Source organism: Ranitomeya variabilis, chromosome 4, assembly GCF_051348905.1.
Source record: "Ranitomeya variabilis isolate aRanVar5 chromosome 4, aRanVar5.hap1, whole genome shotgun sequence".
In the NCBI taxonomy this organism is placed as follows: Eukaryota; Metazoa; Chordata; class Amphibia; order Anura; family Dendrobatidae; genus Ranitomeya; species Ranitomeya variabilis.
In genome coordinates this window covers 636,149,827-636,216,719 of record NC_135235.1, presented here as the reverse complement: position 1 = coordinate 636,216,719, position 66,893 = coordinate 636,149,827, and the positions used below count along the sequence as shown (strand labels likewise).

Genomic DNA, 66,893 nt, shown 5'->3' with positions numbered 1-66,893 from the left:
TTGATGCAGCCACAGGACATTGGAAAAAGGCGGAAGACTCTGGATGCTGGCACAGGACATTGGAAGAAGGCAGAAGACTCTGGATGCGGGCACAGGACATTGGAAGAAGGCAGAAGACTCTGGATGCGGGCACAGGACATTGGAAGAAGGCAGAAGACTCTGGATGTAAGTATAGAAGCTTTGAAAAGGACTGTCTGTCTCTCATTGCATTCTGTACTCTGTACTTACGTTTTTTTTCTGTTGCTTGTAGACTGTTTGTTGCTGCCATCCCGATGCCGCTGTCTTGGTCCCAGTGCCGCTGTCTTGGTCCCAGTGGTGCCGTCTATATGTAAGTATAGAAGATGTGAAAATGCCTTTCTGTCTTTGCACTCTCTACTCCGTACATATATTTTTTTTTCAATTCCTTGTAGATTAGGTGCAGCTGTCTTGATCCCAGTACTACCATCTTGGTCCCAGTACCGTCATCTTGGTCCCACTGCCTCCGTCTTGGTCCCAGTAGCATTGTCTTGGTCCCAGTGCCTCCGTCTTGGTCCCAGTCCTGCCGTCTTGGTCCCAGTGACTCCATCTTGGTCCCAGTACCACCGTCTTGGTCACAGTGCCTTTGTCTTGGTCCCAGTCCTGCCGTCTTGATCCCAGTGCCTTCGTCTTGGTCCCAGTACCACCATTTTGGTCCCGGTTCTGCCATCCTGTTCCTGGTGCTGCTGCCTTGGTCCCAGTGCTGACGTCTATGTAAGTATAGAAGCTTTGAAAATGTCTGTCTTTGCACGCTGTACAGAATTTTTTTCCCATTCCTTGTAGATTAGGTGCTGCTGTCTTGGTGCTGGTGCTGCTCTCTTGGTCCCAGTGCTGCTGTCTTGGTCCCGGTGCTGTCCTGGTGCTGTTCTTCAGTCCATCCTGGTGCTGTGCTGCGGTTCCTGTTATGTGGTGCCTGCCTGCTGTGTGCTTAGAGTAATGTAATGTAAGTAGTGTGCTGGGAGCCTGTAATGTAAGTATTGGTGTCCATTTTTTCTTTTTTTTTGCTAAATTGTGTTTTGCTTTTAACGTTACATTTGCCTTTTTTTCTCTCTCTAGTGTTTCACTTGATTGCTGCCTGCTCAACATGTCCTCCACTGAAGGTTCCGAAAGTGGGTGGCCATGACACTGATTATGTAATCACATTTGATTTACTGATTGGTATGTATTGACTGTCAATACTAGACATGTGTTAAATCATGTATTTGTATTTTCTTTACAGGTACCTGACACTGCAGAGGAGCAGGAGCAGTCAAGTGGAAATGATTCTTGCCAGGGTCGTCGGCCTCAAGTTGCTGAGGAGGAAAGGTGGGGTATAAGTATCCTTTATCAGAGTTGTTATTGAATTTGTTGTCATTTTTACTAATAAATTATTTTTTATATATTTCATCTATAGGTTCCACAATGTGATATAGATAATGATTCAAGCTGTTCAAGACCGAGCAGCGTTGTGGGACCCCCGTGATCGGAATCTGACGACTCTTGGAAGAAGTGGCCAGATCGCTGCTGGATGATTGGAACCATGCAACGCCAAAAGTCAGAAAGGATTTTGGTAAGTATAGCTATTTTGTCCGCCTCAGTTTTTCTGTAAATTTTGCTATCTTTTAACAATTTTTTTTTCTTCTCCCTTCACAGAGAATAAAAGTTTGTTGGCGTTTGACGAAGGATCGCTTCAATAGGGAAATAAGGACATGAGAGAAGAGATTCGGGTTTGAAGTGGTGCAGCGCGAAAACTAAGAAAATACAAATATCATAAACAGCTTTCTTTTCTGAAGCCAGCGCTTGCTCAGCGAACATGAGTATCTTTTGTGTTGTCTTTCACTATTATTTGATTTACTATTTTTTGTAATAATCTTTTTTTTTTCATTTCTACACAGAACCTGGAGCAGCACTGTAGAACCTGGATCTTCCTCTGTTGGAGTGGCCCCTCATCGACCAGCCAACGAACCGACACCATCCCAATCATCCACCAGCGATGCAGCAGCCAGGCAGGCTTCACAGGCTGGGGAACAGGAAGCCAGTACTTCTGGTTTTCCCCTCTCCCAGCCCTCTGCCACTACCTTACTTGGGTCTGCTCGGCAGTGGCAGAGGGGTTAGGAGGGGTCAGTCATGCCCGAGTTTATTCCCTTAAGCTCTGTCTTCCAGGCTGGGATGAATGCGATTGTTGATAGGATGGAGAGTGGGTTCACTCATGTGAACACACTCTTCCAGGAAGTCCACAAATGCCTTGACCGCCTGGAAGGTGACCTTAATAGACCGGTGAAACATTATTTTTCAACTATAGAACGGGATGTGACGGAAAACCTTAGTCCTGATCTCCAGTTGTTTGTGATGAAGGCCTGTCAGGATGCTTATACCGAGGCCATGCAGCGGTCCCGATATCAGCAGCAGGCACAAAGTTCTTTCCCTACAAGGCAACAAGCTCCAGCACAGCATCAGTGGCAGAATCCGCCAGCACCGACTCGCCAAGGGACTTATCTACCACCACCGCTGGACATTACAACATTGCCAAGAATACCCAGCTTCACCATGCAGCTGAGTGCAGCAGCCAAGCCATCCACATCCCCCACCACACAGTCGAGGGCAGCAGCCTAGCCATTCACATCCACCACCATGCAGCCGAGTGCAGCAGCCCACACTTCTCCTACACCAACGCAGCACCCGGGAAAAAAAAGCAGAAAAAAACAAGTCCCGAAGGAGAAAAAACGGGAAAAAAACATTTCATGCACCCCCTCAACCCCCACCTCCTAATGTGTCTGTTTTCTAGTCTGTCCACACCTTCGCTTCGTTCTTTCCCTTCCAATGTGTCAATCCCTTCCAACTTCTTTTCCACTCCTAATATGTTCTCTTTCCCTAATGTGTCCTCTTCCCCCATTGTGTCTTCCTCCAATGTGTCTGACCCAATTCTCCAATTGTCTTACACTTCCCCTGTATCAACTTCCCCAACCACTCATAACCTACCATCACAGCCTGACACGCCCCTGGTCCACCATGTTACTCCCTCCTACAGACTCTGAAAGTAATTAATCATTTTTCCTTTTTTTTTTTAAAAAAAAATTGTACATTTTTTATTTCTGTTAGCAAAAAGTGTTTTGATTCACAATACTGATCTCATTGTGTTTTCTTTATCTCTTTATTTAACTATGTGTGTATTGTTGAGTGAAGTATGAACGAGTGTATCAGTTAAGGTGTTTGTTATACAGATTCAAGGTGTTAATATTAGAGTCAGAAAACATTACAGGTACATAACATTACAGGTACATAACATCATAACATTACAAGTACCTAACATTACATTTACATTTTATTTACAGGTTAAACCATTTCATCTTGCCATGACACAAGTCCACTATCAGAAACAAAATAGTATCCCTCATTTGGGCAACTTCGACTGTAGTACTGAGAGGGTGATGTTGTTAATCCTGCAATGTGGTATTAACAGCTTCCTCAAGTTCAAAGTGGTGTTGCTCTTTTGACAGGATGTAGTTATGCAGAACAACACATGCTTTCACAACCTCATCAATAGTCTCTATTTTTAGATTTATGGGTGTGCCCAAAATGCGACATTTAAATGCCAGCAAACCAAATGCACACTCCACAGTTCTTCGAGCCCTTATCAGTCGGTATTTGAAAATCCTTTTTGTGTGACTCAAGTCCCAACCGCCCATTGAGAAATACCGTACGCATGTGCATAAACAACGCAAACACATGCAAAAACGCATACAAACGCATGCAATCGCAGCGATTTTTTTTAATGTCAGACACATATGCAAATGTAAACTTAGCCTTATACTGTGATGGCAGAATGTTCTGTACTTCTACCATGTATTTTCTAAATTTAAGGGAATCTATCAGTAGCATCAACCCTTCTATGTAGTCTATATGTGCATGCAGGTCATAGGGAGTTGAACAAAATGATACTTTCATATCTGCGATCTGATGTCTTATTCTAGTGATATCCACTTTTTATTAATATATAAATGATCTGTTAAGATCTATGTGCTGGACATAGATCTGGAGAATCAGACTCCAGAGTTTATGAAACTGGGCATTACCAGCACTTACAACAATTGCTGTCATAGAGTATAATGCGGTCCCTGTCATTTAGTACAATGCGGCCACCCAGAGTATAATGCAGCCCCCAGACACACAGTATAATTCAGCCTCTCAAAACACAGTACAATTCAGCCCCCCACACACATTATACTTCAGCCCCCAACCCCCTAAACACAGTGTAATGCAGTCCCCAAAACCCCCACACACAGTATCATACAGCCTCCCCCTCACAGTAAAATGAATATACACAGTATAATTCACCTACACACACAGTATAACACATATTCACACTCACACACAGCCGCACAGTCCAGCAGTATTACACACACAATATAATGCAGACGAACACACATATACAATACTACCTCTACCCATTCTCCCGCTTCTTTGGTTTCTGCAGCAGGCTCATCAGCTCTACTGTTGGCACAGGGTGTGGCTCAATGAAGAAACGTCATCGCGCACCCACTGAATCAGAAGCAGAGCGGCAATGATTGGAGAGGGAATGTCATATGATGCTGAAAAGTTGAATGCATGATGTGGGGGATGGGGTGGTGTCGGGCCCCTCTTACTCACAGGCCTCATAGCGGCTGGGTGGCATGCCACTAATAGAGCAGCATATCTCTGGCTGGTGGCCCCTAGGGGAGCAAGGGCCCTAGGCAGCTGCCTAGACTGCCTGCCCCTAACATAGGGAAAACAGTAAAGGCCAAGAAGTTGATGGCAGACAAAATAATAACATCTTCTCGCATTAGTATATTTAGATGATCCTCAGGGATCCAAGTAAAGTGGGGTCCTTAAGGTTTGATGACTTCGTTTACCATTCTGGCACATGTCTCTAGAAGTGAGACCATTGTAATCAGCAGGTGTGGAGGAAGAAGTAGAGCATTTATTTTGATCCTTTGGGCTTGGGGGTCCAGGTGTCACTTTAAGCCATTTAAAAAGAGATAGCTTTGGTAGGTTTGACCCGGATAGAAAAGTTTGTAAATCTGCAGGGGAAAGTAGAACAAATTCTCAGGTGCCCCCCCGAACCATTAGGGTACACGTGAAGTATCAATGGAAGATAATTTTATTATCTTGCAGACATCCAGGAGAGGCTTGAAAGCAGAACTTTGAGCCAAGGTGCAGCGGGAAACTTCTGGCATAATTCGTTATTGTAGGTGATATTTTGTTTCTTCCAGGCTGCTTGCAATATGGACTCCTTCAACGCAAAAAAAGTAGACACGACAAATTACATCACTAGGGCAAGGGTCATTTGGGTCGGGAGGGCATAAAGATCTGTGTTCCCTATCGAGTTCAATATGTGACCCAGGGGGGTATCCTAGGAGACCATTAACCCCTTTACCCCCAAGGGTGGTTTGCACGCTAATGACCGGGCCAATTTTTACAATTCTGACCACTGTCGCGTTATGAGGTTATAACTGGAACGCTTCAACGGATCCTGATGATTCTGACATTGTTTTCTTGTGACATATTGTACTTCATGATAGTGGTAAAAATTTCTTTGATATTACCTGCGTTTATTTGTGAAAAACAGAAATTTGGCAAAAATTTTGAAAATTTAGCAATTTTCCAAATTTGAATTTTTATGCCCTTAAATCACAGAGATGCCACACAAAATACTTAATAAGTAGCATTTCCCACATGTCTACTTTACATCAGCACAATTTTGGAACCAAAATTTTTTTTTGTTAGGGAGTTATAAGGGTTAAAAGTTGACCAGCAATTTCTCGTTTTTACAACACCATTTTTTTAAGGGACCACATCACATTTGAAGTCATTTTGAGGGGTCTATATAATAGAAAATAACCAAGTGTGACACCATTCTAAAAACTGCACCCCTCAAGGTGCTCAAAACCACATTCAAGAAGTTTATTAACCCTTCAGGTGTTTCACAGGAATTTTTGGAATGTTTAAAAAAAAATTAACATTTAACTTTTTTTCACACAAAATTTATTCAGCTCCAATTTATTTTATTCTACCAAGGGTAACAGGAGAAATTGAACCCCAAAAGTTGTTGTACAATTTGTCCTGAGTACGCTAATACCCCATATGTGGGGGTAAACCACTGTTTGGGCGCATGGCAGGGCTTGGAAGGGAAGGAGCGCAGTTTGACTTTTCAATGCAAAATTGACAGGAATTGAGATGGGACACCATGTTTGGAGAGCCCCTGATGTGCCTAAACATTGAAACCCCCCCACAAGTGACACCATTTTGGAAAGTAGACCCACTAAGGAACTTATCTAGATGTGTGGTGAGCACTTTGACCCACCAAGTGCTTCACAGAAGTTTATAATGCAGAGCCGTAAAAATAAAAAATCATATTTTTTCACAAAAATGATCTTTTCACCCCCAATTTTTTATTTTCCTAAGGGTAAGAGAAGAAATTAGACCTCAAAAGTTGTTGTGCAATTTGTCCTGAGTATGCCAATACCCCATATGTGGGGGTAAACCACTGTTTGGGTGCATGGCAGAGTTCGGAAGGGAAGGAGCGCCGTTTGGAATGCAGCCTTGGAATGGAATGGTCTGCAAGCATCACATTGCGTTTGCAGAGCCCCTAATGTACCTAAACAGTAGAAACCCCCCACAAGTGACCCCATATTGGAAACTAGACCCCCCAAGGAACTTACCTAGATGTGTTGTGAGAGCTTTGAACCCCCAAGTGTTTCACTAAAGTTTATAACGCAGAGCCGTGAAAATAAAAATTATTTTTTTTTCACAAAAATTTATTTTTTAGCCCCAATTTTGTATTTTCCCAAGGGTAACAGGAGAAACTGGACCACAAAAGTTGTTGTCCAATTTGTCCTGAGTACACTGATTCCCATATGTTGGGGGGAACCTCCGTTTGGGCGCATGGCAGAGCTCGGAAGGGAAGGAGCACCGTTTGGAATGCAGACTTAGATGGAATGGTCTGCAGGCATCACATTGCGTTTGCAGAGCCCCTAATGTACCCAAACAGTAGAAACCTCCAACAAATGACCCCATATTGGAAACTAGACCCCCCAAGGAACTTATCTAGATGTGTTGTGAGAGCTTTGAACCCCCAAGTGTTTCACTACAGTTTAAAACGCAGAGCCGTGAAAATAAAAAATATTTTTTTACCACAAAAAGGGTTTATTAGCCCCCCAAATTTTTATTTTCCCAAGGGTAACAAGAGAAATTGGACCCCAAAAGTTGTTGTCCAATTTGTCTTGAGTATGCTGATACCCCATATGTTGGGGTAAACCCCTGTTTGGGCGCACGGGAGAGCTCGGAAGGGAAGGAGCACTGTTTTACTTTTTCAACGCAGAATTGGCTGGAATTGAGATCGGACGCCATGTTGCGTTTGGAGAGCCCTTGATGTGCCTAAACAGTGGAAACCCCCAATTGTAACTGAAGCCCTAACGAAAACAAACCCCTAACCCTAATCCCAACTCTAACCATAACCCTAACCACACCCCTAAGCCGAGCATGCTCCTAACCCTAATCCCAACCACACCCCTAACCCCAACCACACCCCTAACTCCAACACACCCCTAACCCTAATCCCAACCATAACCCTAACCACACCCCTAAATCCAACACACCCCTAAAACTAATCCCAACCACACCCTTAACCCCAACCACACCCCTAACTGTCATGGTTCCCAATGGCAAGGGAACGTCAGAGAACATAAATAACAGAACAGCTCTTGGGTGATGGAATCTCGAGCTGACCGTGAGCTAAACCTACCACACAACTAACAGTGGCCGGGTGGCGTACCTACGTTTTATCCCTAGACGCCTAGCGCCAGCCGGAGGACTAACTAACCCTAATAGAGGAAAAGACAGACCTGGCTTACCTCTAGGGAAATTCCCCCAAAAAGGAGACAGAAGCCCCCACATATATTGACGGTGAGTTCAGAGGAAAAGACATATGCAGTATGAAGGTAGGTTCAGCAAAGCGAGGTCCGCTTACTAGATAGCAAGAAGATACAATAGGGAACTTCACGGTCAGCTGAAAACCCTATTAAAATACCATCCCGAAATTACTTTAAGACTCATGTGTCAACTCATGACACCGGAGTGGCAATTTCGGCCCACAAGAGCTTCCAGCTACAGAAAAATAACATAACTGTGAACTGGAACAAAAATGCAAAACAAACTTAGGACTAAGAGTCCAACTTAGCTGATAGTAGTCTAGAAGCAGGAACATGCAACAGAAAGGCTCTGGTTACATTGATGGCCGGCACTAGAATAACTGAGCAGCAAGGCTAAATAGGATACTCCCATATCCTGATGAAAACAGGTGAACAGAGAAAGTGAAGCACACAAGTCCAGTACCACCAGTGACCACCGGGGGAGCCCAAAAACCAAATTCACAACACCTAACCCTGACACACCCCTAACCCTAATCCCAACTGTAAATGTAATCCAAACCCTAACCCTAACTTTAGCCCCAACCCTAACTTTAGCCCCAACCCTAACCCTAACTGTAGCCCTAAACCCAACCCTATCCCTAGCCCCAACCCTAACCCTAGCCCCAACCCTAACCCTAGCCACAACCCTAGCCCTAACCCTAGCCCTAACCCTAATGGGAAAATGGAAATATATACATTTTTTTAATTTTATTATTTTTCCCTAACTAAGGGGGTGATGAAGGGGAGTTTGATTTACTTTTATAGCGGGTTTTTTAGTGTATTTTTATGATTGGCAGCTGTCACACACCAAAAGACGCTTTTTATTGCAAAAAATAGTTTTTGCGTCTCCACATTTTGAGAGCTATAATTTTTCCATACATTGGTCCACAGAGTCATGTGAGGTCTTGTTTTTTGCAGGACGAGTTGACGTTTTTATTGGTACCAATATTGGTCATGTGACATTTTTGATCGTTTCTTATTCCGATTTTTGTGAGGCAGAATGACCAAAAACCAGCTATTCAAGAATTTCTTTTGGGGGGGCGTTTATACCGTTCCGCGTTTCGTAAAATTGATAAATCAGTTTTATTCTTCGGGTTAGTACGATTACAGCGATACCTCATTTATTTTTTTTTATGTTTTGGCGTTTTTATAAGATAAAAACTATTTTATATAAAAAATAATTATTTTTGCATCGCTTTATTCTGAGGACTATAACATTTTTTTTTTCGTTGATGACGCTGTATGGCAGCTCGTTTTATGCGGGACAAGATGACATTTTCAGCAGTACCATGGTTATTTATATCAGTCTTTTTGATCGCGTGTTATTCCACTTTTTATTTGGCGGTATGATAATAAAGCATTGTTTTTTGCCTCGTTTTTTTAAATTTTTTTACAGTGTTCACTGAAGGGGTTAACTAGTGGGACAGTTTTATATGTCGGGTTGTTACGGACGTGGCGATACTAAATATGTGTACTCTTATTGTTTTTCTTTTATTTATTTAGATAAAGAAATGTATTTATGGGAACAATATATATATATATTTTTTCTTTATTTAGGAATTTTTTTTTTTACACATCTGAATATTTTTTTTTACACTATAACATTGCCCCAGGAGGGAACATCATGTTATAGGGTCAGATTGCTGATCTGACACTTTGCACAGCACTCTGAGCAGGAGCTGGTAAGCCACCTCCCTGCAGGACCCGGAAGCAGCCCCGTGGCCATTTTGGATCCGGGGCCTGCAGGGAGAAGGTAGGAGACCCTCGGAGCAACGCGAGCACATTGCTCTGAGGGTCTCAGGGAAGCACGCAGGGAGCCCCCTCCCTGCGCGATGCTTCCCTATACACGGCGGAACACTGCAATCATGTTTCATCGCGGTGTTCAGGAGGTTAATGTGCAAGGAGCGGTCCGTGACCGCTCCTGGCACATAGTGCCGGACGTCAGCTGCGATAGTCAGCTGACACCCGGCCGCGCTAGCCCCGTGAGCGCAGCTGTTCGCATATGACGTACTATCCAGTCGGTGGTCATACGGGCCCACCCCACCTCGACGGGATAGTACATCATATGTCAGAAAAGGGTTAATAGATGTAAGGACAAAGGGAATGTCCGTTGCATTGATTGATTTGAGTAGCCCTCAAATACGAAGGTTGTTCCTCCTATTTATGTTTTTCAAGATCGTTCAAATTCTGTTGAAGAGCACATAGTTGAACTGAGTGATATGTAAGCGCTTCAAGAGAAAGATGGGTGTGAACGGCACTGAATGCTGTACTTCACATAGAGATATATAGGTATACTCGATCCTTTGTATATCAGGACGTTCAGAGGTTAGCTACTGACATGGGTGGTGCACAACTTATAAAATAGAGAGTCCTTGAAGTAAATGAGAGAAGAAAAAGTGGCCCTCGCCCTTCTGTGCAGTATAAGTGTTGTCCTTTATTTGCGATTAGCAGATTACAGACATTTTCTGCGGTGGCTCATTTACTTCACTGAGTGATATGTGTCATAATCCAGTCCGGAGTTTGTTTTCTGCTGTCCTCTCTCTGGACTGGTCATGCGGGGGTTAACCCCCTCTGCCTCATTTTGGAGGTGGCTGTGCTTTTCAGTTCTCTGCAGTCTGCTGGCCAGCGTCAGTGATAGTTCATGCTTCCAGGCTAGAGCAGCTGACCAGTATACCCTGGTGAATCTTCTGCTTCTGACTTCCCGTATTTGTGTGAGACCCGTTCCCTATCCCTGACTTAGTGTTCATCTGGTGGTTTTCCTTACAGTTTATGACTTGGCCTGATCTCTGAAACTCTTGCTTTCCATCTCTGATACCTCGCTCCTGTTTGGCTCTGACTTCTGGCTTGTCTCTGACTACGTGCATTGCTGTGACCTCTGGTACTTCTTCTTCTGACAGTTTCTGACTCTGCTTGTCTAACCACTCTTTCGTTACCTGTGACACCTGTGCAGCTGCTCACTGTTGCTACACTGTGAGTATGAAACCTCTCTTCCCTCACCAGCACCCCCTAGGGGAGGTTGCGCTAAACTTCACTGCAGCCGCATTACAATTGACTATTGTATCATGTAGGGCTTGTAAAGCTGAAGAGTCTTGTGAGCAGGATAATGGATCGACCCTGGAAGTAAGCATTGAGAGTTCAGAACGGAATGGGGCGAATTCCTGTTTACATTCTGCTATCATTGACTGAATTAATGAAGGCAGGTTGGCTGGTCTATGTTTGTCACTATTGGGTAAGTTTATGAATAACGGCAATTCAAGGCAGACTTGGTCCTTTAACTCAGGGGAGAGGATTATCTTTGACCTAGGTAGATGTTCTCTGCCTGTAACCAGTTCTAAGGGGACAGACTGAGGACTGGCCATATTAGTGATACTCAGTGGTGTGGCCGGCTTTGTATCAGGGATTGCAGAGAAGTGCGAAGGTGATAAGGCCCATGATGAGGACCATCCTGCTGAAGATTCTTTCTGAATCAATATTATAGGTTCTGTCAAGCATAATTTTCCCTTCACCAACTGGGGATTTGGGATCAGGTGACTCATAGCATAGCCCTGGGGACTGTGGGCGCTCAGGAGAGAGCAGTCCTGGAGAGCTTCTCGGTTGGTAACTGATAGAGGGTCAGGGGAGAGCCTGGCTGCAACCAGGTTTGTGAGTTCTCAGCAGTTACCCTGGGACAGCTGTGAGCAGGTAGGGTCATTTGGTAACCCGGGCAGCACAAGGGGTACTTGGTATGCAACCTCAGGCCTGGCAAGGCTGGTAGATCCAGTGGCTGACTTCTGTAGGCTCATAAAGGCCAGGCAACTGTGAGATGACCAAGGGGAGACCGAGGGATGTACCTGTGCATCATCCTGAATGAGGCGGTGGCAATCTTTTGATGGGGAATTTAGCCTACCTCCCTCTCCTGATGGTGTGTGTGTGTGTGAGCTCCAGGCCATGGATGGAATCCAGGGTCCCCAGGGTGAGTGACATTAGGGTTCACACTGCACTTGATTCCTGCTGGTGTCTGAGAGGAGTCCTCATGCATCAGGTGCTTGGAGCGGGTGAAGAGAGCGACGATGTCTTGAGCACAATCATATTTTTGATTATAATGCACCTATGAAATGTGATACTTGGTTCAGCTGGAATTAACTATTTTAAAATTAAATCTTTTTTCAAAATATACCAGTGTTATTTCAGAACATTTCTGGTGGTTTGGTTTCCTTTATTTTATGTGAGGGGTATATAAGAGCTCATTATTAGTGATGAATGGACCCGTGGATTTTCGGATTTGTCAGATTCAGCCGAGCTGTAGTTCAAATTTCTGTTCAGTATCTGAACTAGTCCCCAAGCCAATGGAAGTCAATGGGCACCAAACTTTCGCGCTTTAAGATAGCTGTAAAATGGTCATAGTAAGGTCTAGGGGGCTGCAAAAGGAAGCAAAATGGGGGTAAGAGCTGAACAATTGCCCCGCTAACAAATGTTTATAGGGAAATTAATTAAAATAACATAAAATAAAAAATAATCTTGAACCATGAGGTGGAGGTACAAGTGGAGAAGGAGGTTGATAAGGTGGTGGCGGTGTAAATGGAAGAGGGGTACTCTGAAAACAGGCTCTGCGGAGGCATTCTGCATACAGGCAGTGTAATAATCTGCTGGCTACTCTCTCTCTGTATACAGGGCATGTAATGCTTAAAGTAAACTTAAAGTAGTTTTCCCATGACTAAAGTTAATTTTAAATTTGATTTTAATCAATACATCTTGGAATAATAATAATTTCCACAAATAGATGTGTTTAACCCCTTTTCGATGTTGTGCGTAATAGTACGCTCACATCTTTGTGCAAATGTCAGCTGTTTTGAACAGCTGACATGCGCCGTTAACAGCCGCGGGAGGAATCACAATCCTCTCGCTGTTAACCCGTTAAATTCCGCTGTCAAACTCTGACAGCTGCATTTAACACGTGCTTCCGGCAAGTGCGCCGGAAATCAAGTCCATCTGTGACCCCGTCACGTGATAGTGGGTCACTGATGTCTTGGCATGACAACCAGAGGTCTCCAGTAGACCTCTATGGTTGTCATAGCCAGATTGCTATGAGTGCCACCTGGTGGTTGGCGCTCATAGCAAGAGAGCATTTCTGCTACATACAGGCGATCTGATCATCGCCTGTATGTAGCAGAGCCGATCGGACAACTGCAGCTTCTAGTCTCCCATGGAGACTATTGAAGCATGCAAAGAGTAAAAAAAAAAGTTGTTAAAAATATTAAATAAAAACCCCCATAAAAGTTCAAATCACCCCACTGTCGCCCCATTCAAAATAAAACAATAAAAAAAATCAAACAAACACATATTTGGTATTGTCGTGTTTAGAATAGCCTGATCTATCAATATAAAAAAAGAATTAACCCAATAGGTAAACGGCGTAACGAGAAAAAAATTTAAAAAGCCAGAATTACGTTTTTTTGGTCGCTGCTACATTGCAATAAATGCAATAACGGGCGATCAAACGATTGGATACACACCAAAATGGTATCAATAAAAACATCAGCTTGGTGTGCAAAAAATAAGCCCTCACCCAGCCCCAAATCACGAAAAATGGAGACGCTCTTGGTCTCGGAGAATGGCACCTTTTTTTTAACCAAAGTTTGGATTTTTTTTCACCACTTAAATAAAAAAGAACCTAGACATGTTTGGTGTCTATGAACTTGTAATGAGCTGGAGAATCATAATGGCAGGTCAGTTTTACCATTTAGTGAACATGGTAAAAAAAAAAAACAACAACAACTGTGGAATAGCACTTTTGCTGCAATTTCACCTCACTTGGAATTTTTTTCCCATATTCCAGTACACTATGTGTAAAATCAATGGTGTCATTCAAAAGTACAAAAAATAAGCCCTCACATGGCCATAAAAAGTTATGGCTCTGGGAAGAAGGGAAGCAAATAAACAAAACCGCAAAAATGGAAAATGGCCCGGGGGTTATGGGGTTTAAAAAAATGTTCCTGTGCTGAGATAATCTGTATCTGACCATACAGGGGCATGGTATGATCATGCCACACTCCTGGGTAGGGGAGGAAGAAAATGAGAGTATACAGATAGCACAGCATGGGATCACAGCTGATTCTTTTTGTGAGATAAAGCATTTCTTAGTGCTGTAATGTCTGTATACTTTTTTGCTTCCTTCCCTGCTCAGAGGTTGTGGTATGATCAGACTATGTTCCGTGCACATTCAGAAACAATTATTAGGCCGGTTTCACACGTCAGTGGCTCCGGTACGTGAGGTGACAGTTTCCTCACGTACCGGAGACACTGACACACGTAGACCCATAAAAATCAATGCATCTGTTCAGATGTCATTGATTTTTTGCGGACCGTGTCTCCGTGTGCCAAACACGGAGACATGTCAGTGTTCGTGGGAGCTCACGTATTACACGGACATATTAAAGTCAATGGGTCCGTGTAAAACACGGACCTCACACGGACGTTCTCCGTCTGGGGTCCGTGTGCGTGCAGGAGACAGCGCTACAGTAAGCGCTGTCCCCCCCACATGGTGCTGAAGCCGCGATTCATATGTTCCCTGCAGCAGCGTTTGCTGCAGAGAAAATATGAATAATAGTGTTTAAAATAAAGATCTATGTGTCCCCCGCCCTCCCACCCCCTGTGCGCCCCCCCCGCTGTTCAGAAAATACTCACCCACTCCCACGTTGGCTGTCACTCCTTCCTCTCTGCCCCGCGCCTCCTACTGTATGCGGTCACGTGGGGCCACTCATTTACAATCATGAATAGTCGGCTCCGCCCCTATGGGAGGTGGAGCCACATATTCATGACTGTAAATGATCGGCCCCACGTGACCGCATACACTAGAAGCCGCGGCCAGACCAGGAAGCAGCGAGGGAGGCGGGTAAGTATTTTCTGAACAGCGGGGGGGGGGGGGGGGGGGGGGGGGGGTGCGCACAGGGGGTGGGAGGGCGTTGGACACATAGATCTTTATTTTAAACACTATTATTCATATTTTCTCTGCAGCAAACGCTGCTGCAGGGAACATATGAGTCGCGGCTTCAGCACGATGCAGGGTACCACACGCTCCGTGTGGTACCCACTCGTCATACGGGCGGCACACGTGTGCCGCACGTATGGCCTACGTGAGTTCCCAGGCACACGGACACGGATAACTCCGGTACCGATTGTTTCCGGTACCGGAATTATCTGGACGTGTGGGACAGCCCTTACACAGTAGGGGCACATGCTAATTTATGTGTGCTAATTCTGGCACTTAGCCTCGCCCTTCCCACGTGCCCTGTAGCAGTGGCAAGTGGGGTAATATTTGGGGGGGTTGATATCACCTATGTATTGTCAGGTGACATCAAGCCCAGAGGTCAGTAATGGGGAGGTGTCAATAAGACACCCCCATTACTAACCCCATGGTCATATTGTATGAAAACACAGACGCCCAGAAAAAAGTCCTTTAATTGAAAGAATGACACTGACTCCTTTAATAAATGTTAATTAAACCATACTTATGGCATCGCCCATTCAACAGATGCCATTGTCTTCTGCAAAAGAGTTAAAATAAGAAACAACAATATTCCTCACCTTTCCGCACAGAAGATGATAATCCATTTGTCCCCTGAAGGGTTTAGCTTTTCTACATCTAGATGGCAGGCTGCATGATGCGACCATACAGCCTGTGCTCAGTACCTCCCTGTAAATTCCTATTTCTTGTCTTATGGCACCGTGAGCGTGAGAAATGTCACACACTTGTGGTGCCGTCAGAAAACCTTCCTTGGATATAAATATCAGCCCACAGCTGTCTACCTAACCTTTGCTGGTTATTAATTATAGGGGGACCCTACGTCATTTTTATGGAGGGTCTCCCATTTTTATAGCCAGTAAAGGCTAAATATACAGCTGTGATCTGACATTACCCAGGCTATAAACATCTGCCGTCGACTTTCCCTCTGCTTTTTAAGAAAACTATGCAGTAGCCCACACCTTTTTTTTCCAGAAAAATAATCTTTTAACCTCTTCAAGACGCAGCCCTTTTTTTGTTTTTGCGTTTTCGTTTTTCACTCCCCTCCTTCACAGAGCCATAACTTTTTTATTTTTCCGTCAATAAGGCCATGTGAGGGCTTATTTTTGTGGGACAAGTTGTACTTTTTAACGTCACCATTGGTTTTACCATGTCTTGTACAAGAAAATGGGAAAAAAATTCCGAGTGCAGTGAAATTGCAAAAAAAGCGCAATCCCACACTTGTTTTTTGTTTGGCTCTTTTGCTAGGTTCACTAAATGCTAAAACTGACCAGCCATTATGATTCTCCAGGTCATTACGAGTTCATAGACACCAAACATGTCTAGGTTATTTTTTATATCTAAGTGGTGAAAAAAATTCCAAACTTTGCTAAAAAAAAATAAAAATTGCGCAATATTCCGATACCTGTAGCGTTTCCATTTTTCCGGATCTCGGGTCAGGTGAGGGGTTATTTTTTGCATGCCAAGCTGACGTTTTTAATGATACCACATTTGTGCAGATACGTTCTTTTGATCGTATGTTATTGCATTTTAATGCAATGTCGCGGCGACCAAAAAAAAGGTCATTCTAGCATTTTGAATTTTTTTATCGCTACACCGTTTTGCGATCAGGTTAATCCTTTTTTATTGATAGATCGAGCGCTTCTGAACTCGGCGATACCAAATATGTGTAGGTTTGATTTTTCTTTTTATTGTTATATTTTGAATGGGGCAAAAGGGGGTGATTTAAACTTTTATATTTTTTTCATATTTTTTAAAACATTTTTTTTACTTTTGACATGCTTCAATAGCCTCCATGGAAGGCTAGAAGCTGGAATAGCCTGATCGGCTCTGCTACATAGAGGCGAAGCTCAGATCGCCTCTATGTAGCAGAATTACTGCATTGCTATGACCGCCGACCACAGGGTGGCGCTCATAGCAATCCGGCATCAACAACTATAGAGATCTCAAGGAGACCTCTGGTTGTTATGGTGATGCATCGCTGACCCCCAATGATGTGACGGGGGTCGGCGATGCACGCATTTTCGGCCTGATGGCCGGAAGCGGTAGTAAAATGCCACTGTCAGAGTTTGACAGCGGCATTTAACTACTTAATAGCGGCGGGTGGATCGCGATTCCACCTGCCGCTATGCGCGCATATGTCAGCTGTTCAAAACAGCTGACATGTCGCGACTTTGATGTGGGCTCAGCGCCGGAGCCCACATCAAAGGGGGAGACATGACATGCGCCGTACTAGTACGGCGCATGTCGTGAAGGAAGGGGTTAATTAAATACATGTACAGTAAGCTGCATACACGGTACTAATTGTATATGTCACTGACATCTGTATATCTATCTATTCTAAGTGTATCCAGCTATACTATCCTTTCAGCTCCTGCTGTGATTTTTCGGTACACGGCAGATGAATTGCCGTCTTTACTTCTATCTATCTATGTAATATATATATATATGTCACTGACCTCTATATATCTATCTATTCTATGTGTATATATCTATTCTATTCTACCCTGTCACACTGTGATATTACTGTACGCTGCAGATGAATTGCCGGCTTTTCAAAGGAGATCAGTGTGTGAAAATCGGACAGCACTCACATGGCCTGAGTGCTATGTTTTTTTTTTCTTGCACCCATTGTCTTCTATTACAGAATGGGATCTGATTTACGATTACAATCGCAGCATTCTGGGTGGGTTACTCGATTATACTGAACCAAACAGCTAAGTATTCGCAACAGTAACAAATAGCCTTAATACCATATTATTTGTGCGAGTAACGAATAGTGCCGGATCTATTCACTCATCACTAGTAGCCAGTTATCTGTGTATTTCTGAGTGGGTTGTGCCATCGACTCAGGCGAAATTACTAAACTACTTCAGATATAATGCAGAAGGCTCTGTCTCTGTCAGTTACCTCTGATATAATGGAGGAGGCTCTATCTCTGTCAGTTCCACAGATATAATGGAGGAAGCTCTGTCAGTTACCTCAGAAATAATGGAGGAGGCTCTATCTCTGTCAGTGACCTCAGATATAATGGAGGAGGCTCTATCTCTGTCAGTGACCTCAGATATAATGGAGGAGGCTCTATCTCTGTCAGTGACCTCAGATAGAATGGAGGAGACTCTATCTCTGTCACTGATCTCAGATAGAATGGAGGAGGCTCTCTTTGTCAGTGACATCAGATACAATGGAGGAGGCTCCATCTCTGTCAGTGACCTCAGATATAATGGCAGAGGTTCTATCTCTGTCACTGACCTCAGATATAATGGAGGATGCTCTGTCACTCACCTTAGATATAATGGAGGAGGCTGTGTCAGTGACCTCAGATATAATGGAGGAGGCTCTATCTCTGTCAGTAACCTCAGATATAATGAAGGAGGTTCCATTTATGTCAGTGACCCGAGATATAATGGGGGAGGCTCTATCTCTGTCAGATACCTCAGATATAATGGAGGAGGCTCTATCTCTGTCCGTTACCTCAGATATAATGGAGGAGGCTCTATCTCTGTCAGTGACCTCAGATATAATGGAGGAGGCTCTATCTATGTCAGTGACCTCAGATATAATGGAGGCGGCGCCATCTCTGTCAGTGACCTCAGATATAATGGAGGAGGCTCTATCTCTGTCAGTGACCTCAGATATAATGGAGGAGCCTCTATCTCTGTCAGTGACCTCAGATATAATGAAGGAGGTTCCATTTATGTCAGTGACCCGAGATATAATGGGGGAACCTCTATCTCTTGTCAGTTCCTCAGATATAATGGGGAGGCTGTATCTCTGTCAGTTCCTCAGATATAATGGAGGAGGCTCTATCTCTGTCAGTGACCTAAGATATAATGGAGGAGGCTCTATCTCTGTCAGTGACCTAAGATATAATGGAGGAGGCTCTGTCTCTAACCTTGACCTCAGATATAATGGAGGAGGATATATCTCTGTCAATGACCTCAGATATAATGGAGGAAGCACCATCTCTGTCAGTGACCTCAGATATAATGAAGGAAGCTCTATCTCTGTCAGTGACCTCAGATATAACTAAGGAGGCTCTAGCTCTGTTAGTCACCTCAGATAATATAAAAAAACCTCAAGTATAAATACCTCTTTAGATACCATTATTCTCAAGATATCATTGTAAAATACTTGTTACAATTGATTGAAACATGGGTGAGTTATTTAGAATCTACGTTTTGATACGTTTATTGCTAAGTACGCACATTAGCTAGTAATCAAAGACACACTACCACGAAACCTTTTATTTCTTATAAGAATGTAAATGTATAAGCATTATATTCCGTATACGAGCTCATACCCATCACCGTTAAAAAAAGGTCTGAGAGAGAGAGAGAGAGAGAGATAATAAGTGCTTTGTGTGTGTAGATTACTGTATGTTTTTTTAGTAAATAAATTCCTTTTGGAAAAAAATGGTGTGGGATACCCCGTCATTTTATTAACCACAAGAGGGAAAGCAGACAGCTGGGGAGCAGATGTTTATAGCCTGGGAAGAGGGTAATACCCATGGAGCTTCCCAGGCTATTAATATGTGCTCACAACTGTACACTTAGCCTTTCATGGTTATTAAAATGAGGGACCGCCCCCCCCGAAAAAAATGGACTTAGGGTCCTCCTATAATTAATAACCAGCAAAGGTAAGGCAGAAGCTGCAGGCTGATATTAATAGCCTAGGAAGAGGCCATGAATATTATCCCCCTCCCAGACTAAAAATATAAGCTCTCAACTGCCCCAGAAATGGCGCATCCATAAGATGCAACAATTCTGGCACTAGCCTCTCTCTTCCCACTTGCCCTGGTGTGGTGCCAAGTGCGGAGATAGTTGGGGTTTGATGTCACCTTTGTATTGTCAGGTAGCATCAAGCCCAGAGGCTAATAAAGGATATGCATCTATAAGATGCTCCCCATTACTAACCCCATAGTGATATTGTATAAAAAATACACACCCAGAATAAAGTCCTTTAATTGAAATAATGACAGACTCCTTTAATGAAACTACATTTACCAAAAACACTTATACTCACCGCAACGCCAAATCCACTGAAGCTAATGTCTCATGTAAGAGAATTAAAATAATAAACAACCATATTCTTCACCTGTCTGCTGAGAAGATAATCCATTTGTCCCGCAAAATGTCTAGCTTTGTTACATCTGCATGGCAGACTGCATTGCTGCATTTGGAGACTATACAGTCTGCCATCCAGCAGAGACACTGAGCATGCTTGCTCAACTCAGTGCCTCGCATTGAACTCCTTTCACCTCTCTGACTTCATCGCAAGCGTGAAACAGCTTTTACGCTCACGGTGCCATCAGAAAGATCCTGGGAGTTCACAGCCAATGAACTCAGTTCAACTCACTGATGTCAGAACGAGCGCTGTTAGAATTTTTCCAACGGCGATTGTGCTGACGTCAGTGAGTTGACCTGAGTTCATTGGCTGTGAACTCCCAGGACCTTTCTGATGCCACAGCGAGTGTGAGAACTTTTTAAAAAAATTGCAGATCAGCAGGGACTCGTAGATTAATATTGGTTAGAGTGCAATCCGACTTTTTATTGGATTGCACTCATCCGTTTTCCACGCCGATGAGTATCAGCCTTAAGTGCAATACTCCCCAATCACAGTCTTCCCCAGTTTACAGGGTAGATCCTTTCATCTTCTGAGTCATGTGACTGCTTTTCCGACTTGCTGGCTCACACTTGACTCTATTATATGATGTAAGCCTGTGGAGCCACGTAATGATGCTTCATAGGCTTATATTATAAAAGTGACTTTCAGCTCACACGTAGACTCCGGTGTGAGCCATCAAGCCTTAATAGTAGTCATGTGACCCAGAAGAGGACCGGAGCGGGGCTGGAAGTCGAGGAAAATGGCAATCAGTGAATATATTAACACACATTATAGACTACATTCAAATGTACAAAGGTTTATGCTAAAAAAATGCGGTGGGGATGCTTCTTTAATATTCTAAATTTAGTTCCATTTCTCTTGCATGACTTTACTTTGATTGTAATTGTTGTTATCTTGTCTTGTATAATATGTTAATAAAATTATTTAATCCTTTCATGACTGGGCAGCTTCTGTTTTTGCACTTTCACGATTTCATCCTTAATTAATTTTTATTTTTTTTTTCCTATAACAACCAATATTAAGGGGGTCTTTTTTTATGGGTCAAGTTGCAGTTTTTAATTACACCGTTCATTACCATAAAATGTACTGGAAAACAGGGAAAAAAGTCTGTGAAATGGTGAAAAAAATGCAATTCTGCGAGGTTTTTTTGGAGGTTTTGATATTGAGGTGTCTAGTGTGCGGTAAAAACGGTCTGGAAACATCCTTTTCTAGATCAGTACCATTACAGCTATAATTGTATACATCTTTTTTTTTTAACTTAAGTTGTAAAAAAAATTGCACATTTTTTTTTAAAAAATTGGTTTGTGTTACTGTTTGCCAAGACCTATAACATTTAGTTGACACCAATTTTGGCACTGTAGTGGTTTTAGATCTTTGGTAGCGGTTTGGACACACACTGGCTCTGGGGTTAATATCAAAACAAAGTATAGTTTATTGTACTTGATAAACTTTGTAGCTCCAAAAGGAAAACAGCTTTCTTCACCCCAAATGAATAACAAAACAGTCCTTTCTTTTTGGTAAGACCAAACAAATCAAACGGTCTCACCGACTTGCTGTCACAGGCACTTTGCTGTCTTTAACATAGATTACCCACCATGAACGGTCTTCCTCCAGCTCCAGCAAAAGGTGCCTTTCACACATTCAGTATTTGGTCAGTATTTTACCTCAATATTTGTAAGCCAAAATCAGAAGTGGGTCAAATATGCAGAAGTGATGCATGTGTTTCTATTATACTTTTCCTCTGATCGTTACATTCCTGATTTTGGCTTACAAATACTGACATAAAATACTGTCTAAATGTTGAAGGTATCAACATGGCCTAACACACACTATTATTATGAACATGGCCTAACACACACTGTTATTATGACTGAAAGACCCAGACTGGAGTATGGGAGCGACTTTTGCCACTCAGGCTCTTTTGGTTGTTACTTGTGCACTTTCTCCAGGAATTGACATCATCGAGGTAAGCCTCAGTAACACATACCTGCCATCCAACACCTTACCTTCTGCTTTCTTACAGTACACATGTTTTTTGGTATTACAAGGTATTACAATTTTTTATGGCATTAATCGTATGGGTTCATTCCATAGTTTGATAAATCAGACTTTAAAGGAGTTGTCCACTTCTAGGGCAACCCCTTCTCAATCCGAATGTTTGCACCAGTTAAAATAAAAACACATTTCACCTCCCATGCTGGCACTGTTTCAGCTGGGTTGGCACTTTCTCTCCCGGGGCTCTGTAAGGTTGATATGTCATGCGAGCCATGAGCCTACTCAGAGCCAGTTTCACTGTCCCCGCCTTCAAATTACAAATTAATCAAGAGGAAGAGAGTGGCCGCAGCTATGACTTCCTTCTGATTACTTATTAGGGTGAAGGCGGGGACAGTGAAACGGATGCTGACTGGTTGCAGGGCTCGCATGACGTAACAACCTCACATTAGCCCCGGGAGAGCAGGTGCCAACACCACTCTAATAGAGTGAGTGACGACTCTGTTGGCAGGGCACCAGCATGGGATGTAAGTACAAGTGTTTTTATTTTAACGACGGCAAACATTCAGATTGAGAAAATGTTGTCCTAGAGTGGACAAGACTTTTAAGGATACAGTGATATCACAAAAGGGAGGAGGTTTGATTTCTTTATTTTTTTATTTCATTTAGGGAACCTGATCCTGTAATCTTTTGATTGCTTGGTATAATTCATGCACTCCTATGAAGCTCAGCAAAAGGATGAGGCTTGATTGCAAAAATAAGATGGAGTACTGACTATTCAATAGCACACTGCGATTGTATCATGAGCATCGACAATCATGCCATTTAAATTCCACTGTCAGTGATTCACTGTGGCATATAATGGGTTAAAAAGAGGCTGCGCGGCACTCCTTCTGGAGATGGGTGCACAAATAGGATTCCACTCCACAGTAATGACAAAATAAGTGCCAAATTTATATTTTTATTACAATTGGTTCAAGGGACTCTGTCAGCACAGAATTACTGTTAGAACCAAGTATAGACACTTTCGGTGAACTACGGTGGGACCAATCACTTAAGTACGCCTTCCCACCTGTTTGTTTTCCCTCCATCTCCTTCCACTCCTTTTCTTTGATGAAAAGATCTGGCTTCAGTGAGCTCAAGAAAGGGAGATATAGAGGGAAACTAAGTAGGTTGACTATTATAGGTTGGAAGGTGCATTGAACATTATGGCCACGCATTGATGCACTAAGCATCTATACTTGGTTTGAACTGTCATTCTGTGCCGAAAGCATCTTTAAGCCCTGCCAGAAGAAGGGATTAAAGTAGCAAAATGCCTACTTTGCTATGTGATTTCTTTGATGTACAACAAGGTGACATTTCTCTTTAAAAGTTTTCCCACATTCTGAACATGGATATGGCCTCTCCCCTGTGTGAAATCTGTGATGTCTGAAAAGATGAGATTTCTGTAAAAAACATTTCCCACATTCTGAGCATGAATATGGCTTCTCCCCTGTGTGAATTTTCTGATGTTTAACAAGATATGATTTCTCTTTAAAGCATTTCCAACATTCTGAACATATAAATGCCTGCTCCCCTGTGTGATCTCTCTGATGTGCATCAAGTTTTGATTTTTTATTAAAACTTTCCCCACATTCTAAACATGAATATGGCTTCTCCCCTGTGTGAATTTTTTCATGTCTAAGAAGATTAGATTTCTTATTAAAACAGTTCCCACATTCAGAACATGAAAATGGCTTCATTCCCATGTGAGTTCTCTGATGTATAACAAGATCTGATTTCTGAGCGAAACATTTCCCACATTCTGAACATGAATATGGCTTCTCGCATCTGTGAACTATTTGCTGTCCAAAACCCAGACAATTTTTGTATTGCTCAGCAATATTTGATGAATCAAAATATAAAATCCGCAGAAAAGGATCATATGTTAGTTTTATGCTCCGAAGTGCTTGAGCTGTGTCTGGGATAATGTATGTATGTGATGTGATACCATGATCATCTGCCGTATATTCTGAAAATGTCAGACGTCCCTCTGAGTTCCCGGTACAGTCATCTGCCAAGAATAAAACTGTTTATTAATTTTCAGTAAAAAGGCCCTGAAATATCATTAATTACAATATATATGGCACATTTTAGAACATTTCCATATAAACATTTATATTCAAATTATAGTAGGATTCAATTATCAATTGTTTACCCCCATCCTCATAGGCGATTTTTCAGCTTTCAAATTTTTCCACCCCTTCTTCCTAGAGCCATGACTTTTTTTTTCATGAGCGTTTTTTTTTTTGCAGTTTTGAATGAGACAATTCATTTTATCATATAATATACTGAAAAATTTAGGACAAAATTGTAAGTCAGGTGAAGTGGTTTAAATATAATGTTCCGCTATTGTTTTTTCTTTTCAAAGCATTAATTGTGCCATAAAATGACCTGACAATTATCCACTTCACTCCCGGGGCCATTATCAGTTTTTGTTTTTGTATTTTCCTTCCTTTCTTCCTAGAGCCATAGCTTTTTTATTTTCCCAGCAATATACAAGTGCTTCTCACTAAATTACAATATCATCAAAAAGTTAAGTTATTTCAGTTCTTCAATACAAAAAGTGAAACTCATATTATATAGAGTCATTACAAACAGAGTGATCTATTTCAAGAGTTTATTTGTTGATGTTGATCATTATGGCTTACAGCCAATTAAAACCCAAAAGTGATTATCTCAGTAAATTAGAGTACTTTTTAACACCAGCTTGAAAAATGATTTTAAAATCTGAAATTTTGGCCTCCTGAAATGTACGTTCAGTAAATGTACTCAATACTTGATCGGGGCTCGTTTTGCATCAATTACTGCATCAATGTGGAGTGGCATGGAGGCGATCAGTCTGTGGCACTGCTGAGGTGTTATGGAAGCCCAGGTTGCTTTCATAGCAGCCTTCAGCTCTTTTGCATTGTTGGGTCTGATGTCTCTCATCTTCATCTCGACAATACCCTATAGATTCTCTATGGGGTTAAGGTCAGGCGAGTTTGCTGGCCAATCAAGCACAGTGATACTGTTGTTTTTAAACCAGGTATTGGTACTTTTGGCAGTGTGGACAGGTGCCAAGTCCTGCTGGAGAATGAAATTTTCATCTCCAAAAAGCTTGTCGGCAGAGGAAACATGAAGTGCTCTAAAATTTCCTGGTAGACTGCTGCACTGACTTTGGTCTAGATAAAACACAGTGGACCTACACCAGCAGATGACATGGCACCCCAAACAATCACTGATTGTGGAAACTTCACACTAGACCTCAAGCTGCATGGATTGTGTGCCTCTCCACTCTTCCTCCAGACTCTGGGACCTTGATTTTCGAATGAAATTCAAAATTTACTTTCATCTGTAAACAACACCTTTGACCACTGAGCAACAGTCCAGTTCTTTTTCTCCTTGGCCCAGGTAAGACGCTTCTGGCGCTGTCTATTGGCCATGAGTGGCTTGACACAAGGAATGCCACACTTGTAGCTCATGTCCTGGATTTGTCTGTGTGTGGTGGCTCTTGAAGCAATGACTCCAGCAGCAGTCCAATCCTTGTGAATCTCCCTCAAATTTTTGAATGGCCTTTTCTTAACAATCCTTTCAAGACTGTTTTATCCCGGTTGCTTGTGCACCTTTTTCTACCACACTTTTTCCTTACCACTCACCATTCCATTAACCCCTTAGAGACCCTGCCTTTTTCTTTTTTGTGCTTTCGTTTTTCGCTCCCCTTCTTCCCAAAGCAATAACTTTTTTATTTTTCCGTCAATATCTTTTTTTGCGGGACGAGATGTACTTTTGAACGACACATTGGTTTTACCATGTCGTATACTAGAAAATGGGAAAAAAAATTCCAAGTGCAGTCAAATTGCAAAAAAGTGTAATCCCACAACTGTTTTTTGTTTGGCTTTTTTGCTAGGTTCACTAAATGCTAAAAATGACCTGAATTATGATTCTCCAGGTTATTATGAGTTAGTAGACACCAAACATGTCTAGTTTCTTTTTTTATCTAAGTGGTGAAACAAAATTCCAAACTTTGCTAAAAAAAAAAATAAATAAAAAAAATTGCTCAATTTTCCGATACCCGTAGCGCCTCCATTTTTTGTGATCTGGGTTTGGGTGAGGGCTTATTTTTTGCGTGCCGAGCTGACGTTTTTAATGATATCATTTCAGTGAAGATACGTTCCTTTGATCGCCTGTTATTGCATTTAAATGCAATGTCGCGTGGGACCAAAAATACGCAATTCTGGCGGTTTTTATTTTTTTTTATTGCTACGCCGTTTAGCGATCAGGTTAATCCTTTTTTAATTGATAGATCTGGCTATAACAAATATGTGTAGGTTTAATTTTTTTTATTGTTTTATTTTGAATGGGGTGAAAGGGGGGTGATTTAAACTTTTATATTTTTTTTATTTTTTTCATATTTTTTTTTTTAAATTCTTACTTTTGCCATGCTTCAATAGAAGCTGGCAGAACTTGATCGGCTCAGCTACATAGGAGCGATGCTTAGATCGCTCCTATGTAGATGAATTACAGCATTGCTATGAGCGCTGTCCACAGGGTGGCGCTCACAGCAATCCGGCATCAACAACCATAGAGGTCTTCAGGTGACCTCTGGTTGTTATGCCAATGCACCCCCGATCACGTGACGGCCGGAAGCGCTTGATAAATGCCGCTGTCAGCGTTTGACAGCGGCATTTAACTAGTTAATAGGGATGGGTGGATCACGATTTCACCCACCGCTATTGCTGGCACATGTCAGCTGTACAAAGTCACCCCCAGAAGAAGGCTGATAGCCAAAACGTGCGTAGGGGCAGGCGTGTAGCACCCACCAGAGGTAATTATTTGCACATCGTTATTAGTTGTCTGTTTCTAGAATTCCTTTTTTCTGGTTCTGACATGCTTTGCAGTAAACGTTTTTAGACATACCATGTGCATCCTATTGGGCTATTTAGGCTTTTTTTGTAGTGCTTCTTACAATATGGTGGGTTCTTATGCCGCATTTTGGTTTCCCACTTTTTAAGGCTTATCATGTTTTTGTACTTTTGGTGTTTTGTTTTTTGTTTTTCTTTAATAAAATTTGTCTTTTATATATTTGGTTCTTGAGTACATTTTTTTATCGGATTTTCAAAGTACAGCCGTACAAGTACAGCCGTACAAGTACAGCCGTACAAGTACAGCGGAGGTCGAGAAGCGGTTAACGCTTAGCAAGCCTTTGCAGGTGTTTTTTGTTAATTATTTTAATTTACTGAGATAATGACTTTGGGGTTTTCATTTTCTGTAAGCCATAATCATCAACATTAACAGAAATGAACACTTGAAATAGATCACTCTGTTTGTAATGACTCTATATAACATATGAGTTTCACTTTTTGTATTGTAGAACAGCAATAAATTAACTTTTTGATTCTAATTACGTGAGAAGCACTTGTAGCTTTATGATTGGTGTTTTTTTTTGCAGGATAAGTTGTATTTTTGAATGGAATCATTCATTATACCACATAGTGTCCTGGAAAACAGGAAAACAATTCCAAGTGCGTTGAAATTGCAAAAAAAAAGTGCAATATGTGTATGCAAGATTTGTAATGGATGTACCAACCGTGCAGGGAGACAGCTCATGAGCAGGGGAGAAGCAAAAGAGTATACAGACAGCAAAAGAGTATACAGACATTACAGCATGGGATCACTAATGATTCTTTCTTTGAAGTATAACATGGTTTAAAAACAGGCAGTGAAAATGTTTCAACAAAAAGAAAGAATAATTTGCGATCCCATGCTGTCCTGTCTGTATACGCTTTTGCGTTCTCCCCTGTCCAGGAGATATGGTATGATCAGACAATGTCCCTGTACGGTCAGACACAGCCATTACACAGTACACAGCAGGGGCACATTTATAAGATTATCTCAGCACAGGAACATTTTATTTAAACACATCCAATTGAGGAAATTATTTTTATTCCAAGATCTATTAATTAAAATAAACTTTTGTTCATGGGAAAACCCCTTCAAGGACCTTCGTTTTTGCACTTTCATTTTTTCCTCCCCTTATGTTAAGAGCCATAGCATTTTTATTTTTTCATCGACATAGCTGTGTGAGGGCTTATAATTTTTGTGGGACAAGTTATACTTTTGAAAGACACTATCCAATATGTAATGTAATGAAAAGTGGGGAAAATGCCAAGTATGGCGAAATAGCAAAAAATGAGCAATTCCACAATTGTCTATTGGGTTTTTTATTTACAGCATTAATTTTAGGAGTAAAACAATTCCTGGCACTATGATTCTCCAGGTCAGTACAATTACAGAGATACCAAACATACAGTTTTTGTTTGATTTAATTGTTCAGAAAAAAATTATAAAATTAGTAAAAAAGAATGTTTGCTTGTGTAACCATTTTCCAAGAGCTGCAACATTTTACACTTTTGTGGGATGTGGAGCTGCGTGAGGGCTTGTTTTGTTACGCTCTGAACCAATGTTTTATTAATATAATTTTGGGGTTGGTAAAATGTTATTAGTTGCCTCTTATTATATTATTTTGTTGTGGTTGCAGCGTCTTATAAAACGCAATTTCGGGGTTTTTGATTTTTTTTCTCTCGTTATGCCATTTATTGATCAAATTAATTTATTTTATATTTTGATAGATCAGACTTATTCAAAACTTGGTGCTACTCAATGTGTTTGATTTTAATTTTTTTAATAGGGGAAAAGAGTCATTTAAATTTTTAGATATTTTTTTAACTTTTTTAATGTATCTGGTAGTCTTCTTAAGGGACTCGAACATATGATTGTCTGATCACTAGTGCTCTCGCTGCATATAGCAAATATTATGGTCACATATAAACACCAGCTATGGCTGCCTTTCACAGGAGTACCATCATGACTGACATGGGGGTTATCAGCAGACCTAGTCATCATGGCAACTTGGAGCCCCCCCAATGACTTCATGGGAGCACCTGTCAGCGCAGTCAATGCCGCTGTAAAAGATTTTAAGTGGCATTTGACAGGTCAGCCTGCAGCTGTTAAAGGCAGATGATGGCTGTTGGGCCATTTTGTTTAAATGAAATATAAAGAAAAATCCATTGACTTTTCTCTAAATTATTTTCCTCCATTCAAAAGAATTCCACTGTTGGTGACTGAGACCTGCTTGGTTCAATACTGGCTTGGGAGAAGTGTAGGCCGCTACTAGTGGGGGATAGTGATGAGCGAATATACTCGTTACTCGAGATTTCCCGAGCACGCTTTTTAGTATTTTTTAGTGCTCGGAGATTTCGTTTTTCTTGCCACAACTAAATGATTTACATCTGTTAGCCAGCATAAGTACATGTGGGGATTCCCTAGCGACCAGTATATTTGCTCATTACTAGTGGGGGCATCATCACTAGTTGACTATCTATAAAAAACATATCTCCTCACCACCAGAATCCTTATAGTTAAAATCGTAAATAATAAGAAATTGCTTTTTTCGCATCGTTGCATGGGTTATAGATCAAAATCCTTGTCAAAAACTCTGCTATATATCCTAAAATTTTAAACACATAATTGTAGAAGTAGATGACTGAGTAGAACTGTGACTTCTCTGCATTTAGTGGTCACTACTCACCTGTGTGGTTATCTGTAGTAATCTCCTCTTTACACCACTCATCGCCCCTCACATATGTCTCTGTAGTAATAATATGGGGCAGATCTTCACCCTGAAAAAATATTGTACAAGTCACAGACAGATGGAGAATTATTTTTAAGACCAGAAAAGATCATTACTTAGCACAACGACCAAGGATGACATGACAGCAGTAGTTATCACATAGCTGCAGGTCTCCTGTATAAATCCAACCTGTTCTTTACTAATTCTAACAAGCATGAGACTGAAGAAGCAGGAGATCTGTGAGAAGATCCAGACAACATCTAATTTCTATGATCAGCTTTACCCTGTCATCTCCACCAAGTATAAAACATACACTAGAAGCTATCTTATTAGAGACACCTCTTTAGTAGAACGTTGCCTCTCCACTGGTCTTCAGAACCTCTTCATATGGAAAAGGGTCTGGGGTACAATAACTCCATTGAATTAATTTGCTGCAAATTGAAGTTACTGCACAAATATAATCAAACTGTCAAAGTCAATTTCACCAGATCCAATACAGAGTGTTGGGGAGGATGTTGTGCGTTATGTAGAAGTAAGGCTACGTTCACATTTGCGGTCGGCGCCGCAGCGTCGCCGCATGCGTCATGCGCCCCTATATTTAACATGGGGGCGCATGGACATGCGTCGCACTTGCATTTTGCGCCGCATGCGTCCCGGGCGCAGAGGACGCAGCAAGTTGCATTTTTGCTGCGTCCAAAATCAATGAAAAAAAAGGACGCATGCGGCGCAAAACGCAGCATTGTGCATGCGTTTTGCTGCGTTGTGCGCTGCGGCGCCGACGCTGCGGCGCACAACGCAAATGTGAACGTAGCCTAAGGGAAAGACTGGAGGAAGTTGGGCAGAGGAGCGAATGAGCAGCTCTTGGAGGCAGGTTAGGTAAGGTAAGCAATAATGTATGCATTATAATTTTTTTCTCCCACCCCTTTAATGGGCCGCTGCATAACAGCCTGCTGCCATTAACTCCAATAAAGCGAATAACAAAAAAATTCAGATTCAGGGGAACAAAATGTTTTTTTGTAGAAGTTGAGGTAAATACTGATGAATAAAAGAAGACTGAACACAATAACTTCACAACCTTCTACATATCACAGGGGAGATTTCATGACACCTTCTCTCCATCTACCTGATCATCCTGAGGAACATCGAGATCTTCTTGTTTCCAGTCCTGTTGAAGAAGAGGACGGGGACATCTCTCTGGTGATGCCCTCTCACTGGATAGAACTGGAGGAAACACATACAGGGACTGAATTTATTCTTTACATACAGATAATTATAGGCCGTGTGTATTTAGTCCTGTCTATTACCTGGTGATGTGAGGGGCTGGGAAACCTCCATCATGATGTCCTTGTACAGATCTTTGTGTCCTTCTAAATACTCCCACTCCTCCATGGAGAAATAGACGGTGACATCCTGACACCTTATAGGAACCTGACACATACAATGATACCGTCCAAAATAAAATTTCAGCGGCTGACAGCACTCTAACAGTAAAGCAAGCAAAGGCGGATGCACGCCCTAATTCCACCAAGGCCAAGTGGAAGAGTACATACCAAGGATTGAAGTGAAGGACAGCATCCAGTCTGGGTGAAAGAAATTCTTTATTAAGCCAAAATGCCCATAATGCAACGTTTCAACCCGTAAGGGGTCTTTATCAAGCATGCTGGATGCTGTCTGTCCTTCACTTCAATCCTTGGTACATACAATGATACCGTCATCCCCCGATCCCTCCATAGCATTACTGTATAATGTCCCAGCATTCCCAGCAGTGTCACCTCTCCAGTCAGCAGCTCAATCATCTTGTAGGTAAGTTCTAGGATCTTCTGGTCATTGATGTCCTCATGTATCAGGGGGTGAGGTGGAGGCCCCATGATTTCGCTCCGGGGTCTTTCCCATTCCTCAGACACAGGGATCTCACAGCGCTCACTAGATGTCTTCTTCACTAGTGTGTAATCCTGGTTATGGAGAGACACATTAATAAATCTCACTACAGACATTTCCAGAGTCCTCACCTCTCCAGTTCTGTCCATCTGTTATTCCCATAGATAAGAATGATGTAATGTGACGTCATCAGAATCTCTCACCTCTCCAGTAAGCCAGAAGAGGATCTCTAGGGTGAGATTTAATATCCTTTCCGCCATCACTTCCCTGTCCCTATCCATCTTTGACCGGTCAATCAGAAAAATGATCTTATATAGAAGATCTCCTCTGAGAAGATCCGATATTGTAGGCACCTGAATAGGGAGAAGATGATGATGTAACATCATGCGTTCTAGGTAAAAATACAATTACTGGAGATATACTGAAAATGAGATGCGTGTCATAAAGATGGAGCTCAGCCTGAACACCATGTGTTCTATGACCGTCCTCAAGAATCTGCCGTCTAAGGGGATAGTGGTGGATATTATCACTACATCAGCCTCTCAGGTCACAGAAACTTCAGAAACATGGAAAAGAATGGCAGAAATTCAAAGGCCCTGATTCATCGATGCTATTTCTCCATATTAGTGGAGGAATTTCCTCCTTTTTCAGAGGGTTGAGTATTTCTGCATTATTCTCTAAAAGTCACTTTTTAAGTTGTGTTTTCTAAGTCTTTTTTATATTTTGCTTCAACAACTTTGGTTTTCTACTTGTAATAGACAGACTAAGGGTACTGTCACACTGTGAAATTTCGATCGCTACGACGGTACGATTCGTGACGTTCTAGCGATATCGTTACGATATCGCAGTGTCTGACATGCAGCAGCGATCAGGGATCCTGCTGAGAATCGTACGTCGTAGCAGATCGTTTGGAACTTTCTTTCGTCGCTTGATCACCCGCTGACATCGCTGGATCGTTGTGTGTGACAGCGATCCAGCGATGCGTTCGCTGGTAACCAGGGTAAACATCGGGTAACTAAGCGCAGGGCCGCGCTTAGTAACCCGATGTTTACCGTGGTTACCAGCGTAAAAGTAAAAAAAAACAAACCGTACATACTCACCATCTGATGTCCGTCAGGTCCCTTGCAGTCTGCTTCCCTCTCTGACTGTGAGCACCGGCCGGAAAGTGAGAGCAGATCACAGCGGTGACGTCAGCGCTGCGCTCTGCTCCCAGTGTATGGCCGGCACTGTCAGAGCAGGAAGCAGACTGCAAGGGACCGGACGGACATCAGATGGTGAGCATGTACGGTTTGTTTTTTTTTACTTTTACGCTGGTAACCACGGTAAACATCGGGTTACTAAGCGCGGCCCTGCGCTTAGTTACCCGATGTTTACCCTGGTTACCAGCGAACCTCGGCATCGCTCCAGCGCCGTGATTGCAAAGTGTGACCGCAGTCTACGACGCTGGAGCGATATTCATACGACGCTGCGACGTCACGAATCGTGCCGTCGCAGCGATGGAAATTTCACAGTGTGACAGTACCCTAATGAAAAGCAACTGTTACAAAATATTGCATTTTGTTTGCTGATCTCATTACAGTCGCCTCATCTGCAGTATTGTATCTAGTGAAGTTTTTAATTCATTGCATTTTTAGACAAATCTGTAGCTTTATAAGGCCACATGAACTTGTTGAGTATTAGGTGAATTTTTTACCAAAACCAGGAGTGGGCAAAAAATGCAGAAGTGGTGACGTGTTTCTCTTATATTATTCCTCTGCTTCAAAGTGTTCATGTGGCCTAAAGGTTTTGCACCTTTTGGCGCTAGAAAAGTAGTTAAAGGAAAACAATTTTTGATTTTACACAAAGTTCTTAAATCGCATGTGCCATTTTGAAGAATTTGGTGCAAATAAACATTAGAGAATACCACAAGACAATAACAAAGTGACTTTATGAATTCACAAATGATGAATCAGGGCCAGAGATGACACTGGGAGGGTCCCAGTGAGTGATATGAGGAAGATTCACAGGATTCATTAATTACAGTCATGGCCAAATGTTGGCACCCTTGAAATTGTTCCAGAAAATTATTGCAATTATACTTTTTGTTATACTTATGTTTATTTCCTTTGTGTGTATTGGAACAACAGAAAAAAACACAGAGAAAAACAGGCAAATTGGACATAATTTAACACAAAACCACAAAAAATGTCAGGACAAAATTGTTGACATTTTACCAAAATAGTAGGTAAACAACTTTGTTTCAAGCATGTGATACTCGTTCAAACTCATCGACAGCAAGTATCAGGTGTGGGCAATATGAAAATCACACCTAAAACCAGTGTGCCACACTAAGCATGGAGAACAGAAATAGGAGAACAGAACTGTCTGAGCACTTGGGAACCAAAATTGTTAAAAAATGTCAACAATCTCAAAGTTAAAAGTTAATCTCCAGAGATCTTTTTCCTTTGTCCACGGTGTGCAATATAATGAAAAAGTTTACAACCCATGGCATTGTAGCTAATCTCCCTGGATGAGGACAGCAGAGAAAAATTGATGAAAGGTTGCAACGGAGGATAGTCTGGATGGTGGATAAGCAGCCCCAATCAAGTTTCAAAGAAATTCAATCTGTCCTGCAGGCTCAGGGCGCATCAGTGTCTGCACAAACTATCCGTCGACATTTGAATGAAATGAAAGGCTATGTCAGGAGACCCAGGAAGACTACACTGCTGACACAGCAGCATAAAAAACCTAGACTGCAAGTTGCCAAAATGTACGTGAGTAAGCCAAAATCCATCTGGGATAGTGTCTTGTGCACAAATCAAACCAAGATAAAGTTTGTTAGTAAAGCACATCATTCTACTGTTTACTGAAAACGAAATGTGTCCTACAAAGAAAAGAACACAGTACCTACAGTCAAATATGGTGGAGATTCAAAGACGTTTTGGGGCTGTTTTGCCGCCTTTGGCACTATAGTGCACAGTGTCAGAAAGCTGGGTTTGAATCCGTGGTCATGGGTTTTCCAACAGGACAAAACATACTTCAAGAAGCATCAATGGATGGAAACAAAGTGCTGGAGAGTTCTGAAGTGGCCAGCAATGAGTCCAGATCTAAATTCCATTGAACACCTGTGGAGAGATCTTAAAATTGCTGTTTGGAGAAGATGCCCTTCAAATATAAGGACCTAGAGCAGTTTAAAAAAAACAAGAGTGGACCAAAATTCCAGTTCAGAGGAGTAAGAAGCTTGTTGATGGTTATAGGAAGAGACTGACTGCAGTTATTTATTTCAAAAGGTGTGCAACCAAATATCAAGTTGAGAGTGCAAAAAAATTTCTCTGGACCATTTTTGGGGTTTTGTGTGAAATGAGGTCAAATTTGCCTTTTTTCTCAGTTTTTTGTGTTGTTCTAATATACACAAAGGAAATAAACATGTGTATAACAAAACATGTAATTGCAATCATTTTCTGGGAGAAATACTTCTTTTTCTGGACCAATTTCAAGTGTACTAATACTTATGGCCATGACTGTATAACAACCGCAATTATAAATGTTTCCTGAAGAAACAGTGACAGAAACAAGTCCGGCATATAGAACCGCAAAGATGTTTCCCCAGGAGATGTGTGTTCTTCTCTCTAGGGCCACATCAGCACATTACTGTCCTTACCACTGTATGGGGCCCAGTGAGCAGAAGGAAAGAGGGGGGCCTGGAATCAGTCAAGGCCCCCCTTCGTGCTTCTATTCACCGAGCACGGGGGTATAATAAAGTATCATGCGCCAGTGCACGGAGGTTTCTTGAAGCTCCACAGCCGTCAAAACTGAATGGCCGGCCAGCTCCAAGGAGGTCCTCCGCCTCTTCTGTGAGGTGCTGTTGATGGCGTACACGCGTCGGCATGTACACGTGCCACTCGCCGGCATACCAGTCCAGAAGTGAAGCTGCAAGGGATCGTATTAGAGGTACATATGAAAACTTTATTTTTTAATGAAATTAATTAAATGTGTGAATGTTAATGATGATGAATTGAGGGTGTCTGAAGGGGGACTCTGAATGTTGATGTATTGAGGTGGGGTAACGCAAATAATAATGAATTGGGGGTGGGGGACAACAAATGATGAATTCAGGGTGGGGTACAGCAAATGATGAACTGAGGGTGGGGGACGGAGTACAGCAAACGATGAATTGAAGGTGAAGGTGGGGAGAACAAATGATGAGTTGAGGGGGTTGGGGGAGAACAAATAATGATGAATTGAAAATGAGGGAAAATAGCAAATGAGGAAATGAGGGTGGGATACAGTAAATGATGATGAATTGAGGAAGGGGGAGAGCAAATGATGAATTGAGGGTGGATACAGTAAATCATTATGAATTGAGGGAGGAGAGCAAATGATGAATTGAGGATGGTGGACAACAAATGATGAATTGGGGGTGGGAGAGAGAGGATATAATATAATGAATTGGGGAGGAGGGGTACATGTAAAGATAATGAATTGGAGGAGCGGGAGGTACAGAGAGGGGGGAGTTGAGGACGCAGGAGTGTGACTGGAATTGGGGGAAAGAGTACAGTTTTTAATTAATTTATATATGTATAGGGTGAGGAAAGTGGCTATTTTTACTTAATGGGGGTACAGAGCTGGATTACAATTTATATTTGGAATGGTGGGTTGCATAATAATTAATTATATGTTAATGGTGGGTGCAAATCTTTATTCAGTTGCGTAGTATAGAAGTTGGGGAATGTGCTCTAGATAACTGTGATATTTTATGTAGAGACGAGTCCTGGCTGGAAGAAGTGATGGCGGTCTGCGCTGGATGAAGAAGAAAAGCGAAGATGAAGGTCTTCAACTATGGACTTCACCGGTGAGTTAAAGTGTTGCCCATACACTTGCACTATATACTATGTACAGAGCTCCTGCTTATAATGGCACTTGTGGTAATATTAGTATTATGGGTTTGGTTTTTTTTTACTAATGATCAGTATTGAAGTATTTGGTTACTATGTTGTGGTAATATGTGGTCTGGTCATAGCCTGATGGTTTTTATTCATTCTATGTGGTATTATTCGGTCACTATGTGGTGTGTTATGTGATCTGGACATGATGTGACATTATTTGTTCCTTGTATGTAGTATTATTCGGTCACTATGCGGTGGTAATATGTGGTCCAGTCATGGTATGGTGGTTTTGTTCCTTGTATGTGATATTATTCGGTCAGTATGTGGTAGTAATATGTAGTCTGTCCATGGTGTGATGGTATTTGTTCCTTGAATGTATTATTATTCAGTCACCATTTGGTAGTAATATTTGGTCTGGCCATGGTGTGGTGGTATTTGTCCCTTGTATGTGGTATTATTATTAGTCACTAAGTGGAGCTAATATGGGGTTTAGTAATAGTGTGGTGGTTTTGTTCTTTGTTTCTGGTATTATTCGATCACTATGTGGTGGTAATATGTGGTCTGGCCATGGTGTGATGGTATTTGTTCCTTGAATGTTGTATTATTCAGTCACTCTGTGGTTGTAATATGTGGTCTGGTAATGGTGTGATGATATTTGTTCCTGTATGTAGTATTATTCGGTCACTAAGTGGTGGTAATATGTGGTCTGGTCATGGTGTGGCAGTATTTGTTCATTTTAAGTGGCATTATTCGGTCATTAAGTGATGGTAATATGTGGTCCTGCCATGGTGCGACGTTATTTATTCCTTGTATGTGGTATTATTCAGTCAGTATGTGGTGGTAATATGTGTTCCAGGCATGGTGTGATGGCGTTAGTTCCTTGTATATGGTATTATTCGGTCACTATGTGGTGGTAATATGTGATCTGGTCATGATGTGGTGGTATTTGTTCCTTGTATGTGGTATTACTCTGTCACTATTTTGGGGTAATATGTGGTCTTACCAAGGTTTGATTGTATTTGTTGCTTGTATGTGGTATTATTCAGTTAAAATGCACTCTACAATCACTCTATGGTGATAATATGCAGTCTGGTCATGGTGTTGCGGTATTTGTTTCTTGTATGTGGTAATATTCCATCACTATTCCATCACTATGTGGTGGTAATATGTGATCTGGTCATAGTGTGGCAATATTTGATCTTTGTATTTGGTATTATTTGGTAAAGATGTGGTGGTAATATGTGGTCCTGCCATGGTGTGACAGTATTTATTCCTTGTATGTGGTATTATTGGTCACTATGTGGTGGTAATATGTGGTGTGGTCATGGTGTGGCAGTATTTGTTCATTGTATGCGGTAATATTCACAGGGCTGTGGAGTCGGAGCCAATTTTGGTGGAGTCCGAGTCCGTAAAAAATGGACCAATTCCAACTCCTAAAATATATAATAACTTGGGTACAGTAGTTCAGTGCAGTTTGTGGGGAATATGTTTTTCATTAGAATTTGGGAAAGGTATGAAATGTCGTATAAATGTCTGTCCTAATCCTGCTCTAAGGTATAGACTTTGAGCTGAGATGAATTCGTGCTGCAGTTTATGTTCATGGTAAGTAGTGAAGCTCCTCCTCTACAGATAAGGGGAAAAAAATAACAAACACACATGGAAGGAATGCCTGCACTCATCTCAGAACTTCTGGAGTGAACAGGAAAGCAGGATTAAGATAAGTACTTCTTAAAACATATCTAAACTTTCAATAAACTGTGCATAAATCCATAGTCCAGTATATGTTGTCTCTGTATGCTTGATGTTTATGTTTGTTTTTCCTCTTAGCTCATGTTTGGAGAAATTAGCTGCTCTGATTACTTATATACACTACATGTAGAATATAAGGGGAAAACTGTTTTCTAACATCTCAAATTTGGAAATACAGTAACAGAATCGATGAGGACTAGTGATGAGCGAGTATACTCGTTGCTCGGGTGGTCTCCGAGTATTTGTGACTGCTCAGAGATTTAGTTTTCGTTGCCTCAGCTGCATGATTTACAGCTGATAGACAGCTTGAATACATGTGGGAATTCTCTAGCAACCAGGCAACCCCCACATGTACTCAGGCTGGCTAGCAGCCATAAATCATGCAGCTGCGTCAACAAAAACTAAATCTCCGAACAGTTACAAATACTCGGAGACCACCCGAGTGTGCTCGGGAAAACCCGAGCAACGAGTATACTTGCTCATCACTAATGAGGACATATATATTTTTGTGTGTGTGTGTTCTGGAATATGATTCAACACAAACATTCTCCCTCCCTCTTCCCCTCTTCATAGTCTGTGAAGAAATATGATGTGAAGCATTTAGTGAGCTCTACCCTAAGACAAGCCTGACATTGAATGTTCAGAGTACAGCTATCTAACAACCTTATTTACAAACTTTATACTTATCATCTGTCCTATTGATTTATGCAAATATTGTTTTATTTCTATCCTAAATTATACAGTGCATGATTCCCTATTCTTGTAACAATTACAATATACTTAATGTTTTTTTATAGGACAAAATTATTTTGATAGCGAATTTGCATAATTACAAAATGTCTAAGAAGCCTCTTATGAAGTCAGTTGTATTTGAGTATTTCACAGTGACTCAAGATAATAAACATTTTGTGTGTCAGTGTATAAGTGACCCAGATGAAAACTAATGCTGTCATGTCAAAATCAGTGCATACTCAGGAAGTGATCTAAATGCTCTAAGAGCTTCCAAGCTAAAAAGACATTTACAACGCTGCCACCCAGGAGTTTACAAAGCTGTGACTGAAAGCTGTGACTGAAAAAGATCACAGCAACATCAAGAAACCAGAGACTGGCACTTCCCGCAAGGCAAAGGAGGAGGAAAGAGCATCTCAAACGTCAGTTACAAGATATGGCTAGATCCACAATTGCCCCTTTTCCAGCATGTCTCTTCAAGTTGGAATCAATTTTAGGGGTTCTGGCAGCATGTGGTATCTTTCGGTCACTTTGTGGTGTTAATATGTGGTCTGGTTGTGGTGTGGCGGTATTTGCTCCATGTATGTGATATTACTTGGTCACTATGTGGTGGCGATATGTGGTTTGGTCATGGTGTGATGGTATTTGTACCTTATTTGTGATATTATTGGTAATTTTAAAAAATGTATGTGACATATTTCCTTAAAGAAAAGTATACCTAAAAAAAGCATTGGATTTTTAAGAAAAGTTTAATAGATTAGAGTAGGGCCCGGCCAAATGACTCTACCTTGTCGTGGTGGTGGTATAAAAAAAATCTTATGGCGAAAACAAAGCTACTGGCCATGTATGTGATCTGGTGTTTGATGGGAACTGTTAATATGTGATTGGTGAGGACCTGGCAAAAAAGTGTTTTTCAAGAATGGATGGGGGGATTGTGGAAGGTTCGAGGGGCAGAGTCTCAAGGGGGCCCAAAAATGTTGCCAGTATGGGGCCCTGAAATTCCTGGTGAGAGCCCTGCTTCTCTCTATTCATCGTCTATGGGACAGCGGAGAACCGAGCGCGGCTCTGATTGGTGACAATGCAGGAGGCGAATTATAAGGAGATGATAAGGGAATCGCTGATGTTTTCTGTCCCCAGAGAAGGAATAAACCTCATTAATCTATCTATATAATTGTCTAAGGTCCACTTCGGTCTCTTTGTCTGTCTGTCTGTCACTGAAATCCCGCGTCGCTGATTGGTCGCAGCCGGCTAGGCGCGACCAATCAGCGACGAGCACAGTCCGGCCGCGAATTGGCCCCTCCCTACTCTCCTCTAGTCAGTGCCCCCTCCATACTCCCCTCCAGTAAGCTCCCACATAGCGTTTTAGCAGTCCATTAAACGGACTGCGTTACACCGCAGCATAAAGCGGTGTAACGCAGTCCGTTAACGCTGCCATTTACCCTGTGTGACCAACTTTTTACTATTGATGCTGCCTATGCAGCATCAATAGTAAAAACATATGTTAAAAATAATAATGATTAAAAAAAATCATTATATTCTCACCTTCCGTCGTCCGCGCCAACCTTTCCCTCTCCTCGTGACGCTCCGGTCCCAAGAATGCATTGCGGCAACGACCAGTGATGACGTAGCAGTCTCGCGAGATGATGACATAGCGGTCTCGCGAGACCGCACATTCTCACAGGTTATTGCCGCAAGGCATTACTGGGAACGGAGCGTCGTGACAAGCATCGCTAAAGGCCTGGGCTGGACCCGGGGGCCGCCGGAAGGTGAGTATATAACTATTTTTTATTTTAATTCTTTTTTTATCAGGGATATGGTGCCCACATTGCTATATACTACATGGGCTGTGTTATATACTATGTGGGCTGTGTTACATACTGCGTGGGCTGTGTTATATACTACGTCGCTGTGCTGTAGACTACGCGGCTGTGCTATATACTACATGGCTGTGTTATATACTGCATGGGCTGTGCTATATACTATGTGGGCTGTGCTATATACTACATGGGCTCTTATATACTGTGTGGGCTGTGTTATATACTATGTGCCTGTGCGATATACTACGTGGCTGTGTTATATACTGCGTGGGCTGTGCTATAGACTACGTGCCTGTGCTATATACTACATGGCTGTGTTATATACTGCGTGGGCTGTGCTATATACTACGTGCCTGTGCTATATACTACATGGCTGTGTTATATACTACGTGGGCTGTGTTATATGCTACAAGGGCTGTGAGACTCTTTCGCCCAGGGCCCTCAAAAACCTGCAGCAGGCCCCGGCTTCACTGATTGGCGCAATCAGCGACAGGCGCAGTCCGGCCGCGAATTGGCATGGGATTTGAACCACGCTTCGCTAATTGGTCGCGCCTGGCCAGCCAAATCCTGTGTATTCATTGCATTATTCTGAAATCGTCATACATATTCTAGAATACCCGATGCGTTAGAATCGGGCCACCATCTAGTAATTTATATGTTCCCAGAACCTTCTATTAAATCCGACCCATAACTATCCCACATACGGCGACATCAGTGGGAAATAACAGAAGTTCTGGCTCCAGAAAAGTCAGTAAGTTATATGAGAGCTAGACTGAATGGCACCAGCACTGAGGGGGTTACTGCCCCCTGCGCCCAGTAATGGGGAATCTCCAGCACCTACCTCCACCTGCAGAGCCGCACACCTCATATATGGCTGCTCTGTGCGCACAGGACCTGGGATGAGGTCACAGTCATGTGATCAGTTACATTAGGGGTGGAGTCTCGGCCCTCAGACTCTTCATCATCCCAGGTCCTGTGCGCACAGAGCAGCCATATATGTGGTGTGCGGCTCTGCAGGTGGAGGAAGGTGGAGATTCCCCATTACTGGGCGCAGGGGGCAATAACCCCCTCAGTGCTGAGCCTCTTTCGCTGTATTGTCATTGCTTCATTATAATATCCATAGCTATGTATCCTCTAAACTAGGACACACGTTGCCCCCCACAGTACGATATAACCTACTGCCCCTCACACAGATGTTCACCCCCACAGAGCGAGCACACACACACTGCGGTCCCCCTCCCTCCACTTTAGTGGCTGACTATCCTGCACTGAATGCGGCAGACCTACAGGTGGCGCCAGTCTGTCCTTTCTTCCTAATCCCTGCATGTGTTGTGTGGCTGTCGAACGAGAGACATACAGACAGACGCGCGGCGGTTCGAGCATATTTTTTGAGCACGCCGAAAATACTCGATTAGCTCTCGAGCGTTTGTAAGGGGGTGACCGAGGCACATGATCCGCTTACTTCCCGCATCGTGGGCACAGCCACATGCGGGAAGTGAGCGGATCAATGCATTCCTATGGGTGCAGAATCGCTGCAATTCTGCACAAAGAAGTGACATGCTGCGGGTTGTAAACCGCTGCATTTCTGCGCGGTTTTTCCCGCAGCATGTGCACAGCGGTTTGTGGTTTCCATAGGGTTTACATGTAACTGTAAACGCTATGGAAACTGCCGCGGACCCGCAGCATCAAAATCACCGCAGATCCGCGGTAAAACCCGCAAAGTGTGAACATGGCCTTAAAGTACACATATTTAGTATCACCGCGTCTGTAACGACTCACTCTATAGAACTGTCCCACTAGTTAACCCCTTTATCATCATACTGCCGAACAAAAAGTGCAATAAAACGTGATCAAAGCAACGGATATAAATAAAGATGGTACCGCTGAAAATGTCATTTTGTCTTGCAAAAAACAAGCTACTAAACAGCTCAATCAGCAGAAAAATTAAAAAGTTATAGCTCTCAGAATAAAGAGATGCAAAAATAATTATTTTTTTCTATAAAATAGTTTTTGTGTACAAGCGTCAAAACATAAAAAAAATATAAATGAGGTATCGCCGTAATCGTACTGACCCAAAGAATAAAGCTGCCTTAGTTTACCACACGCGGAACGGTATAAAAAACAAAAGCAATTCCTGAATCGGAATAGAAAGCGATCAAAAAATGTCATGTGCCCGAAAATGGTACCAATAAAAACGTCAGCTTGCCCCGCAAAAAGCAAGCACTCACATGATTCTGTCGGCCAAAATATGAAAAAATTATAGCTCTCAAAATATGGTAATGCAAAAACTAGTTTTCGCAATAAAAAGCGTCTTTTAGTGTGCGACAGCTGTAAAACATAAAATCCGCTATAAATCTGGTATCGCTGTAATCGCACCGACCTGTAGAATAAAGTCGCCTAATCACTTATACCGCATGAGGAGCGGCATAAAAAATAAATAAAACCAATTCTTTACATGCTGTTGATTTTTATTTTTTTTTTTTCATTCTGTCTCCCAAAGATCGTAGTAAGGCTCGGCGCACATTTATCCTTATCTCAGTGCTTACACCGGGGTTTCCGTGTAATATGTGAAATACGTGATTCAGACAGAACCTCTGGCGGAAGATTCCCTATAATGAGGCAGATGGAGGTACTGTGGGTGCCATAGGACCTGTGATCCAGCGGTGTCCATCTTTTTAGGATTGCATAAAAGTGCCGTCGGACACAGTTTTGTGCACTTCTGGAAAAAAAAGGAAACCACAGAACAGAGGCCAGATGGAGTCCAGAGTGACTCTGCTGTCAGACTATAGTGAATGGATCCAACGGGGGTTTCATCTAAATCATGTCACTCAGAGATTTAGATGGAAACCACAAAGTAAGTGCTCAACGTAGAGTGCTGGATAAATGTGATCCAAAACGTTATGTAAAATGTTCCCAATAAAAGCTTCCACTCAATCCACAAAAAAGCAAGCTCTCACTCAGATCTGTCATCTGTTAACAGAAATATAGGGGGCTGCCACTTTACTGGTTGTACAAAGGATCTGGAAAAACGAAATGGCTCCTCACCTGCCAAAAGAAATTCAGCAAATTCTCCGCTCCCAAATCCAAATGACCCCTCCCTTCTGAGCCCCGCTGTGCATAAACAACATTTAGCGACCAAATGTTTGGCATTTCTTTAGTTTTGAGAGCTTGCCTAATTTACAGGTGAGTGTCTCCAGAAGCATGAGCTGGGCATAACGTACTGGTGACTGCAACATACTGGTCACTACAACTGCAGTTTGCAATTTTCACTCAGTAACATCCACTGCTGCCTGTTTCTGGAAAACACCCATGGGGTCAAAATCGTCACTACATCTGTAGATAAATTCCCAAAGGGTTATAATTTCCAAAATGGGTTCACTTATGGGGGTACATCTGCACTGTAATATGGCGCTACTTCACTTCTGAGCTTTGCACTGTACCTCAAAAGTAGTTTTTGACCACATATGGGGTATCGGTGAACTCAGGAGAAATTGCACAACAAACTTTGTGGTCCATTTTCTTCTTTTGCCCTTGCAAAAATACAAAATTTGTATCTAAAAAAGATTTTTGTGGGAAAAATATGATTTTATTTTTACAGCTTAACGTTATGATCTTCTGTGAAGCACCTGGGGGTTCAAGGTGCTCAATACTCATCTAGATAAGGTCCCACAGGGGTCTAGTTTCCAAAATGGTGTCACTTGTGGGGGGTTTCCACTGTTTAGCCACATCAGGGGCTCTTCAAACGCAACATGGTGTCCGTTAATTATTCCATCAAATTTTGCATTCAAAAAGTCAAATGACGCTCCTTCCCTTCTAAGTCCTGCCGTGCGCCAAAACAGTGGTTTTCCCCCACATATGGGGTATCAGCATACTCAGGAAAAAATGGCACAACAAAGTGTATGGAGCAATTTCTCCTGTTAACCTTCTGAAAATGCAAAATATGGAGCTTAAAAAGATTTATTTGGGAAAAATTTGATTTTGTATTTCCACGGCTCTACACTATAAACGTCTGTGAAGCACCTGTGGGTTCAAGGTGTTCAATACACATCTAGACCAGTTCCCTAAGGGGTCTAGTTACCAAAATGGTGTCACTTGTTGGGGGTTTCCTCTGTTTAGGCACTTCAGGGGCTCTCCAAACACAACATGGCAACCGCTAATTATTCCAGCATATTTTACATTCAAAAAATCAAATGGCGCTCCTTCCCTTCCGAGCATTGCCGTGTGCCCAAACAGTAGATTTCCCCCACATATGGGTTACCGCATGCTCAGGATAAACTGCACAACAAAATGTATGGTCCATTTTCTCTTGTTACCCTTGCGAAAGTAAAAAAAAATTAGGTCTAAATGAAATTTTTTGTGAAAGAAAAGTAAATGCTTATTTTTTTTCCTTCCACATTCCAAAAATTCCTGTGAAGCACCTGAAGGGTTAATAAACTTCTTGAATGTGGTTTTGAGTACCTTGAGGGGTGCAGTTTTTAGAATGGTGTCATTTTCTGTCATATAGACCCCTCAAAGTGACTTCAAGTGTGAGGTGGTCCCTAAAAAAAAAAAAAAGAGAAATCACTGGTCAACTTTTAACCCTTATAACATCCTAACAAAAAAAAATTATGTTTCCAAAATTGTGCTGATGTAAAGTAGACATGTGGGAAATGTTATTTATTAACTATTTCGTGCGATATGCCTCTCTGATTTAAGGGCATAAAAATTAAAAGTTTGAAAATTGCAAAATTTTCAATTGCCAAATTTCCTTTTTTTTCACAAATATACGCAAGTCATATCAAATAAATGTTACCGCTATCATAAAGTACAATATGTCACGAGAAAACATTCTCACAATCACCGGGATCCGTTGAAGATTTCCAGAGTTCTGACCTCATAAAGTGACAATGATCAGAATTGTAAAAATTGGCCCGGTCATTTAGGTGAAAACAGGCTTCGTCTCAAAGGTGTTAATCTACAACGGTATGTTAATATATCGGTTATGATTAATATACATGAATCGCAATGATTGCATCGGCTTAGAAGCTGTGTCTCTGGGGTCACTGTGATTAATAGGTGTGCTACATACATGATCAAGGTACAAGAAGTGCCAAACATCTTTCTAGACTGTATGGCCGCAAGGATCATGCAGCAATAAGACCTTTTTACTTTTAGACCGATTTCACACATCCATACAGTACAGACCAAAAGTTTGGACACACCTTCTCATTTAAAGATTTTTCTGTATTTTCATGACTATGAAAATTGTACATTCACACTGAAGGCATCAAAACTATGAATTAACACATGTGGAATAAAGTACTTAACAAAAAAGTGTGAGACATCTGAAATTATGTCTTATATTCTAGGTTCTTCAAAGTAGCCACCTTTTGCTATGATGACTGCTTTGCACACTTTTGGCATTCTCTTGATGAGCTTCAAGAGGTAGTCACCGGTAATGGTTTTCCAACAATCTTGAAGGAGTTCCCAGAGATGATTAGCACTTGTTGGCCCTTTTGCCTTCACTCTGCGGTCCAGCTCACCCCAAACCGTCTCGATTGGGTTCAGGTCTGGTGACTGTGGAGGTCAGGTCATCTGGCGTAGCACCCCATCACTCTCCTTCTTGGTCAAATAGCCCTTACACAGCCTGGAGGTGTGTTTGAGGTCATTGTCCTGTTGAAAAAATAAATGATGGTCCAACTAAAAACAAACCGGATGGAATAGCATGCTGCTGCAAGATGCTGTGGTAGCCATGCTGGTTCAGTATGCCTTCAATTTTGAATAAATCCCCAACAGTGTCACCAGCAAAGCACCCCCACACCATCACACCTCCTCCTCCATACTTCACGGTGGGAACCAGGCATGTAGAGTCCATCCGTTCACCTTTTCTGCGTCGCACAAAGACACGGTGATTGGAACCAAAGATCTCAAATTTTGACTCATCAGACCAAAGCAGAGATTTCCACTGGTCTAATGTCCATTCCTTGTGTTCTTTTGCCCAAATAGGTCTCTTCTACTTGTTGCCTGTCCTTAGCAGTGGTTTCCTAGCAGCTATTTTACCATGAAGGCCTGCTGCACAAAGTCTCCTCTTAACAGTTGTTGTAGAGATGTTTCTGCTGCTAGAACTCTGTGTGGCATTGACCTGGTCTCTAATCTGAGCTGCTGTTAACCTGCGATTTCTGAGGCTGGTGACTCAGATAAACTTATCCTCAGAAGCAGAGGTGACTCTTGGTCTTCCTTTCCAGGGGCGGACCTCATGTGAGCCATTTCTTTGTAGTGCTTGATGGTTTTTGCAACTGCACTTGGGGACACTTTCAAAGTTTTCCCAATTTTTCAGACTGACTGACCTTCATTTCTTAAAGTAATGATGGCCACTCGTTTTTCTTTACTTAGCTGCTTTTTTCTTGCCATTATACAAATTCTAACAGTCTATTCAGTAGGACTATCAGCTGTGTATCCACCAGACTTCTGCACAACACAACTGATGGTCCCAACCCCATTTATAAGGCAAGAAATCCCACTTATTAAACCTGACAGGGCACACCTGTGAAGTGAAAACCATTCCCGGTGACTACCTCTTGAAGCTCATCAAGAGAATGCCAAGAGTGTGCAAAGCAGTCATCAAAGCAAAAGGTGGCTACTTTGAAGAACCTAGAATATAAGACATAATTTCAGATGTCTCACACTTTTTTGTTAAGTACTTTATTCCACATGTGTTAATTCATAGTTTTGATGCCTTCAGTGTGAATGTACAATTTTCATAGTCGTGAAAATACAGAAAAATCTTTAAATGAGAAGGTGTGTCCAAACTTTTGGTCTGTACTGTATGCCATAGTACATACTCAGACCACGGTCCACGTATTCGGTATGACCTGAATTTCGCAGCCTCAGTGAGGCTTCTGAGTTTAGGTTTTGAGATCCTTTGCCAGTCTGTGCATAAGGCTGGGATCACACATACGCAACATATGGCAGAGTCTCGCAGGTGAAATCCCTCCTCTGGCGCCGGCACTTGGGAGCGGAGTGTGCAGCTCCATGTGTTGCTGTGCGGCTGCATGTGTTGCTGTGCGGCTCCATGTGTTGCTGCCTGGGACAGGTCAGAGAGACCCGGCGCCTGCGCACTGCAGTACTTTGCTCTGCCCTCAACAGGGCAGAGAGGGTACGCCTGCGCCGCAGCTGCGGCGTGAAGACCAGAAGAGGACGTCATGGAATGAAGATGGGAGGCTCCCGACTGGACCTAAGACACTCATCGGACCTGGACCGCAGCGTGCCCGCCCCTGGGTGACCTGGGTGAGTATAATCTAACGTCTTTTTCTCCTCTTTCAGGTAACATCGGGGGCTTATCTACAGCATTACAAAATGCTGTAAATAAGCCCCTGATGACGGTGAGCTTACCTCACCATCGATTTTGGGGGTGACAGGTTCCCTTTAAAAGGATAACACTTTTGATGGTAGTACTTCTTTAAAGTGAGTCTGCCATCACAAAATGACAGTTCAACAAAATCGTAGATGCTCAGTGCACCTTAGCCATAACTGAATAGTGGAGTGCACCTTACCACCTACTATCTTCAAGCTCCAGTAAATCTAGACCTGTCAATCAAGAAAGAGTGGAGCAGAGATGGATTCAAAACAAGTAAATGGGAAGTAGCACTGATTATTTCGGCCATGCCATGAGTGCACTGAGAGTCTGTGCTCCGTTTAGTCATTTAGCGCTGACAAACTCCCTTTGAACTACACACAGCTCACCCTAGGAGGGTTTAGTAATTTGCAGAAGGACCTGCATTAGATTCACAGGGACAACTATAACTTATCACAAGTGCTTGTTTTTACTTCATTTTTCTACTTTTGGACAGTTTCACACTTTCATATTTTGTGGTCCAAGTGAAGACCATGATGCACTGACCGGCAGTGGATGTCCTGACCTGATCTACACATTCTCAAGAAACACACGTGTGTAAAACCAGCATTAGGCTGGTTTCACACGTCAGTGATTCTGGTACGTGAGGTGACAGTTTTCTCACGTACCGGAAACACTGACTCACGTAGACACATTAAAATCAATTTGGAAAACACGGAGACATGTCAGTGTTCGTGGGAGCGCACGGATTACACGGACCCATTAAAGTCAATGGGTCCGTGTAAAACACGTACCGCACACGGATGTTGTCCGTGTGCCGTCCGTGTGCCGTGCTGGAGACAGCGCTTACAGTAAGCGCTGTCCCCCCTGTGTGGTGCTGAAGGCTGCATTCATCTCTTCTCCCCCGCAGCGTTCGCTGGAGAGAAGAGATGAAAGATCAATTTTTTTCAAATTTTTTCTTAAAAATAAACTTTGCTGGTGTCCTCCCATCCCCAGTGCGCCGCCTGGCCCCTTGCAGATACAGAGAAATACTCACCTATCTCCCGCAATGTTTCCTCTCTCCTCTCAGCGCCGCTGCTTCTCCTGTATGAGCGGTCACGTGGTGCCGCCCATTACAGTGATGAATATGCGGCTACACCTCCCATAGGGGTGGAGCCTCATATTCATCAACTGTAATGAGCGGCACCACGTGACCGCTCATACAGGAAGAAGCAGCGGCGCTGAGAGGAGAGAGGAGACATCGCGGGAGCTAGGTGAGTATTTCTCTGCATCTGCAAGGGGCCGGGCACAGTGACGGCTCTGGCAGCGTCCGGAGTTTGCTATAATGAAAGCCTATGGTGCCAGATCAGTGAAAATATGATTTTTTTTTCAAAAGTCGCCAGATTCAACCTGATGGCGAAAACCTGTTGTCAAAGTAGCCTTAGAAAGGAAAAGGCTTCTACATAGCTGAGTATAATATGCTGTGTGCATCCATACATCACTCACCATCCATCCATACACACACATCTATACATACATCACTATAGATTGACGATCTGCATCAGCTTTGGTATAATATGAGGTATATATGTAGCTATACACCCACATCACTATAGACTCTTCACAGTACTCGTATATCAGGGATAATGTGGGGACATGTGAAGCTCTATCGCCCCTGTGGATATGATGTGGGGACATGTGACGCTCTATCACCACTTTGGATGTGATGTGAGGACATGTCAAGTTCTGTCACCACTGTGCAGGGCCGCCATCAGGGCATTACGGCCATGACTGGCGTATGGGGCTCGGTGGGCAGAGGGGGTCTGCATCGGGCCCCGTCTCATCTGCTCACCGGGCCCCTACCGGCAGCCGCAGGCTAAACCGGGCCCTTAGCGGCGATGCAGCTGTTTAACGCTACTGATGTGCGGGCCCGCACGTCAATAGTTAACAGCTGCAAGCCAATCTGAGGCTGGCAGCTGACGTCAGTCGCAGCGTGCATGTCGCCGGCGTCTGACGTCATTGTCAGTCGCCGGCGAGTGCGCGCTTCAGCTGCGTGGAGAGAGCAGGAGCGTGGCCAGGTAAGCAGACCTTGTTTTTGTTTTTTTTTTTTTAGAGCGCCGATCCGGGGGGCCCAGGGCAGAATGCTGGACACAGGGGCAGAATGCTGGACACTGGTGCAGAAAGCTGGACACTGGTGCAGAAAGCTGGACACTGGTGCAGAAAGCTGGACACTGGTGCAGAAAGCTGGACACTGGTGCAGAAAGCTGGACACTGGTGCAGAAAGCTGGACACTGGTGCAGAAAGCTGGACACTGGTGCAGAAAGCTGGACACTGGTGCAGAATGCTGGACACTGGTGCAGAATGCTGGACACTGGTGCAGAATGCTGGACACTGGTGCAGAATGCTGGACACTGGTGCAGAATGCTGGACACTGGTGCAGAATGCTGGACACTGGTGCAGAATGCTGGACACTGGTGCAGAATGATACGGGGCATGATTGGAGACACAGGGGGCAGGATGAAAGACATGGCGGCATGACTGGAGACACTGGGGCATGACTGGAGACACTGGGGCATGACTGGAGACACTGGGGCATGACTGGAGACACTGGGGCATGACTGGAGACACTGGGGCATGAATGGAGACACGGGGCATGATTGGAGACGGGGCAGAATGGAGATACGGGCATGATTGGAGACACTGGGGGCAGTATTGGAGACAGATGGGGCAGGATCATGGGGCAGGATGGATACGATGGAGACAGATGGGGCAGGACGGGGAGATCATATGGGGCAGAATGGATACTCATGAGGACAGGATGGGAGAACATATGGCTGACGCCAGGAATGAGACAGACGGGGGCTAGGATGGCGAATATTATTACCATAGGGGCTAATTAAGGGATATTATTGCTGCAGTGATGTATTTATATTATTTTTTTAATATACCGTTTTAAATGGGGGGGGGGGTCCTGTTACTGTGTAGAGTGATACTATGTCGCCTTCTTCATGTGGTGTAATGTAGAAGTTGGGAAAATTAAGTAATGTGTTCTGCAAGCGGAACTCGAGATAACAGTGCTATTTCCTGCAGAGACGAGTCCTGGCTGGATGAAGTGATGGCGATCTGTGCTGGATGAAAGATGAAGGACTTCACCTAGAGGCTGGTCACTGGTGTTACCTATACACTGACACTATACATTGTATACTATATACAGCGGTCCTGTGTATAATGTCACCAGTGATCACTGTATTACCTATACACTATATACAGAGCTCCTGTGTATAATGTCACTGGTGATCACTGTATTACCTGTACACCAACACTGCATACTAAGTACAGATCTCCTGTGTATAATGGCACTGATGGTGATAGTATTGTGGGTTTTTTTAACTACTGATCAGTATTGTAGTATTCAGTCATTATGTGGTGGTAATAAGTGGTCTGGTCATGATGTTGTGGTATTTGTTCCTTGTATTTGATATTCGATCACTGTGGTGGTAATATGTCATCTGGTCATGGTGCTGTGGTATTTGTTCCTTGTATGTGGTATTATAGGTCATTTATTATAGGTCATTTTAAAAATTGAAAAATAAAAAATATACCTAAATTGTATTGCATATTTTAACAAATATTTAATAGGTTACAGTAGAGTAGGGCCTGGCCAAAAGTGTCTACCTTGTCATTTTGGTGGCTTTAAAAATCTTTTGGCCAAAACAAAAGCTGCCGGCTGTATGTGTGATCTGGTGATGGGAACTGTCAATGTGTGATAGGTGAGAAGTGGAGATTTTCCAAGAGAGAGCGGTGGGACTGTGGACAGTTCGAGGGGTGGAGCGTGGAGGCGGGGCTGAGGTGGAGCCTGGGTCTCAAGGGGGGCCCTGAAAATTTTGCCAGTATGGGGCCCCAAAATTTCTAGTGGCAGCCCTGCCACTGTGGATGTGATGTGGGGACATGTCAAGCTCTGTCACGACTGTGGATGTGATGTGGGGACATGTCAAGCTCTGTCAACACTGTGGATGTGATGTGGGGACATGTGACGCTCTATCACCACTGTAGATTTGATGTGGGCACATGTGAAGCTCTATCACCACTGTGGATGTGGTGTAGGGACATTTGGCGCTCTCACACCATTGTGGATGTGATGTGGGGACATGTGAAGCTCTGTCACCACTGTGGATGTGATGTTGGGACATGTGACGCTCTGTCACCACTGTGGATGTCAGAAGGTCTGAAGGGGCCATGTAGTCTGAAGTACTACAGCCCCTGGAGAAAGAGACATACAGAAGGAAAGTACATTGTTCAGTGAGCGTGAAGGAGAGCGAAGCACAGGAGAGAGACATTAGGGGAGACCAGCTGCGAAGGAGCTGCCTTCCTCTGAAGCGCAGATCACCGGTAGCCTGACCACCGATAGCAGAGACCGGCAGGACAGCTGAACTGCAAGTTACCTGTCCGCCCCACACACCTGAAGACACAGTAACACATAGAGCCCGGGGCGTGATAAAGTCCCTGTAAAAAGGCTTGAGTTACCTGTCATACAGGTATTCTCCTATCCTATATTGGGGACAGAAGAACTGTGAGGACCTTATCTGAAGCCATAGGCAGTAAGGGACTACAACACCACTGCGCTAGAGGAAGGCTTTTAACTCCACCTGGTAAAGGGGACTCTGGATTCGCTTCCAAGCCGGCCGGACCCTGCCTGCCCTGTGATCTGGTACCCTGCACTGTGGTTGCCTGATGTCTTCAGTAAACCAGGTAAAAAGACTGCAAACCTGTGTCCTAGTTCTTTGCTGCACCATTCACCATCCTCCATCTACGCACCGGGAGCCCTGGGGATATACTCCACCTGTGGGAAGTTATACCATCTAGCTGCCATAACATCACCCCAGAGGACCCATTAAAGCAGCGTCGGTCCCCACTGACCGAATACCACAGGTGGCGTCACGAACATAAACTTTATTCAATTTCCCCTTTTACATGGGCGTCCAGGGCCACGGACCAGGTCACCACCATGACATCCCCCTGTGAATACCGGACCCAGTACCAGGAAACCCCATGGCCCTGGCGGACGACTCATCTCTGCCTTACCAGAGCAGTTGTTTATTTGGAGAGAAGCTGGATCAGCTTATCTCTGATACCACTGGAGGAAAAAGTAAATTCCTTCCCCAGCAGAGGACTAGATTACTTTTTCATCGGCAACAGCAGATGCATTTCCGATCCTTTCGCAGCAATCCAGTTTGGCCCAATACAACCACCTGTTCTGGATCAGCGAGCTCCTCCCATTGGGACAGAGGCCCCCAGGTTTTGCATAAGTCAAACCAGTCTTGGAAGAAACGTCCCAAACAATCCAGATCTAAGGGAGCCAGGTCCCATAGATTCTCGGCTCAATGACTCGTGGCATTATCTGGTCTACACCAGCAGATTAGGCAGCCGTCTACTCCAATTTCGCCATACCTGGCTCTCCATCATTCATAGCGAATGGGTCATGGACCTGGTGTCTTCCGGTTACAAGATAGAATATTCTTCCCGCCCTCCAGCTCAGTTCTTCCCCTCTCACCCCCCAAAACAGAGACGCAGGCATGGTCCTTCTACCGAGCAATCGATTCGCTATGCCAAAATGGAGTCATTATTTCGGTCCAAGAAAACGAGAGGTTTGAGGGGTTCTAATCGAACATATTCATGGTTCCGAAGAAGGAGGGGATGGTGCAGCCCATTCTGGACCTGAAGCTCCTAAACAAGTTTGTCAAGGTCCAGCACTTCAGGATGGAGTCCCTCCGCTCTGTCATCACTTCGATGGAGAAGTGGGAGTTCCTAGCATCCATTAACATCCAGGATGCTTGCCTTCATATCCCAATCTTCCCCATCACCAAAGGTTCCTGCACTTTGCCATCCGTGAAGAACATTTCTAGTTTACAGCTTTGCCCTTCGGCCTCACCACCACTCCCAGAGTGTTCACCAAGGTCATGGTGGCCGTCGTGTCCATTCTTCACTCTCGAGGCATGGCTGTTTTGCCATACTTAGACAACCTTCTAGTCAAGGGCCCGTCTTTCCAAGCCTGCGCGGAGTGCATCCGTATCACTTTGGATACACTTTCTCGCCTGGGCTGACTGATAAACATAGACAAATCTTCCCCTGTCCCAGCGCAGCAAATTTCCTCTGTAGGAATGACCCTGGAAACCTCTCGAGGGTTGGTGATTCTCCCTTTCGAGACAAGGTCTTAGCCCTTCAACAGGGAGATCGGGCACTTTGTCACCCATGTCCTCACTCCATCCAATTCGGCATGGGGGTCCTGGGCAAGATGGTGGCCGCAATATAAGCTGTTTCCTTTGCCCAGTTACATCATCGGCCTCTACAGCATGCACTTCTAGCAGCCTGTCACAGAAACCCGTTCTCTCTGACTGTGCGGCTTGTCTCTGCGGGTCAAACAAGAGCTCAATTGGTGGATGTTACGGTCATCCTTCACCCAGGGGAAGTCCTTCCTTCCGGACCAATGACTGGTGGTCACCACCGACACCAGTCTTCTGGGCTGGGGGCTGTCTTTCGACATCATACTGCCCAGGGGCACTGGTCACTTCGGGAGGCACTTCTGTTATGATTCTCCCAATGGCAGGGAAATCAAAAATAACGAACGGACTAGCTCTCGGGTGATGGGAACTAAAGTGACCGTGACCTGAACCTGACACAACACTGGAAGTAGCCGGGGAGTGTTTCCTACGATGCCCTAGACACCACGCGCCAGCCGGAGATCTAACTACCCCTATCAGAGGAATATACAGGCCTGCCTTACCTCCAGAGATGAACCCCAAAAGGAGATAGCAGCCCCCCACAAATATTGACGGTGAGTCAAGAGGAAAAGACATACGTAGGATGAACAGCAGATTTAGCACAGTGAGGTCCGCTTTCTAGATAGCAGAAGTACAGGGAAGAGTTACTTCACGGTCAACTTCAAAACACTACTCAAAAACACCATCCTGAAATTACTTTAAAACTCCAGTGACAACTCATGCCACTGGAGTGGCAATTTCAGTCCACGAGAGCTTCCAGCTACAGAGAGTCACATTGCAGATAGCTGGACAAAAATAGCATAAACAAGAAACAAAATTCAACTTAGCTGAACAGGAGCTTGAGGTAGGAGAATGCAACAGAATGCTACTGATACATTGTTGGCCGGCATAGGACCAGCAGCCAAGCAGCCTTAAATAGGAAACTCCCCTAATGGGTGGCAACAGGTGATCAAGGATAGAAGAAGGCAAATAAGTGGCACTACCATAAAACACCACCGGGGGAGCCCACAAACAGAATTCACAACAGTACCCCCCCCTTAAGGAGGGGGCACCGAACCCTCACCAGAACCACCAGGGCGATCTGGATGAGCACTATGAAATGCACGAACCAAATCAGGAGCATGAACATCAGATGCTGTCACCCAAGAATTATCCTCCTGACCATAGCCTTTCCACTTAACCAGATACTGAAGTTTCCGTCTGGAAACACGGGAGTCCAAGATCTTTTCCACCACATACTCCAATTCACCCTCAACCAGCACAGGAGCAGGAGGATCAGCAGAAGGAACAACCGGCACCTCATACCTCCGCAATAATGACCGATGAAAAACATTATGAATAGTAAAAGATGCTGGGAGGTCCAAACGAAAGGACACAGGATTGAGAACCTCCAAAATCCTATAAGGGCCGATAAACCGAGGCTTAAACTTAGGAGACGAGACCTTCATAGGAATAAATCGAGAAGACAACCAAACCAGGTCCCCAACACAAAGACGAGGACCGACACGCCGATTACGATTAGTGAACTGTTGAGTCTTCTCCTGGGACAACTTCAGATTGTCCACAACCTGTCCCCAAATCTGATGTATTCTATCAACCACAGCGTCTACTCCAGGGCAATCCGAAGACTCCAATTGACCGGACGAAAAGCGAGGGTGAAACCCTGAATTACAAAAAAATGGAGAAACCAAAGTGGCAGAACTAGCCCGATTGTTAAGGGCAAACTCTGCCAATGGCAAAAAATCAAGCCAATCGTCCTGATCAGTGGACACAAAACACCTCAAGTAAGTCTCCAAGGTCTGATTAGTACGCTCAGTCTGGCCATTAGTCTGAGGATGGAATGCAGACGAAAAAGACAAGTCGATGCCCATCCTGGCACAGAACGCCCGCCAAAATCTAGACACAAACTGAGTGCCCCTGTCAGACACTATATTCTCAGGAATACCATGCAAACGCACCACATTCTGAAAAAATAGAGGGACCAGCTCAGAGGAGGAGGGCAATTTGGGCAAAGGTACCAAGTGAACCATCTTGGAAAAACGGTCACACACCACCCAGATGACGGACATCCTACGAGAAACAGGAAGGTCAGAAATAAAGTCCATAGAGATGTGCGTCCAAGGCCTCTTAGGAATAGACAAGGGCAACAACAACCCGCTGGCCCGGGAACAGCAGGGCTTAGCCCAAGCACAAACATCACAAGACTGCACAAAAATACGCACATCTCGAGACAAGGAAGGCCACCAGAAGGACCTAGACACCAGATCCCTGGTGCCAAAAATTCCAGGATGACCTGCCAACGCGGAAGAGTGAACCTCCGAAATAACTCTACTGGTCCAGTCATCAGGGACAAACAGTCTACCAGGCGGACAGCGATCAGGCCTATCCACCTGAAACTCCTGCAAAGAGCGCCGCAGGTCTGGGGAGACTGCTGACAATATCACCCCATCCTTCAGGATGCCAGTAGGTTCGGAATCACCAGGCGAGTCAGGCTCAAAACTCCTAGAGAGGGCATCCGCCCTCACATTCTTAGACCCAGGCAGATATGAAACCACAAAGTTAAATCGAGAGAAAAACAACGACCAGCGCGCCTGTCTAGGATTCAGACGCCTGGCTGACTCAAGATAAATTAGATTCTTGTGGTCAGTCAAGACCACCACCTGGTGTCTAGCACCCTCAAGCCAATGACGCCACTCCTCAAATGCCCACTTCATGGCCAAGAGCTCCCGATTTCCAACATCATAATTTCGCTCAGCGGGCGAAAACTTTCGAGAGAAAAACGCACATGGTCTCATCACTGAGCAGTCAGGACCTTTCTGCGACAAAACTGCACCTGCTCCGATCTCGGACGCATCTACTTCAACCTGGAACGGGAGCGACACATCAGGCTGGCGCAACACAGGAGCAGAAGAAAAGCGGCGCTTAAGCTCCCGAAAGGCCTCCACAGCCGCAGAGGACCAATTAGCAACATCAGCACCCTTCTTGGTCAAATCAGTCAAAGGTTTAGCAATGGCAGAAAAACCCGCTATGAATCGGCGATAGAAATTAGCAAATCCCAAGAATTTCTGAAGACTTTTTAGAGAAGTAGGTTGTATCCAATCACAAATAGCCTGAACCTTAACAGGGTCCATCTCCATAGATGAAGGGGAAAAAATATATCCCAGAAAGGAAATTCTCTGAACCCCAAAACTACACTTTGAGCCCTTCACAAAAAGAGAATTAGCTCGTAAAACCTGAAAAACTCTCCTGACCTGTTGAACATGAGATTCCCAGTCCTCCGAAAAAATCAAAATATCGTCCAAATACACAATCATAAATTTATCCAGATATTCACGGAAAATATCGTGTATAAAGGACTGAAAAACGGAAGGGGCATTCGCGAGACCGAAAGGCATTACCAAATACTCAAAATGGCCTTCAGGCGTATTAAATGCGGTCTTCCACTCATCCCCCTGCTTAATCCGCACCAAATTATACGCACCACGTAGATCGATCTTAGTGAACCATTTCGCCCCCTTTATGCGAGCAAACAGATCAGTCAGTAAAGGTAACGGATACTGGTATTTAACTGTAATCTTATTCAGAAGTCGATAGTCGATACAAGGTCTCAATGAACCATCCTTTTTGCCCACAAAGAAAAACCCTGCCCCCAGTGGAGACAAAGAGGGGCGAATATGACCCTTTTCCAAAGATTCTCTGATATACTCCCGCATAGCAGTATGTTCAGGTACAGACAAATTAAACAAGCGACCCTTAGGAAATTTACTACCGGGAATCAACTCAATAGCGCAGTCACACTCTCTGTGAGGAGGGAGAGAATCAATTTTAGGCTCCTGAAAGACATCATAAAAATCCAACAGAAATGCTGGGATCTCAGAGGGAGTAGATGAAGAAATGGGAACCAAAGGTGCATCCCCATGAATCCCCCGACATCCCCAGCTCAGCACAGACATTGATCTCCAGTCCAAGACTGGATTATGAATTTGTAACCATGGTAATCCAAGTACTAACACGTCATGTAGATTATATAACACAAGGAAACGAATAATCTCCTGATGGTCTGGGGTAAGATGCATAGTCACTTGTGTCCAATATTGTGGTTTATTGCTAGCCAAAGGTGTAGAATCAATACCCTTTAAGGGAATAGAAACCTCCAGAGGCTCTAAATCAAACCCACAACGCTTGGCAAAGGACCAATCCATGAGACTCAGAGCGGCGCCAGAATCCACATAAGCATCCACAGTAACAGATGATAAGGTACAAATCAATGTCACGGACAAAAGAAATTTAGACTGCAAGGTACCCATAGAAAAAGATTTATCAACCTTTTTATCAACCTTCTTTATGCGTTTAGAGCATGCTGATATAACATGAGCTGGATCTCCACAATAGAAGCACAACCCATTTTTGCGCCTGTAATTCTGTCGTTCGCCTCTAGACAAAACACTATCGCATTGCATATGCTCTGGTGCCTTTTCAGAGGTCACCGCCAAATGGTGCACAGGTTTTTGCTCAGAAGACACCGCCATATGGTGCACAGGCTTTTGCTCAGAAGATACCGCCATATGGTGCACAGATTTTTGCTCAGAAGATACCGCCATATGGTGCACAGCTTTGCGCTCCCGTAAACGCCGATCAATCTGGATAGCCAATTTCATGGCATCATTCAGACCTGTAGGCACAGGGAACCCCACCATGACATCCTTCACAGCATCAGAGAGACCTTCTCTGAAATTAGCTGCTAGTGCGCACTCATTCCATTTAGTAAGCACCGACCATTTACGAAATTTTTGGCAGTATATCTCAGCTTCATCTTGCCCTTGGGAAAGAGCTATCAAGGCTTTCTCAGCCAAAATCTCTAAATTAGGTTCTTCATAAAGCAACCCCAGAGCCATAAAAAACGCATCTACATTTAATAACGCAGGATCCCCAGGCGACAATGCAAATGCCCAACTTTGTGGGTCACCCCGTAATAGAGAAATAACAATTTTAACCTGTTGTGCAGGATCACCAGCAGAGTGAGATCTCAGAGACAAAAACAATTTACAATTCTCTCTGAAATTCAAAAAACGGGATCTGTCTCCGGTAAAAAATTCAGGCATAGGGATCTTAGGTTCAGACATTGGAGCACGTATAACAAAATCTTGTAAGTTCTGGACCTTTGTAGCCAGGTTATTCAAACCTGCAACCAAACTCTGTGGATCCATGATTCAAACAGGTGTAACCAAAGCCATTCAGAGATTAAGAGGAGAGGAAAAAAAAAAAAGGCTGAAGACTGCAGTTTAAGCAAGGAGTACAACTGAGCACATTCCAAACACAGAAGGAGAAAAAAAAAAAACCTTTTCACATCCTTTCCTGCTTTAGTGCATAGTTTTAACACATTTGGCCGGCCAAACTGTTATGATTCTCCCAATGGCAGGGAAATCAAAAATAACGAACGGACTAGCTCTCGGGTGATGGGGAACTAAAGTGACCGTGACCTGAACCTGACACAACACTGGAAGTAGCCGGGGAGTGTTTCCTACGATGCCCTAGACACCACGCGCCAGCCGGAGATCTAACTACCCCTATCAGAGGAATATACAGGCCTGCCTTACCTCCAGAGATGAACCCCAAAAGGAGATAGCAGCCCCCCACAAATATTGACGGTGAGTCAAGAGGAAAAGACATACGTAGGATGAAAGCAGATTTAGCACAGTGAGGTCCGCTTTCTAGATAGCAGAAGTACAGGGAAGAGTTACTTCACAGTCAACTTCAAAACACTACTCAAAAACAACATTCTGAAATTACTTTAAAAATCCAGTGACAACTCATGCCACTGGAGTGGCAATTTCAGTCCACGAGAGCTTCCAGCTACAGAGAGTCACATTGCAGATAGCTGGACAAAAATAGCATAAACAAGAAACAAAATTCAACTTAGCTGAACAGGAGCTTGAGGCAGGAGAATGCAACAGAATGCTACTGATACATTGTTGGCCGGCATAGGACCAGCAGCCAAGCAGCCTTAAATAGGAAACTCCCCTAATGGGTGGCAACAGGTGATCAAGGATAGAAGAAGGCAAATAAGTGGCACTACCATAATACACCACCGGGGGAGCCCACAAACAGAATTCACAACACACTTCTTCCGATCAACATTCTGGAAATCTGGGCTATTCGGTTGACCCTTCTGCGGTTCCATCACCTCCTGGTGGGTCGCCCCATCCAAATATAATCAGAGAACGCCAGAGCTGTGGTTTATATCAACTATCGGGAGCACCCGCAGCAGGGTGGCAATGTGCAAGGTAAAGCACATTCTCCATTGGGCCGAGAGGAACCACTCAGTCATCCCAGCAGTTCACATCCCAGGTGTGGAAAACTGGGCGGCAGACTTCCTCAGCTGCCAGGGTCTCACTTCGGGGGATTGGTCACTGCATCCGGAGATCTTCCAGCAGATTTGTCATTGCTGGGGGACTCCGGACGTGGATCTGATGGCATCAAGACTAAACGCCAAGGTGCCCAAGTTTGTAGCTCGGTCCCAGGATCCAGAAGCCATCAGGGCAGATGCACTGGTCCTTCCGTGGCGTCAGTTCCATCTTCTGTACGAGTTTCACCCACTTCCATTGCTCCCAAGGGTCATCAGGAAGATCAAGACAGAAGGAATTCCAGTGATCCTAGTAGGTCCGGACTGGACTCGCTGGGCGTTCTAGGCAGAGTTGGTGCAGCTCGTCGTCGACGTTCCCTGACGACTACCGGATCGATCAGACTTGCTCTCCTAGGGACCGATTTACCACCAGAACCCAGGGGCCCTGTGTTTAACGGCATGGCCTTTGAATCTTGGATCCTAACCCAAGCTGGATTCTACCAAGAAGTGGTTTCCACCATGATTAGCGCTCTGAATCCTACATATGTGCTCATTTTTTTGCATGGTGCAGGGACCGCGATTGTTCTCCTCTCGCTTTCTCAATTCCGTCCGTTCTTGAGTTCCTTCAAGCTGGCTTGGACTCAGGCCTAGCACTTAGTTCTCTCAAAGGTCAGATTTCTGCCTTGTCTGTTTTGTTACAGCACAGGATCGCTTCCAAACTGCAGGTGATTACTTTTGTTACCCCCTATAGAATGCTATTGGATGCCTGGGACCTTAACCTGGTCCTGGGTGTTCTACAGGGGTCTCCCTTTGAACCACTGCAGGACGTTTCTCTCACCCACTTCTCATGGAAGGTTGCCTTTCTTGTCACGGTGACGTCAATCAGGTGGGTATCGGAGTTAGCTGCCCTGTCCTGTCAAGCTCCTTTCCTCATTTTTCACCAGGACAAGGTGGTTCTCAGGCCGTCTCCTTCTGTCTTGCAAAAGGTGTTCTCTTCCTTTCACCATACAATGACATTGTCCTGCCCTCATTTTGCTCGACACAAATACACCGTTTTGAGAGGGTCCTTCACACTTTGGACCTGGTGAGGGCTCTCAGGCGGTACGTCTGGAAGACAGATGCCCTATTTGTTCTTCCTGAGGGTCACAGGAAGGGACTCGCCGCTTCTAAGTCCACAATAGCCAGGTGGATTCGCTTGGCTAGTCAAGAGGCTTACCGTGTCAGAGGCAAGCCTACCCTAGCAGGGATTAAAGCACACTCCACATGTTCGGTGGGCGCCTCCTGGGCCATTCAACACCAGGCGTTGGTGGAACAGGTTTGCAAGGCTGCGACTTGGTCCAGTCTGCACACCTTCTCGAAACACTATAACATTCACACTCAGGCCTCAGCAGATGCGAGCCTGGGAAGACGAATCTTGCAGACGGTGGTAACGCATCTCTAGACGGATGGTGCGTGAGGTTTGGTCTGTCCTGTCGGTTCCCCACCCAGGAACTGCCTTAGGATGTCCCATGGTCCTGTGTCCCACAATGAGGTGAAAGAGAAACATGGATTTTTGTGCACTCACCGTAAAATCCTTTTCTCTGAGCCACACATTGGGGGACACAGCACACACCCTGTTGGCCTGATGGCTTGAGTATGTTCTTTGGTTTTGACGTTGTATACTCTCATATATTGTTCTTGTTTTCCTACTGCTTTGTCATGGAACTGGTTCGTCTGGAGCCAGTGTGTGTGGGGTATACTGCAGAGGAGGAGCTAATCTTTTTGTGTCTACTTAGTGTCGGCCTCCTAGTGGCAGCAGCATAACACCATGGTCCTGTGTTCCACAATGAGTGGCTCGGAGGAAAGGATTTTATGGTGACTACACAAAAATCCATTTATTCAGCTGCGTATTCTGGAGGAGAAACTGCTTGTTCTGTGTGTGGTCTAAAGTTAAAGAGGTTTTATCACTAGATATAAATAAAAAAAAAATCCTTATCTTGAAAAAGTATTAAAATCTGCTGCTGAGTCCACCGACAGTCCCTGTGTTTCCTGCTTGAACATGTAATTGCTTATTGGCTTAAGCAGTTCGAGCCCTTCCGAGAAGGGGGATGTAACATCTACATGTTATAACTGTTTTTCTTTATCACCAGTAATTGTATTTTTTACATGGGATTTTTTAGGATTTTACAACACCTCATCTTCCCATTCAGGTCTTTATAATATCGGATCCTCTCAGTGGAGATCTTCTATATAAGACATTTTTTTATGACTTACCCGTCAAGGATGGATAGGGACCGGGACAAGATGGCAGAGAGGATGTTACACCTCACCCTAGAGATTCTCTTCCAACTTACTGGAGAGGTGAGAGATTCTGATGATGTCACATTACATTATTCTTATCTATGGGAATAACGGACAGAACTAGAGAGGTGAGGACTCTTGAAATGTCTGTAGTGAGATTTATTAATGTCTCTCCATAACCAGGATTACACACAAGTGAAGACGTCTAGTGAGCACTGTCAGGCCCCTGTGTCTTGAGGGATGGGAAAGACCCCTGAGCCAATCACGTGGCCTCCAGCTCACCCCCTGATACATGAGGACATCAATGATCAGAAGATCTAAGAACTCACCTACAAAATGATTGAGCTGCTGACTGGACAGGTGACGCTGCTGGTAATGCTGGGACAATATACAGTAACGCTATGAAAGGATCGGTGGATAACTGTATCGTTGTATGTGTCAGGTTCCTATAAGGTGTCAGGATATCACTGTCTATTTCTCGATGGAGGAGTGGGAGTATTTAGAAGGACACAAAGATCTGTATAAGACATCATGATGGAGGTTCCCCCAGCCCCTCACATCACCAGGTAATAAACAGGACTAAATACACACTGCCTATAATTATCTGTATGTAAAGAATAATTCAGTCCCTGTATGTGTTTCCTATAGTTCTATCCAGTGAGAGGACAGCACCAGGGAGATGTCCACGTCCTCTTCTTCCACAGGATTGTAACCAAGAAAATTCCAATGTTCCTCAGGATTATCAAGTAGATGGAGAGAAGGTGTTATGAAATCTCCCCTATGATGTGTAGAAGACTGTGAAAGTCTTATGTTCAGTCTTGTTTTGTCCACCAGCTTTATATAACACTGAATGAACAATTTATGAGAGACACTGGCCCTTTCATGATGCAAGATTTTCTGTGTGGAAATTAGACTTGTAACCCCAGAGGGCAGCATAAAATTATGTGATTAGTTTTCCATAGAGCAGTTTCAGTGTGAATCCAGATTGGAATGGGAAAATTGAGTGATCTAAGTAATTTCGAATGAAACATGGTTATCAATGGTAGATGAGCCAGTATTTCAAAACCTTCCAACCTCGTGAGGCTTTTACATGATGTCTAGAATGTACTGGATATGCTATGATCAATAACATTCAATCACAGTGGGTACTGTGGACATAAACATTTTGTCGAGGAAAATATGAAGACTCATTCTGAGCAACATGTGGTACAATCATTCAAATTGGTGTCCAACAAACTTGTCTGCATGTGCTCGACGTTCCTTAGCAATGATGGACTATAACAGCAGAGGGCCAGTACTAGTGCCATCGCTGTCTAAGGGAAACATAAAGGAAAAACGTAATAATAATAATAATAATAATAATAATAATTTTTATTTATATAGCGCCAACATATTCCGCAGCGCTTTACAACTTATAGAGGGGACTTGTACAGACAATAGACATTACAGCATAACAGAAATCACAGTTCAAAACAGATACCAGGAGGAATGAGGGCCCTGCTCGCAAGCTTACAATCTATGAGGAAAAGGGGAGACACGAGAGGTGGATGGTAACAATTGCTTTAGTTATTTGGACCAGCCATAGTGTAAGGCTCGGGTGTTCATGTAAAGCTGCATGAACCAGTTAACTGCCTAATGTAGCAGTACAGACACAGAGGGCTATTAACTGCATAAAGTGTATGAGAACATGATGCGAGGAACCTGATTGTTTTTGTTTGTTTGTTTTTTTGTTTTTTTTATTAGGCCACACAGGGATAGTAAAGGCCCCGTCTCACATAGCGAGATCGCTGCTGAGTCACAAGTTTTGTGACGCAACAGCGACCTCAGTAGCGATCTCGCTATGTGTGACACGTACCAGCGATCAGGCCCCTGCTGTGAGATCGCTGGTCGTGTCGGAATGGCCTGGACCTTTTTTTTGGTCGTTGAGGTCCCGCTGACATCGCTGAATCGGTGTGTGTGACACCGATCCAGCGATGTCTTCACTGGTAACCAGGGTAAACATCGGGTTACTAAGCGCAGGGCCGCGCTTAGTAACCTGATGTTTACCCTGGTTACCAAAAAAACAAACAGTACATACTCACCATCTGATGTCCGTCAGGTCCCTTGCCGTCTGCTTCCCACACTGAGCGCCGCAAAGTGAAAGTACAGCACAGCGGTGACGTCACCGCTGCGCTCTGCTCTCACTGTGCGGCGGCACTCAGTCAGAGCAGGAAGCGGACGGCAAGGGACCTGATGGACATCAGATGGTGAGTATGTACTGTTTGTTTTTTTTGGTAACCAGGGTAAACATCGGGTTACTAAGCGCGGCCCTGCGCTTAGTAACCCGATGTTTACCCTGGTTACCCGGGTGCTGCAGGGGGACTTCGGCATCGTTGAAGACAGTTTCAACGATGCCGAAGTCGTTCCCCTGATCGTTGGTCGCTGGAGAGAGCTGTCTGTGTGACAGCTCCCCAGCGACCACACAGCGACTTACCAACGATCACAGCCAGGTCGTATCGCTGGTCGTGATCGTTGGTAAATCGCTATGTGTGCCGGGGCCTTTAGGTTAATGCGTTGAGGCGGTAGGCCAGTCTGAACAAATGCGTTTTTAGGGCATTCTTAAAACTGGGGGGATTAATCGTATTAACCTTAATAGCACAAAAGAGCACAAAATTAAATTACTAATCACTTGAAAAACATTGATGAATCCAGATGTCTGTTGCACCATGCTGATAGAATGCTCAGAATTCAGCGCATGCAGCATAACTCCATGTAATCTTACTGTCAGGTGTCAACATTTTAACTCCTTAGTGACAGAGCCAATTTGGTACTTAATGACGAAGCCAATTTTTACAATTCTGACCACTGTCACTTTATGAGGTTATAAATCTGGAACGCTTCATCGTATCCCACTGATTCTGAGATTGTTTTTTCGTGACATATTGTACGTCATGTTAGTGGTAAACTTTATTCGATATAACTTGCATTTATTTATGAAAAAACAGAAATTTGGCAAAAATTTTGAAAACTTTGCAATTTTCAAACTTTTAATTTTTGTACCCTTAAATCAGAGAGTGGTGTCACACAAAATAGTTAATAAATAACATTTCCCACATGTCAACTTTACATCAGCACAATTTTGGAAACATAATTTTTTTTGTTAAGATGTTATAAGGGTTAAAAGTAGACCAGCAATTTCTAATTTTTCCAACAAAATTTATAAAACCATTTAGGGACCACCTCACATTTGAAGTGAGATTGGGGGGTGAATATAACAGAAAATACTCAAAAGTGACACCATTCTAAAAAGTGCACCACTCAAGGTGCTCAAAACCACATTCAAGAAGTTTATTAACCCTTCAGGTGCTTCACGAGTACTAAAGCAATGTGGAAGGAAAAAATGAACATTTTAATTTTTTCACATAAAATTTACTTTGGAACCAATTTTTTTATTTTCACATGGGTATCAGGAGATAATGGACCACAAAATTTGTGGGGCAGTTTCACATTAGTACGCAAATATCCCGTGTGTGGGAGAAAGCTGGGCGCATTTCAGGGCTCAGAAGGGAGGGAGCACCGTTTGACTTTTTGAATGCAAAATTGGCTGGAATCAATGGAGCCATGTCGCGTTTGGAGACCCCTTGATGTACCATTGGAAACCCCCCAATTGTAACTCCAAAACACCCTTAACCCTAATCCCAACCCTAACCTTAACCCTAACCACATCCCTAACCCCTACACACTCCTAATCCCACCCTAACTGCAATCCCAACCAAAACCCTAACTTTAGCCCAACTAACTCTAACCCTAATGGAAAAATGGAAATAAATATTTCCACCATTTTCTTCCTGGAAGAAAATGCAGGGGGACTTCACGGGGGGATACAGGGACACTGGAAGTGTCGAGGGACCCCATTTCTCTCTCCTCTGATGTGCGATCACATCAGAGGAGAG

At 43.5% G+C, this 66,893-nt stretch overlaps 1 protein-coding gene and 1 long non-coding RNA gene across 2 annotated transcripts; one reads left to right on the top strand and one right to left on the bottom strand.

Moving 5' to 3' along the window:
* Positions 1-21,481: 21,481 nt before the first annotated feature.
* On the bottom strand, positions 21,482-41,716 carry LOC143767289 (oocyte zinc finger protein XlCOF8.4-like). Its single transcript, XM_077255508.1, has 7 exons — positions 41,590-41,716; positions 31,792-31,941; positions 31,483-31,662; positions 31,015-31,138; positions 30,834-30,931; positions 29,669-29,759; positions 21,482-24,112 (listed from the first exon to the last, which is right to left on the bottom strand). The coding sequence occupies exons 1-7, from the start codon at positions 41,614-41,616 to the stop codon at positions 23,376-23,378; spliced, it is 1,407 nt and encodes a 468-aa protein (XP_077111623.1). The 5' UTR covers positions 41,617-41,716; the 3' UTR covers positions 21,482-23,375.
* Positions 41,717-61,988: 20,272 nt separating this feature from the next.
* Positions 61,989-64,314, top strand: LOC143769274 (uncharacterized). Its single transcript, XR_013214320.1, has 4 exons — positions 61,989-63,021; positions 63,145-63,321; positions 63,404-63,527; positions 63,610-64,314. It is a non-coding gene; the product is annotated as an uncharacterized LOC143769274 (long non-coding RNA).
* Positions 64,315-66,893: the final 2,579 nt, after the last annotated feature.

What these genes read in the sequence shown, in the direction of transcription:
- LOC143767289 (XM_077255508.1), bottom strand. Translation starts at nt 41,616, where the DNA reads ATGAGGTGTGCGGCTCTGCAGGTGGAG. An exon ending in TTGAGCTGCTGACTGGAGAG is followed by an intron (nt 31,139 to 31,482) that starts GTGACACTGCTG and finishes TGTATGTGTCAG; the next exon opens with GTTCCTATAAGGTGTCAGGA. An exon ending in CCAGCCCCTCACATCACCAG is followed by an intron (nt 30,932 to 31,014) that starts GTAATAGACAGG and finishes TGTTTCCTCCAG; the next exon opens with TTCTATCCAGTGAGAGGGCA.